Source organism: Juglans microcarpa x Juglans regia, chromosome 4D (assembly GCF_004785595.1).
Source record: "Juglans microcarpa x Juglans regia isolate MS1-56 chromosome 4D, Jm3101_v1.0, whole genome shotgun sequence".
Classification (NCBI taxonomy): Eukaryota; Viridiplantae; Streptophyta; class Magnoliopsida; order Fagales; family Juglandaceae; genus Juglans; species Juglans microcarpa x Juglans regia.
The window spans coordinates 22,874,106-22,945,971 of record NC_054600.1 but is presented as its reverse complement, the minus strand read 5'-3'; the positions used below and the strand labels follow the sequence as shown (position 1 = coordinate 22,945,971).

General features: G+C 36.9%; 2 protein-coding genes across 2 annotated transcripts; one reads left to right on the top strand and one right to left on the bottom strand.

The window, feature by feature from the left end:
- The first annotated feature begins 12,611 nt into the window (after positions 1–12,611).
- LOC121259334 (putative indole-3-acetic acid-amido synthetase GH3.9) lies at positions 12,612–15,245 on the top strand. The gene is made up of 4 exons (XM_041160882.1): positions 12,612–13,139; positions 13,289–13,390; positions 13,518–14,341; positions 14,552–15,245. Exons 1-4 carry the CDS (start codon positions 12,847–12,849, stop codon positions 15,172–15,174), a joined length of 1,842 nt encoding a protein of 613 aa, XP_041016816.1. The 5' UTR covers positions 12,612–12,846; the 3' UTR covers positions 15,175–15,245.
- Positions 15,246–38,601: 23,356 nt separating this feature from the next.
- Positions 38,602–40,042, bottom strand: LOC121259333 (desiccation-related protein PCC13-62-like). The gene is made up of 3 exons (XM_041160881.1): positions 39,661–40,042; positions 39,171–39,396; positions 38,602–39,082 (listed from the first exon to the last, which is right to left on the bottom strand). The coding sequence occupies exons 1-3, from the start codon at positions 39,990–39,992 to the stop codon at positions 38,702–38,704; spliced, it is 939 nt and encodes a 312-aa protein (XP_041016815.1). The 5' UTR covers positions 39,993–40,042; the 3' UTR covers positions 38,602–38,701.
- Positions 40,043–71,866: the final 31,824 nt, after the last annotated feature.

Below are 71,866 nucleotides of genomic sequence, written 5' to 3'. Positions count from 1 at the left end.
TGAAAGTGTAAATTGATCAGTGTTTCCGACGTGTATGTGTCATGCTCAATCATAAGAAAATATTTTAATTATAAAGAGATTACATAAAAATAAATTTATAAATTGATATAATTTAATGTGATACATCAAATTATAAAATTATTTTTATTATAAAATATTAGACCTAATGAATTTTATAAAATCATATCAATTGACAAGTTTATTTTGTGTAATTTATTCTGAAAATGTACACGTCATTAATTAATTACGTACGGAACCCACACTAGACGTCTGGCCTGAAGAAATAAAAAATAAAAAATAAATGATTCCATGTTAAAGCTAGCTAGCTACTTCTACGTCTCATTTTGGTACATGATCTTTTTCACTTTCTGGTTTCACAGAATCGATCGAAAAGATGTTAATCTCTGATCCATTATATATATATATGCAGCTAGCTACTTGCAACAAAAGAAGAAAACAAACGTACGTACGACAAAATTAAAGAAAAATGCTAGCTCGGTAGATCTTGCATTATATATAGTCGTACTTAGCTAGCTAGGCCTTTTTGCCTTATTGTGATAGTGCTCTTCTCAAAAGTATTTAGTGTAAGTACAGCTTTGTTTCATCAGAAAAGGGATCATTAGTACTATAGATATCAAGATCGATTATATATATATATATATATATTGTTTATCAGACTACGCGATGATCTAGTACTTGCTTGCCAAATTTTGTACATTTCTCTTTCGATAGGTAAGCGTTTAAGTAATTTTTTAAAGCCAGATTTTCTACAATTAATGATAATTGCTTGCATTTACTCTACTACTTCATTGACATTGAGAATGGTTAGTTCCCATTGCATGAAATTATGATATATATCACACCTGGACACACATTAACATACAAGCAACTAGCACAAATACATTGCATTTTCCCGATTTGGATAATGATACTAGTTTTATTAAGCCAATTATTCCTTGTGAAAGTTTAATTTGCTATATATATATATATATAAATATATAAGAAGTTAAGAAGCTAAGAACGTGTAATGTTGGGTTAGAAATTTCTCTGATCTCCAGGTCATGAATACTTCCAAGGAGGTATTGGCGGACACCATGATTTGAGTGAGAGCACGCGATGTGCTGCACCTAGTCATGGAAAAATGATGCCAAGTAAAGTGTACGTTCACTTTCTCCTCCATTATCACAAACTTCCCAGGTCTGGAAAAAGATGAAAATTTTATTGCATTAGTGCTGCTGTACGTCTTTCCTGAATTGTCATGGAAGGGGCCGGATATATTATATATCAGAGCTTAATTCACTGTCGATCGATACATTGTATCTTTCTGATCATCAAGACTAAAAAATTAGGTACATACCGCACTGAATGCTACATTTATTTGAAGGTGTGCGTGGATTATTACATGAGTACTGGTTTCATTTCCTATATACTCGATATGGATGCTGTTGATCATTTGCGCGCAGTTAGCAGTCCCCCTAGAAGATCTTCATGAGCTAGGTGAATTCATCGAACGGCGCCTGAGGTTGTTTCTTCTTTTGTACTCACCATTAAAGTCTCATCAGCAAGTCCTTTAATTAATACGATAAATATATATATATATATATATATAATATATCCCCTTCCATGACAATTCAGGAAAGACGTACAGCAGCACTAATGCAATTCCTTTGCAAACCAATCTACTTCCATAAATAAGCATTAGAGCAGCTAGCTTGTAAAGTATAGTTTCAGTACTACAACTATAGTTTCATTAGATCTAGCAGCTTGTAAAGCACCAATATTCTACGTTTCCCATTGAGATAAATGGAAGTATAGTTTCATTACAACAAACTTGACTTTTAGGGACGAACTGTGTTAATTCCGTTCAAATGGTATCAAACCTGTTCGAACACTAATAATTCAATTGAACTAGAATAATTTTTGTTCTCACTATAATAGTGTGATCCGTTCGAACAGAAACTTGACTTTTGGTTCGAACGTTTAAGTTTCAGTGAAATTTTGCTAGGATTTGGAACGCGCTAATTTTTTGAGATTTTACCTGTCGAATGGTTTATTATATACATTAGAACTGTGTTAGTTCCGTTCGAACAATAATAATTTGTTCAAACTAGAATAGTGTTTGTTCGAATGAAAATATTGTCCATTCGAAGGGGAATAGTTTTAGTTCGAACGGTTAAATTTCAACGAAATTTGGCTGGAATTTGGAATGCGCTAATTTTTTAAAATTTTACCGTTTGAGCTTTTTTTAACTTGTTCGAACAATCAACAATGTTCTAAAAAATATAAAGCGCCCCAGACTATAAGAAGTCTGAGATACTTTACAGCTCCGAGAGAGAGAGAGAGAGAGAGAGAGAGAGAGAGAGAGAGAGAGAGTAGCATACCAAAGATGGAGAAATTTTGGGACAAATGAGAATAGTTATTTTTTCTTTGAGACAAATGAGATTTTTTTGTAGTTTGAATATGCATTTTTTTCTATACTCTACTACTAATGTTGTTTCTGGTTTTTGTTCTTATAGGGAATGCTTGGTGCTCAAAAAACACTTTTTTGGTCTGTATTTGAGGTATACTCACATATATTTTATTCTTGTTTTCAATTTTCTTGAAATACATAGAAGCTTGTTGTTTGCTATAAATGCTGTTTTTATTTTTTTGGTACCTTACGCTGTTCTTTATTGTTATAATATTATTTATTACAAATTCTGGATGCTTGGTGTAAGCTTGATGTTTATATTTTATAGGTTTTGTTCTTGGAAATATTTGTAGACTAATATTATTATTGTTCTTGGAAATTTTAGGGATTGTTCTTGACTACAAGGGAAGATAAAAAGTTCAAGACTTGAATATCCTTGAGTTGAATAAATCTAGAAAGAACAAAAGAACTAAAGTTTCAAACTCGGTCCGTTTCATTATTTTGTATTTTTTGCATGTTCAAGGCTATGTAATGAGTTGTTTAAACACTGTAATTAATTTGTTATGGTTAAGAATTGGAGGAGATTTTGTAATGAATATTTTTTTACGGTTTTTATATTAATTTTCTTGATTTTATATGATTGTTTGCTGCTAGGTGAAGGCAACAAGCACTACAAGGTTCAACAATTTTGCCAGCGATTATGTATCGCTGGCTATACACAACAAATCGCTGGCATATATCTATCCCAGCGATTTTTAAATCGCTGGCAAATCGCCGGTATTAACGCCCCACTTTAGATCTACTGCAACGGAAACCAAAACTCGCTGCCATATATTAATATCCCGACGAATTTTTTTTCGCTGCTGATTACAAATTAATCGCCGCTAATTCAATATAGGATTCTGTCGTTAAACGCTGCGATAGATTATTAGCAGCGTTTACTATTCGCCGGTAAAAATGATTTTCTCGCTGCCAAATATATTTGCCAGCCACTCCACAAAATCGCCGCAATGAGAAAATCGCCGTATATTACCATATAGCAGCGATTAATTATCGCTGGTTTTATTAATAAGCGGCGATTTTTTTATATTTACCATATTATTCATAGTATTTCGCAGCGATATAATATTCGCTGCTAAATACTATTATACGGCGAGGTTTCACTCGCTGCGAATTGCTTTTCAAATCGGTAATTATATGGCGACGATTTAATATATCGCCGCCATATATTTAGAGGCAGCGAGTTTCCAAGATCGCTGGCAAATACATTCTGCTATATAAATTTATTTGCGGCGAATATTTAGTCGCCGGTATTGATATTTAGTAGCGATTTGTACATCGCTGGTTTAAGAGATTTAAGTGTCAGTTTATAGCGGCGAGTAAAAATTCGCCGGAAAATGCACTTAATTCGTCGCTAAACCTGAATTCGTGTTTAAATTTCCTGGGCTTTATTTTCTTTCTAAGCCTGGTTTTTAGTTGTTCCTAAATGCACCATTCATAATCCAAACTCATTCATTCAAGTTGCTAATCAATATAACATGCAAAATAAATACATAAAGTTCCATCCAAGCCCATCAACAAAATCCAAACTCATATGTATTACAATGGGGTGGTGTATTAATGTATTCTCATATACAAACTGGGCTTTTATCCTTAATAATAAATAAGCATCACAATCATCCAAAGGATTAGTACCAAATCATTGGTTGCAGGAAGAATTACACTTGATCAATCAGGCCGTTACATGGGCACCAGACACAGCACAACAGAAGACATTAGGAAACCTGACCAAGGTCATAGTTGAAAGATATCCACCATAACTCCACCCATACAACCCAATATGGCCAACTTTAGCAAGCCCTCGTTTAAATGTGGGGTGCGGCTCCAGTTAGCTGATCATCAGCATCAATCTGGCCAGCCTTGTATTTTAAAGAGCCTTCATTAAGCCCACGTCGAGCAGTTCCTCTATTGTCCATCTGTACAAATGGTAAGAATATATAAAAAATCATGAGCATTACGCCTATCAATTTTTCAAAATAAGTAGTATGATGTTGGATAAGACCTGCTCGAGAAGCAGGTAGAAGATAGCTTTTATCAATATGTTCGACAAAATGAGTGGAGTATCCACTATCCACTCCAGACTTATGTTTGACAGCTCAAACATGTTTGACACCTCAAAACATGTGAAGGAAAAGATACATGTGCAGACACCTACTTAAGCCTAAAAGTTCAAGTATATAGAAGGGACCTGATCATGTATCAACCCTTTTACTTTAAAATTGTGCAACTCAACACTCACATATGTACCATAACAAGGTCAATAGACCTGGAAAGAAAAACAACTTAAACCAGAAAATCTATGGAAAATCTAGCTAATACTACCGCTCTTTATTATATGATAGATAAAGCCGAAGGAAACTTTTAGAACTGAGCATTACAACAAAAATCTTAAAATTGACTGAAAAAACTAAAATCAAATATCAATCAACAAAAGCTAAATTCATCACGTCGATTCAACATTTGCAGTAGTTTTCCAGCCCAACTTTCTGCATCCGATGCTAAGCATGCAGAACACAATAATATATCACTACAAGAAAGGAAGTAGAACCCAACATACCTCATCAAATTCCATCTGAAAGAACAATCGTGCCCTGCTGCAGTAATGCCTCCAATCTTTCTTTTTTGAAATCTGAAAGTCCAGCTCCGTTGCTGTTGCTAAATAAAGAGCGGTAGTATACTTCATAGGCTCAACTGATCCATTCCCTACGACCTCCTCACATTTTCTTCCAAAATAGTTGGATGTTTGGGAAGCAGAAGGGAGAAAATCATCATCAGACGATAAAAGCTCCATTACTTGTTGTGTATAGAAACCAAAGTACATATTAATACCTGCATGGTGTTCAGCTCTAGCAACCATCCCCTTTGAAGCTTTTGACATAACAAGGAAAGCCACTGCTACACATGACAACTGAAGTTTAATGAGAAACTAGATGATAATTTGTCAAGGAAGAGGCCCAATGGCACCCCCTTCCTCTTAAAAATGAAAAATAGTAGAATATGCATTAATGTGAGAAATATTAAAGGGAAATTGCAACGCCTTACAAATTACCTCACAGTAACACTCCTACTTAGCAAACCATAACAAATTGTACATAAAATTATAGATTACCATGATTGCTATTCCAATCAATTTTATTATAATCCAATAATTCTCTATACACCCAAACCATAGCATCAATACACCACAATATGGTCCAACCCTCAAAGCCTTTTAAGCTATACAGATTCCATTATGTTATTACACAAATGGTCAGCTCAATGAGAGAGAGAGAGAGAGAGAGAGAGAGAGATCAGTGCAAAAGTAGTCATATTTACTAGAATTTCCAAAGCGACAAAGCTAGTTAAACTACATACATAACTGTAGAGGATCAATGTCATTTTACACGGGAAAAAAATAAAACACAAGTTGTAAGTAAACTTTTACAGAGCAGGGAAAAGGTGTCGGAACTTACTCTCTCTCTAGCCTTAAGCTTCTCTTCCAACACAAGTAATTCCAAGATCCTTCATCTCAAGGAAGCTTCTCAGAATGTCAGCCTTCTGTGATTCAAATTAACAAAAAAAAAAAGGAATTATGTAGAAAACCATCAATGAATTATTCATCGGGTTTGGGAAACAAAGTTGCTAGAAATATATTTAACACTTCACTTGTATAAATATATTTTATGGTGGATAACTCCAAATGATACTAACCTCATTTGCAGACCATGAGAGATCCAAGAGATCCCCGGTGTAGACATAGATCCAAGATTTATATAAATATATATAATACTATATATATATTTATATATATAGCCCAGTGTCGTATAGAGTAAGTACAAAAACCACCCAAATGGAAAACACGTCGACACCCTTGACTCCTCATGCCTCCCCGGTGTCACAAAAAACCACTCAAAAAATGTGCCCTTTTATGAGAAGCCCCTTATGGGCCGGGGGAATCGTTACACTGAGTCTGTCGAATTGACTCAGTGAACGACGGGAAAGCCCTAAAGAAAGACTGCATCACTTTGTCATTTTCTATCTGATGCTCCCTCAGCTCCCGTATCTCTGTCCTCATTTCATCCAGCTGACTCTTGTAAGCTTTAGCATCCTTCTTATATTGCTCAGCATCCTTCTTATATTGTTCAGCATCTTTCTTGTGCTTTTCAGCCTCAGACATGTATTGTTGCATTTGAACTTTGTCACGTTGTCTACTTGACTCGGGGATGACCATTTCCCCAAGTCTCCGTGCATATCCAGGTCGATGGCCAAGAACCTCCCTAAAGACAGTCTCTGCTGCCTCATCACTACGTTGCTCTGGTCCTAGGCCATCCAACCTACCTTGCATCTCCTTCTGCACATTGAGAAAGCAACGATTATTAACAAATAATCAGCTAGTGCTATATTAATGATTTTACTACCGTATAGAAAGAAACATAGATCCCAACGGCTGTTTCTGCACTACTCACATAAGTACTTTCTGTAGCATCTGTGACAAATGCATTCTTTTTCTTCGACCAACGCGTCTCTTTGTAGAAGTCGACCAAATTCCCATTCTCATTGTGCTGTCATGTGTATGAACCATTTGACATTTGAACAACAAAAGCTATGAGTAACCACCTTTAGTGATAGTAAAGTAATATTGTCACTAAAATCTCCAAGTAAAGTGCATTTTCACTATTCTATTGAAATGAAAAGATTGTTTTCCCTTAGACATACCTTTTGCTCAAGTAATCGGACGAATGATTTACGTCCTAATGTGTGATTAATGGCCTGCTTGTTTCGGTTCTCCCGATTTTGAGCTGAAATTTTCTGTCATACACAATAGGGAACAATTACTTATAATAGACAAATAGATTTTCCACCACAATATTTAGACATATTAAATATATACATATTATATGGTTGTATGTAAGAAAGACTATCTGTACCTTGAAGGCATCGCTGCCCCACCTTTCACACAACTTCACCCATACAATGGGGTCCACCAGACTAGTTCCATTAGCCAACGCTTCTGCGTGGCTTCCATAGGATTCATAAATCTTGTGCAAGTCATGGTGGAAGGAGTTGGAGCGCTTATATATATGTTAGTGAAAATGGGACAAATACCAGTCCAAACTGACAAGGTTTTCGTCCATGATCATGATGTCAAGAACCAAAAATCAGTCTATTAAGTAATATCTAAACAGAATATGGGTAGAACCAAATATATATATATATATATTAATTCATGAATTTAATATTTGTTTTTCATTAGTACTAATTAATTAGGAGGATGATCTCCTTATCATTTAGATATTTAATTGGTGAATTTTTTAATTAATCACTCACATGTGTATCACACAAGTACTCATCATGTGAAGTTAGATGGAGTAGAATATTAACGTGAAAACAGAATCCATATATTCAATAGTGATTATATTTCATGCATTTCGATCATTTAATCCATATATACACACACCATATATGTTGCAAGATAATCCCCAATATTATCCCTTAGTATATCATGAATCTCAAAAGAAATTTGCGATAAGTGAGGGAAAAACAGAAAATAAATTAACTCGAAATGATATGAATGTAATTCGGGGGAAAATATTGAATTATGAGCTTTCTACAGAAAGAAATGAGAGGGCTGTGGACTAACAATCATCATGCATGTAAGAGATCATGCATAAACAATGGGGCTAACATGAAAAACAAACAGTAATAATAAGAAAAAAAAATACTCCAATAGCATGATCATATTGGAAGTGCACTTAATTGCTCAATTAATATTTCAGAATGGACTTGATTAATATTTAGGGAGTACTATATAATTGATACATATACCCAAATGGAAGATAAAATCTGTTGTGGTGATATTTTTCTCCAAAAAAGAAGTCATTGTAAGCAAGTTATCAAACTCTCGACAAGATAATGTATTTCTAATTTTAAGAAAAATCTGATTGCTTCAGTCATATAAGAGCGAGCTTCTTAGTTATACCAAAAGAACTAGTCAAAGTTATAATTGGAGTTCCAAGCTCAAAGTGTCTCATTATGTTTTCTAACTTAATTCAAACTATAGTTTGAATCCAATATTTCCAAACCACCACAATACCATGCACTTTGTAACAAAAAGTGAGAGAAGATCAGACTCAATACTCGTTCATCATGATCAGCTAATTAAAAAGCTAAAATAAGCTGGACAAAAAAATTAAATTAATTTTTTTAATAATTTTCACTGGCTGCGTTTTCACTTCTTAATAAAGTGGTTCTCTCACTTTGTTAACAGTACGTACAGTCGCCGCTAATAAAACATTACAGATTAGATATGAAGGGACGAAAGACACTTAGATTACACGTTTGAAGCCACTAAGGGAGAAGCAGACAAGAAAAATCTCTTTTAATTGGTTGGTTTTTGAGCAGTAGGCAGTAAAGCTCCCGGAAAACATATATATTATTAATTTCAGCATCATGTTTCCAAAACATGATTTATATCCAATCCATTAATCACGGAAAGCCATTATACTTTGGAAAACAGAATTAGGAGTTTGTACCCCCCATTAAAATCAGTGCCCCTTCATGATCATATAGTTCAGTACTCAGTATCAAACTTTTTTATACTAGAAGAAAAAAGGGTTAATCCAGCGCAATGATAATGTGAGCAAGCTTCTTAGATTCTACCAAAAGAACTAGTCAAAGTTATAATCAAAAATCCTAGTTAAAGTGTCTCATTATCTGATCAAACTTAATTAAGGCTGACAAATGAGATAGGTCTGATTAATTTAGAAATAATTAGATATATCATCTATATCTATATATATATATATAGCATAATTTATTAAATCACATCTTAATATAAGAGTCATCCCTGTTCTTGATCATTAGTAGCATTAGGACTACATGCACTCAAACCAGTAAAAAGAGTTTTTTCTAGCACACATTTTGGTATATGAAGTCTGTTGTGGGTAAATGAGGCATTTTCTATCTACATTTGGGCAACAAAGTTTGCCCAAGAGGATTAAAGAAAAAAGGCCCTAGCTAGCACAAATCCAATTTCAAGAGCACAGAAAAATGAGAATATGTTCAGTCTATCAAGACAACATTTTTATCAGTTCATGAGAATTGGAAACTTGCTCAAAAAAAACCAAATTCATACAGGGTCATGCTTGGGGATCATACTTCTGAAAAATTTCCTCAAGCCTTGTCACTTATCCTTAAAAAAGTCTTGTTGTGTTAGCCCCACGAAAAGACACACGCACACACACATATATGCCAATCCATATTGTGGATGTACAAATTGTTCCCTGTTCTCTTCAGAAGGGCTGGAAATTTTTTTCGGTAATGTCACTCTCTTGGTGACTGCACCAGGGAATAGTCCCAGAAGAATACAGATTTCCTACTAATTACCGAAACACTAATCAATTAATATCTGTACATTCTGTTATGAGAACAGGTACACTCCAAAAACAAGTAGGACTATAAACTTGAGATTATCTATAATGCGTTTTGACTAATTAGTATAAGATGTATTGGCAAAATAGCAATTTTTTACTGGGTCATTCAATGTTCGAGCCACGGACATGAGTTCTGTGAAACACAAAATGCAGATATTGAACGCAAATTTCGTGAAAAGAAACCCTAATTACTGGTACATTTCACAACTGCACAGATAGAAATTAGTCTAGCAACAAAAAACTCCTAATTTTGTAAAGAAACCCGCGCTTCAAATCGATTCATTACCAAACTCCAACTGAGTTGCAGCCATACCTGTGGTGACAGAAGGACCCACGCTATCCCTCAATTGAATCTCGACCAACCTCAGTTGGAAGCAGCTGACCCAAATCCCACAGATTCAAAGAGACGAATCGCACGGCTCCTAATCAGCTTCGGGGATACTATCTCGACCGTAGCTTCCGCGGGAGGAAAATGTGGTAAAGGAGCAAACTTTGGGTGGTCGGGCGAAAGTGGAGATGAAATCATTGGGGGGACGTGGGTGGAGTAGCAGCTGATCTCTCGGAAAGACAAATGGAGATGGAATATTGCGGAAGAACAGAGAGAAGTGGAGGGGGAAAGAAATCGGGGGGAAAAACAAAATATTTTTAGGGGAATGGCGCCACTTACTATATTACGGCAAAATCGAGCGTTGCAACATGTTTTTTCTTTTACCGGCGAAATAAATCGCTGTTAAAAAGACTATTTTCGCTGCAACTCGATAAGTAACTTGATGAATCAGTTTTCTTAACGGAATTAAGCGGCGATTAAAAAATCGCCGCAAAAACTACTCTAATGCGGCGTTCTGTTTTGCAACACTAGAAAAATCGCCGAAAAAACCCTTTTTTCTTATAGTGAAGTGCTTATATATATATATAAATATATATTTTAATTTTACACAAAAGTATTTGCTAGGAGATCAGTTTGCTGCAATTGACACTTTTGGTCACAAACATAATTCCCTGTGAGATAGTTTCGTCGAAAAAGGGCTTTTGTGGCTAATATTTTCGAATTTGCGGCGTTTTTAGTCGTGTCGACTATTTTTAAAAAATACAAATCTGTTCTGTTACGACTATTAGGGATGAAATCTTCTTTTTGTCCCTTTTTGCGTTCGAATATTGACTAATAGGGAAAAATTTTTTTTCATAAAAAAAAAATCCATTCGAACGCTTTGAATGAAAATAACAAATTTTGTCTAAAAAAATTTTTTTATACGAAATTTTAATTTCATTTCAAAAACTTTTTGAGACAAATTAGAGGCAAAAAAAAAAAAAAAAAAAAAAATTCATCTCAAAAAAACTTTTTCATTTTTTTTTCATCCCTAAAAAGTAAATTTAATTTGTCGTAGTGTTTTCTCTTTCTGTACAGCTTTGTACGTCACATACCGCTTTGAGAGAGGGAATACATACTATAAATTATTAAATTTATAGTATAGTATGTGTTCACGCTTTTTTTCTGCTTTTTTTCTCCATGCTTTTTACGAGGACAAAGCTCTACCATGTGCATAAGCATCATATGCATGTAGAACACAATTCTGAAGGTTATTAATTATCCATTATATTAACAGATGTATAATATGCCTATTTGGAATATCATGTCAAGTCGTTGTCATATAATATATACACATAAATAACATATATACATGCATACATATATATATATATATATATATATATATATATATATATATATATATGAGCGGTGCTACTCTGCCTCCTGAGTAGCACCACTCCAAGTCATGACCGTTAGTCCAAATTGACTTTTTTTTTTCAAAATTTTTCATATTTTTTTTTTATCATTTTAAAACATTTTTAAAAAATATAAAAAAATATCAATACATTAATAGTCACTTCTTTAACTATTAAGTAAAGAAAAAAATTAAAATACATGATGTGTCAAAATGTGGAGGCAAGTTGAGCTGACAAAGTAGTATTTTTCTATATATATAGATAAATGATTTAGCTATAAAGAAATTTCATAAAAGTAGACCCATAAACTGATGTGACCTGATACATTAGATTAAAAATATATTTTTATTATAAACTAGATTTAACATAGTTATCGTACGGAGATTTATTAGTTTGTAAATTTATTTTTGTAAAATTTTTTTTGTAATTAAACCGCTTCTCATATATTGTGTGTGTATATATATATATATATATATATATATATATATTAATTCTTCTGTAGTTTGCAATACTTTTTCGAAGGCAAGTCACAATTTAAGTGCACTACTTGTGTATCACGCAAGAAAATGGTCAGTGATTGGTGCTCAATCGCCGTACCAAAAAAACAAAAAAACCCGCCCCGAGGCTTGATCCTGTGTTCACATGCAGAGAAATAGCGAAAAGCGTTCATATCACAAAGACGGTGCAACTATTGAAACGGCTTTTAAGTTTTACCAAAGACACGTAGATGTGCACAGTTAATATGATAAGTGATGGTTATTACGTGGATCATAGGCACGTCTTTGCCGTGGGGGGCTGTCGAAATGTTCTTGCTTGCTCGTTGGTACGGAAAAGTTTAGTTGAGAAAGATATTTAAGTTGTTAAGCAATATTCTAGTAGTTGTATACAAAACAATTTGCGAGGGATGTGACGTATGTCAAATCACAAAAGCTAGTGAGGGGCCACGTTACGAAATGGCATCGATCGATGATCATCATCTTCTAGGGCCAGAGAGAGAGAGGAGAGAATCATGCATCACAGCGCGCATCAGCACCTTTGTGAAACAAATTAAGAGGGCTGCAATGACGTGGGAGAGATTGATCCATCGAGAGAGCATTTTCTGAAGGCATTTTAATCGCTAGGCCGAACTTGATCATTGTATATAAACCCTTCGGCCTCTTAAGACATTTCGACAAGAAGCACATCGCAACTCAAATTGTCTTTTGTTGCTATCCTTCTCATCTCTATCGATCTGACATCATGGATGGGAAGAAATTAGAGTACAGAGGTGAGGAGGCATTAAAGGATATTGAGAGACTCACGACGAAGGCGGATGAAGTTCAAAAGAACATCTTGAAAGAGATCTTAACTCGAAATAGGGAAACCGAGTATCTCAATAAGTATATGAAAGGATCAAAAGATCATATATTAGAGTTCAAGCGTAGCGTCCCGATCATTACTTACATGGGTATTCGCCCATATATCCAAAGAATTGCTAATGGTGAAGACTCCTCTCTCATTACTGGACACCCTATAACTGAGATGCTATGCAGGTGTCTCTCTCTCTCTCTCTCTCTCTATGTGATTCTGTTTTTAGCGCTTTCAGTGATATATATATTTCCTACTTTTGAATGAATTCTGTTTTCCAGTTTTCTATGATATTTATGTTTTCTATAATAAACTTTTGTCACGGTACTTGCAGCTCGGGGACTTCAGCTGGAGAACCCAAGATGATGCCCTCAATCGCAGAAGATCTTAACCGGCGAACATTTTTATATAATCTAATCATGCCCATCATGAATCAGTTACACACTTTTATCTCCCGACGTCCATTCATCAGTATATAGTTTTATTAATCTCCAACTATGGCCACTTTAGCCATTATGTAGACAATTCAGGATATAATGTCTCCAATGTTTTCCTGATATTAGGTTTGTCCCTGGTCTTGACGAGGGCAAGGCCATGTATCTCTACTTTATCAAGGCAGAAACGTCAACTCCTTGTGGTTTACCAGCACGGGCTGTGCTCACCAGCTACTACAAGAGCAAGCACTTCAAGGGCCGAGCTCGCGACTCTTTCAACGATTACACGAGCCCAGACCAAGCGATCCTGTGTAACGACAGTAACCAAAGCATGTATTGCCAACTGCTAGCGGGTCTAATCCACCGCCACCAAGTCCTAAGGCTAGGGGCCGTTTTTGCCTCGGCGTTTCTCCGAGCCATCTCATTCCTTGAACGCAACTGGAGTCGTCTCTGTAATGACATCCGCACTGGACAACTAGATCCCGCCATCACAGATCCTAATTGCCTTTCATGTATGTCGAGCATGCTTTCAACACCAAACCCACATCTTGCGGACGAGATAGAGCGCATTTGCAGCCGCTCATCGTGGAAGGGAGTTTTGTCCCACCTTTGGCCTAGAGCTAAATACATCGAGGCTGTTGTGACTGGCTCTATGGCACAATACATACCATCCTTAGGGTATTACAGCGACTGGAAATTGCCGTTGGTGTCCACCATGTATGCTTCGTCAGAATGTTACTTTGGGGTCAACTTGAAGCCCTTGTGTGACCCTGCTGACGTGGCATTTACCCTCATGCCAAACATGGGTTATTTTGAATTTATACCCTTGGGAGAGAATGGGACGATGTTAATGACCATAGGGGAAGAAGAGGAGGTGCCTAATGATAAGGTTCTCGACCTGGTGCAGGTTAGGCTCGGCTGTTACTATGAACTGGTGGTCACTACCTTTGCAGGTAAGAAATTAGAGTCTTTAATTAATTACTTGATCAAGATCAGCTAGAACATCTTATAATTAAATTCTGTCATTTTCCAAAAACTGAAATTCTAATTCAAAAAGTCTTATTTTTCCTGCCAATTTTGTTGTTATATATATATATATAGTGTTGTATTCTTATTAATATATATTTAGTGCTTTTTTTGTTTTGGGTAAACTATGTAATCAGGACTATATCGTTATCGTATTGGTGACGTGCTCCAAGTGACGGGATTCCACAATCGTGCCCCACAATTCCGATTCATTTGTCGGAGAAATGTCCTTCTCAGCATCGACAACGACAAAACCAACGAAGATGATTTGCACAAGAGCATCACTGTGGCCAAGAAATTGCTAGAACCATACAATGCCCTACTCGTGGAGTACACTAGCTATGCGGATACATCAACTTTTCCTGGACATTATGTATTGTATTGGGAAATAATTCAACTCATTCAAGGATCAAAGCCAGATGATGATCATGACGGCCAGCTGGCCGCGGCTACTCACGCAGTACTATTACTTGATCATCATGACGAGGTGCTCCAAGAATGTTGCATTGCTGTGGAAGAAGAGCTTGATTACATATACCGAAGATGCCGTGCATACGATAAGTGTGTAGGGCCCCTTGAGATTCGAGTGGTGGCGCCGGGAACTTTTGAGAAATTGATGGACTTGTTCATCGACCAAGGGGGCTCGATCAACCAATATAAAACACCTAGGTGCATCAAATCTCAAGCAGCTCTTAAATTGCTTAATTCTTATGTCAAGGCATCTTTCTTTAGCCCTCGGGATCCAAAGTGGTTTCCTTAATTAAAATGTCATACCAAAAAAGACTTGTATAACCAGCTTGTTGGTAATGATCATGATCGATCTACGCTCCATTAATTATGTATGTCTTGCTAGCTAGCCAGTAGTTATGGTTTCATGTTTAAATTAATTGGGAAGAAGGGGGGGGGGGGGGGGGGGGGGGGTACCACATCATGAGTTGATGCCACTAATTCCTTTAATTTGCACTGGAGCGATTGAATTTGCGAACTAACTCTGATCTAGTACCGATCATTTCATCTTGAAAAATAAGAACGATTAGGTTTGATATGATTTCATAACAAATATCGACCACGTACATTCGTAATGGCGAGTGCAAACGATAGATAATTGGTGCTAAATGCAAAGAGACTTGACGATCCACATGCAGCTTGTTGTCGCATGATGCATGCACATATATATATATATATATATATATATATATATATATATATATATATATCAAGCAATAGAGTTTATATTATGTTGCCAGGTGCTACGCAACATATATATATATAGGAAACAGGATAATCTGACGTGTCATTTCTCGATGTGTCTCATTAGTCTGACAAGACCTACAAAAGCAAAAGCCGCTCCGAAAATGGGTGCACCATTAATTTCTCTTTGTACCGTGTTTCTGATAACCACTTGGTCCTTTGATCACAAAGGGAGTTCAGACGTATGTCACTGATTACGTATCTCATTAGCAGAATGAAATATTGCGAAAAATGTATTTAGAATTGGAATCCGTAGATATTGATCGGGTGCAAAGTTACAACAGCTAGCTATACACAAAAGCCACGCCTTGGTGATATAATAATAAATGGGGATTAAGGTCTCTTCAAATTCCTATATACCAGAAGAACTTGAAGGTGTAGAAGAGAGATAGACTCATCAAGTCAGATATAAAATATTCATTACTTATTTAATGCTATATATAGAGCCCATTTAATATTGAGTCTATATCTCTTCCATTTGAGGATCTTAAGTTCAAAGTTATTTAACATTAATATTAAAGGTGAGCTATATATATATATATATATATATATATAGGACAGGAATATCATGACATTTAGATTCTGAATAGGGATTTACCATTATCTATAAGCTATATATACCTAGCTAGTTTGGTTGGTCATGAACTCCTAATTCGATACGAATCATTGATCAGAAAATAATCAGACATGGAGATCAGTACGTAGTACTGCTTAATATAACATAATAAAACACAAATCTTATCCTTGGCTATCGATGGGAAAAAAGGTGGGTCCGGATCGGAGGAGAATATTTACATGAGTTAAAAGCCCACTGGTCTCTTTTCATTGCCATCACTGATGAAAGCACTAAAAATGATGACTTGGAGTCAATAAATTAAAGGAATGCCCACGGTAAGTACTAGATTATATCCAATATAATATCATGAATATCTATCGACCGTGCATGATTGCCTACATGAAAAAGATTATATATTTATATTAATGGATATATAAATAATAACACGCAGCTATTTGGTGAAAGCATGCATGCATTTACTCGCATTTTGTCGTGTGTGGCCATATTTTACGTACGTAATATTTTCACCACAATTTTCGATATTGCATATACTGATCGATCATCTTGTGAATGATATTTCTCATTAGCCATTAAGATCATAATATATATATATAAGAAATGATAGTTACAGTCGTGAGTGTGTAAGCATTATGCAGTCACTTTCAAAAAAATAAATAAATATGAGATGCACATGAAAAGAAATTAATTTTTTAATAGCAGATCCTATTTTTTTTCAAAGCGATTGCACAACACTTGCGCACTTCACGACTGTATATAGCATTATTCGTTTATATATATATATATACACGTATGTATAAGCTGATAGACATTAGCCTCATTTGTATTTAAAACCCATCTCAACCCATCTCAACTCAATTCATCTCATTATTATAATTTTTTTAAATTTCTACACAAAATATAATAAACAATTCAACTTTTTCAAATCTCAAAACAATTTTTTCAAATATTTATCACATAAAATATAATAAATAATTTAATTTTTATTCTACTATTCACAAACTATCTCAATCTATCTCAACTCATATCTGAATACAAATTACTCCTAGATTAATTTGGTTGATCCACACGTACAGGCAAGCTCTGGAATTTTTTGAGGTGCCCCCACCAGTTTGAAATTTGCGCAGTCTTGCAACTAATCATTGTTATAAAGCATCGATCATGGATGCACCCGGCACCATTTTGAAGCGTGCCCAAAATGCGCATGCAATTTGTTCGTTGACTTTTGAAAGAGATGACCAATTGCGTGAGCTCCAAAATAAGAGTTGTCTAGATACTACATATATATATTAAACACTAACCGAAAATATTATCAGTTGTACACGATATTATTGTCATATATATAAAAAGTTATTTATGTTTTTAATAAATATATATTGTTTGAACCCATTTAAGTCTTGAGGCTCGATCTGATCTGATAATCAATTAATATTAAATAATATCGAGGAACACGTTTATTTAAATTATATATATATATATATCAAACGTGGGAGAAGGTACATATAAATCTTTTTACAATACATGATCTATCTGATCATGATCATCGATCTCTGACGAGTATATGGATTCGAATCTTGTTCTCTTTTCTCCATGTCCCCTGGCCTGCCGCTGCCTCTCTTCCCCCACCACACAGATTGCTATGTACTTTAGTATCAACTTCTCAAACACTTCAATGCGCCAGAGAGATCAAAAGCAAAAGCATGAGGAAGCTATACGGATTAAGTGCTACTGCTCAAACAGATAATGGATATAAATATTCTACATATATATTGACTACATATTCACTAATAACCAATCTTGGAACGGCCATTTATATATATATATATGCATGTCACATCATCTTTAATTTATATATAATTAAATTATTAATTATTATATCCATTTTATCCTACAGTTCATATATATATATATATATAATTATCCAGCCATCATGGATACTAGGTCAAGTCTAAAAAAACATTATAATAAAGGCTAATAATTAGTTGGAAAGAGAGTTTATAATTTTATATATAGTAGGTAGGTAAGGTATCCTAGTAGCCTTGAAGTAGCCATGATCATTAGCATGAAGCTCAACGAATTAGGTAATTGCTAGCTATTCATGAATTCATCCATGGTTGGTCACGTAAAGCCATTATCACTGGTCCATACAGCCAATTAATTTGTCGGTGGGAAAAGCTTCAAATTAGTCTGTTGGTAAATGATGAAAGCCTAAGTTTATGGAGAAGACACAAAATGAGGATGAATGTGGAGGGTCAAAAGGCATGTAAAGTGGTTTCATTATTAATTTCATTACGAAAAGCTAAAATGTTTTTGAGTGCTACCTCAGGTTTCTCCCAGCCACTGTGTTTTGGGGCTAGCTAGCTAAGAGTTTTCGGATAAGGTTGTTCATGTTCATGTGGAAGGATGAGTGTGATGATAAGCAGCTAGCCTTGGATATATATGAGTGCATGTGGAGAATCAAAAATAAGAATTTCTCAAAGCCTATAATTTATATTTATTTTATGTGAAGGGCATGGATGCAAATCGTATCATTATTATCGATCCTTTGTATAAGTGTGTGCATAACCTTTTAGCAGGTGGGCTAGCTCTTGTTTTCAAGCAACTCACTATAAGAAAAATAAGTATTTTTAAAAGATTATCTACGACGAGAATAATTATTTACGACGAAAATAAATTTATTTTCGTAAAAAATAATCATTTTTATAAGAAATAACTGACTATAATTAAATAGTTTTCTTATAGTGATTAAATTTTAATACTTTTGATGTCAGTGCCCATGAAAATGAAATAAATTATTCATATTATTAATGTCTGTATAATATTATTCTTGTCATTTTTAATCATATGTATTAATATATTTTAAATAATTTCACATGTTTCTTACTAAAATGTAGTCCCACTTAAAATGTGATATGTTAGTGAATGTGACTGGAATGATAAAATCTAGAACTATATATATCTAATTGATCTTTTTTTTATTTGTATTTCACTACAAGAAAAAGCTGTTTATGCTGTCAAAGAAAATTGCGGTGAAAAAGCTGTTTATGCGGTCAAAGAAAATTGCGGTGAGCAACAATTGGACGACATAAGCTGTTTTTCACTGTAGCTTTGTTTTTCTTTTGGAGAGCGAGAAAATCACTGCTAAAAAGGCTATTTGTGGCGATAATATGTCACTGTAAATAGAATCGCTAGATAGACCCTCGACATAGCACGTTATGGGTCTTTGACGACGACGTTTTGGCTAACAATCGCCGCAAAATGTCATGATAAAATCTTACGCAAATTTCCCCCTTCTTTCTTTTCCTTCTCCCCCTTCTTTCTTTTTCCCCAGCTCGATACTCCCTCTCTATTCTTTGTGAGTTTGCTGCCGCCCTTCCCAAGCTGTGTCTACTACTGTGCCATCGTCACCTCGCCGATGAGGTGAGTCTTTCAATCCTCTGTCTGCTTCTTTCTCTATCTTCTACTCTGTGTGTACGTCGCTCTCTCTCTCTCTCTCTCTCTCTCTCCCTCTCTTTTATCTCTCTCCGTCCGTTTCTCCCACTTTCTATTTCGCCCTAATGATCTCTCTCCCTCTCCCTCTCTCTCTCTCTCTTAGTTCCATCGTCGTATGTGAGGGATCTTGACCAGAGCATGGACGAGGGGTTGCTGCTCAATGAATGGGTTTGTGTTTTTCAAAATTTTCCCCTCCCGTTTTAGGTATATATATTGCAAGCATTTCATCTGAGCATAGTGCTATTGCCTTCATCTATGTTTGTTTTGATTTCATAGATTTAGAGTTCCTACTATTTGGGTAAGTTCACTTTTTTTTGGATATTCTCCATGATTGATTGTGAATCTGTTACAAATTGATTGTGAATCTGTTACGAATTGTAGTGCTTTATCTACATTAGGGACTTTTTGATGTTGAAGGATGGGTTTGGATAAGTTTTTAGACACTGATTTAGAATTGATTTGGAGTTTTGGGAGTTTTGTCGAATGTTATTTTGGGTGATATACATCCGAGAGTTCATGAAAGTGGCTTTTATCTAGTTTTAGTTAATATGAGATTTTATCTGATTTTAGTTCATGAAAGTGGGTTTTATCTGATTTAGCCCTCAAGACTTTCTCAAACGAACCCTTTGAAAATATACTATTTTTACATCTTCTATGAAAGTAATTCCAATAAATAACAAGGATATGAAGCGGATACCAATGAACATGGAAAGCTACTGCATGCATCTGCCAAATATTTAATATAATTTCTTTCTCCATGGATTTTGGGTTGTGCTAGCTCTAGCTGCAATGAAATATTGAATTCACATCTACTCAAATAAATGCATGCTGAGGAGGGTAGTAATCTCTAGAAATTAAGGCTGCTGCCCATTACTACACTTGATCAGGCTCATGTGCAGGAATGTAATTTCTAGCAAGCATGCACTTGGGTTCTTGGTGACTTTTAGGACCTTCTAATCTGTGGTTTGTGTGTACTGATCTTTGTAGAGTTTAATGCCACTTTAGAGCCTCATGTTTGGATTTGAACAGAATTTGGCTCTAACAGAGAGTTTTAGAGTCTCAAAATGTTACAACCAACCCTGTGGTGGTAGAATTTTACCCAATATATACAACTCCAATACATGTTGAGGCTATTTAGGAAATTTGAGAGACATTGCAAGGATGAAGATTAGGGTCCAAACAATGACCTTTATTGGGTCACAATGGTAACTACTCGCACTATGGACTTAACGTATTGGACTGTTGTAGTATTAAACATTGTCTAAGACCTATTGAAGGATTGGTTGTAAAGAGAGATAAAGGCTGTAATTTTTATCAAATAAAGAGTAAGTAATACCCTCTTTTGCTAACCACTCTCTAACAACTTCTCACTTTTTGAAAATAGCCTGAGGGGGCTGAGGGGGAAGGAGCCAACGGTCCCACCCCTCTCACCCCCTCTCCGTTTGTTTTTCTTTGATTTTGCTTTTAGTTTTGTGTTTTATTAGATCTAATAAAAGTGGAACACGTTCCGGTTTCCCCAGTCCAAACTTTTCTTTCGGATCTCTGTTTCTTTTTGTTTTTAGATCTGTTTTCTCTCTCAACACCATCTGTCTCTTTTTTCTGGGTATCCTCACTTGGTGCCGTCGGTAGGGTTGAGGAGCCGCACGGACCAGGAAACCTGCATGAGATGGTACTGGAATGGTGCTCGTGCAATGGTGTCGTGCGTTGTTGTACGCTGGTCCAGCTGTGATGCGAAGGTTCTGTGCTGTGCGAGGGTGCAGTTTGTGCCGTGTGCGGTGCGGTGCATCTGCGCCGTGTCTGAGGATGCCGTGCACTCAGGCTCGAAAGATGGGTGTTTTGTTCTATCTGATGGGTGTTCGTGTGGCCGCTGTTTTCGTGCGATGGGTGGGTGAAGCCTGGGCTAGGTGAGAGAGACGGTGGAGGAAGCCATTTTTCAAAGTCCAGGTGGAGGTTGCTGATGCTCGCACGGAGGATGGGCGGTGGAAGAAGATCGAGCTAAGGAGGAAGCGTTTCGGGCGACAGAGGAAGAAGAAAAGAACAGAAAAGGAAGGAAAAAGAAAAGAAGAAAAAAGAAAAAGAGAGGAAAAAGAAATTTGAAGAAGGGTGGCGGCCATGAGGGTAGAGATGAAACCCTAGGCTGTCCTTTTTTAGGTTGGGCTTTGTGTTTTGTTTATTCGTGCCGTGACTCTCTGCTCTTTGCAAGGTTTATTTTGGTGTTTGTATTTTGTTTATCTCTTTTTTTAATAAAAGAAATAGGCTGTTGGACTTATGTCCATAGCTGGTTGGTTGGATACCCCTCTCCTTATTGAGGATGGGGTTAGTTGGGATACCTTTCCTCTTTTGGAGGATGAGGGTGGTTGGAATACCCTTTCCTCCTTTAAAGGCAGGGTTGTGTTTTATCTCTGTTTTATACAGAGAGTTTTACTCTCTTATGAGAGTTTCTAGAAATTTAGGCAATACTCGTCGCAAAATAATTTGTGTGTGGGGATGCGTACAACAGATGTGTAGTTTGGCTTGTATTAAGAGTTTTCTCTGTATTGACTCGTCGCAAATGTAACTTTCTTCATGAATGAAATGAAGTCTATTTCTTATAAAAAAAAAAAACCCCCCTCTTTTGCTACCCAAATCATGAGGCACCGCAAATGACAAATGATGATGCTTTCACTACCTCCCAAAAGCAGAACATGATCTTGAGGATGTAGCCAAACTACTCTCGCTGAGGAAGTGAGACTCTCAATCTGATTTTGCTGGTTTGGTATCTTGTGACCTTCATTTCACTTTTATTTTCTCTTGTAATTCTTGTATAATTTTGATGATCTTGAGAATTTTGAACAAACAAGACTCTGGTTTAGGCTCTGTAGTGTGTAATATATAGCAAAATAAGTTCATTTTTTTTAAATTTTTTTTTAATGTTTGTATCATTCGGTTTTTATGTTGGAGCATAAAGTTTTATGTTTGTTTTGGTTGGACTTATTACATTCTCTCAGACTTGTTCATCTAAGAATCATAAACAAGAGGTTCAACATCTGAAAAGACAATTTTGCTGGTTTAATATTTGTATCATTCAGTTTTTAAGTTACTGTGGCTATATGTGAAACCCATATGTGCACATTATAACTTTGATGTTGTTTCTTTTATTCATCCATTACATTTGTTTACACAGAAAGCATTTAGAGTAGATACTTTTGAGCCAACAACTAATGGATGAAATAAAATTTAACCGGAAGCAAAACTTATCCAAGATTGCATTTGGTGAATCTATTGCAAACATATTTTTGAGGATGTTTTGTCAATGATATAGGTGAATTCCATGTCATGTCATGTTTGCATCTTCAACTTTTCTATGATGTTTACCTTTTAGAGGACATTTATTTTTATTATTTTGGTTAATTTTTATTGTGCTTGGATTTTTATTGATTTTCCTTGAAATAGAAAATTAGTGCGTGGCTTGGATTTTGATGAATACAATTTTATGCATTTATATTTTTTTTTGGGATAATTGTTCTTTGCGGCGAATTAGGATTCGCTATAGATATTTTTTTAAATGTTTATCATTATTTGCAGCGAATACTACTCGCCGCAAATAATTGTTTTTGGAGAACTAAGCTAGCGGCAAAAATGCTTCTACCTAGTGTGAAAAGTATTATTTTTGACAAAATGTTTTCGTGGCAAAAGATATCCTATATGACGAAATCCAAAGGTCACCGTAATTGATCAACCCAGATGATTTATTCTTGGCCAATTTGCCGTGAAACGAATTTCAGTCAGCTGAAGTGTTTTGCGGCGAATAGTACACGCCCCAAAGGGCAGATTTTTTGTAGTGTTTTTGGGGACACCATGAAAACGTTTCTCATAAGAGCTAAATACCCCATAATAAATATGACATGTTCTTCCATGATGTTAAGAAAATTTTAAACTAATTATTTATAAGTAATAATTGTCATTTTTTTAAGCATAACTTGGTTAGGCACTATAATTAAGATCATTTCCATTAGATTTAATAAATATAAAAAAAACTAAATCTCTCTTTCTTTCTTGAAAAGAAAATAATAATTTGAATTCTTCTTCTTTTTGTAAAAGGTTTACTGGTACCATATATATATATATATGGAAATAGAAGGTTAATTTACTGATTTTTTTTTTGTAGATTTGTCACCTTAATAAGTACTTTATCTACAGTACTACTAGTGGTTGTAAATAAAGCTGGGAAATTAATAAGTTAGTCCTTCATGAGTTAATACACCTTTTCAGATCATGATGATCATCATAGTTTCCCCAAACTAGAATCGACTAAGTTTTGGTTCTAATTTGCCACATTGACCGGCCTTGTGACGTACGTCTATATATAATGTTTTCTTAATCCAAAATCTAACATGACTAAGGTACAATCTAATGTTTTTTTTGAGGGGGGGGGGGGGGGGGGGGGGGGGGGGGGGGGGGGGGGGGTTTGGTGTGGAATCCAGGCTCCAACACTAAAATCTAACAGTAAACTAGAACCTAATTTGACAAAAGTAACTTACCTCGATCCACTATATGCATGGTGGAGGTGAAAGGGGAAGAGATCCTGATCGAAGACCTGGCCTCCACCATCACACACCCCATTACAAGGTTAGACATGAGAAGAGGACAATGTGGGGAAGGGGGTCTCCCCCTTTTTCACCACATAGTGTAGGCGCCCTCTGGAGGCCCCTCCCCCTTAATCACCATTAATTTATGTGTGGTGAAAGCAGGGATATGGAAGGGAGATTCCTTTCCCCCTTTATCATTTGGAGTAGTACTGGATCAGGTAGGGGTCCGATCCAATCCCCTTTTATAATTTTCTTTTTGTTTGGCTTTTTTTTTTTTTTTTTTGCTTTATCAATTGTAAAGAGCTACATGACGTACATGTGAACCTCTGCCATTGTAAAACTTTACGTGTAAAATTACATGGTAGACTAGTTTTTCAAAGCAACAAAAATAATATATTTTGATAAAAAAAAATAGAAAAAAAATGATAATTTGAAGATGCAATATTATATCAAATAATTTGAATGTCAAATTGATGCGGGTTTTAAAGCTAGTTTTTGACTTTTATGAATAAAATAAATCTATTCATCATCTATTTTCTCGTCATCTTAATTCTCATCATCCCATAATGTGACATGAGATGATAGATTTACAAGTGAAATATTATAAATAGTCTCCAATATGTTGATTAGCTATCCGTTACAATAATTCTTATTCTGCTCTGCATTACAAATTAACTTAAAATTACGAAATGCAAATTTCCTAGAAGGTTAATTATTCCAAACATCTTTACGTTTAAGCTTATAAAAGCTGATTTAGCTATGAAAAAAGAGACTCCTGAGCTTTGATACTGGGGCTAGAAAGCTCCTTAATTAATTTGCAAGACATGGCCAGGGCAAGCAGATGTAGTGATCTTGGCTCTGATCATGTCATCTCATGTCACATGGCATAGCCTTTATAATTAGTTTGGCTCGACCATACTTGCCTCGCTTGTATGTAGAGTTAATATCAAATGGTCGTATAAATTGCGGTTGTGTCCATGTAACACCCTACTCCCCCATGATTAAGAATGATGTCATTTCTAGAAAATCTAATTAAGAATGATGTCATTTCTAGAAAATCTATTGGAGTCGGATTTCTACTATGGATCTTTATTATTTTCTTATTTTTAGCACCAGGTACAAAGATTTCTTATAATAAAAATAATTATTTTTTATTAAAAATAATGAAAATATAAAAGAGATTATGCGGAAGGATTTATAAAAATTTATCAAAACTTTGTAATATAATAACTTAAAAGTTATGTGCATGATCTAGGCCTCTGCCTTGCCTCCTTTGGCCAAGTCTTGTCCTGCAGTTCAACTTTCATAAATATTCTAGCCTGTGGTGGTTTAAAAATATAAAAGAAAACTAAAATGTGTCGAAAACTTAGTTAGAAACCCATTATAACGTAAATAAAATAAACTTAAGTTTTTCATAAAATATTTCATGCTGAGAATTTAAAATCATGATCTGCAGATACTTATGACACGCATGACTTGTATTGACTTATCTGAATGATTGACTATCTGACTGATCTGAATTATTTGATCGGCCAAAACACTTAACTCTGTGTGCAAGATTGTGCACCGGTCCCACATCCTATGGCCACAAGGAGAACCACTGATATGATTGATAGTAATATATTGTGGTGGACCACGCTTGAGTCCTTGACTTGCACATTCATCCTGACTATATTAATAGGCCATTGGGGTATTCCCATTGGTTGTTTACGGTGGTTGGGACGTGGGTCTATGGTGGTGTAGGACAGAGGCTTGAGGTAGTGGTTCTGGTCCGTCGTGTAAAAGAGGGCATGACAGCGTGAGGTGGTGGTTCATAGAGATTTATGTCTACGGGTAGTGATATTCTCAGTATTGGTTGTTGCCGGCGGTTTCGGTGACCTTAGATGTTGACTCAGGATAAAGATTGGGTGGTGCATGGCCGCGGCGTTGGGTAATGACTTGAGGCTGTAACAAGCGACAACTAATCGAAGGTTGTAAGCAGATGAGGGAACGATGGTCTTGAGTTAGAGAAGGAACCCTAGCACACAAAGGGGACTTCAATTGAGGAGGGTACTTAGAAGTACTCCTACAGTTGATGTAACGCCCCGTATTTTAGTGTATTTTTACTGAAGGAATTATTTTTATGTGATCAAAATTTATTCTCTTATTTTAAAATTGGTTGGATTTTTAGTGAGTTTATTTATATGATTTTAATTTGGTGAAAATTATTTTTATGTGCTTTCTTAATATTTATTTATTGTTATGCATTTAAATTGATTTTAATATTTAAATTAATTACCGTGGGATTTTAATTATTTCAATTTGACTTTACCATTACGTTTAAATTATTTTATTTAACTTGTGATTTTAAAATCTTTTCCGTTGGATCATTTTTGTGACCCAAGTTATGAGGATTGAACCTCATTTCTTTTTCCCTCTTTTTCTTTCCTCTCCTTTTCTTTTCCTCCATTTTTTCTTTTTCTCCTTATTTTCCTTCGGTTTTCTTCTCTCCCGCGCGATCTCTCTCTCTCCTCTCCTCCGCCCGTTTCCAACGTCCCCTCCCAGCGCCGCCGTCCGTCGGCGGTGGTCGACACACCCGGTCCCTTGCGTTCCCCTGCCGCCGGCCGTCCTACCCCACCAATATCACCTCCGTTCGTGCCGCCGTTAGCCCCCACGAAGCCAACGAAACCCACGAAGCCCACGAAGCCGCGGCACACTTTCCGTCGTTGCGCCGCCGTCGCACCGCCATTGGCCACCATCTTCCTACCACTTCATCCCCGACCTCTTGGCAACCCATTGGACCCAACCCCAGCTCCGATCCGTCACCGGTAAAGCCCCACCAAGTCCATTTCCGATTTGGGCATTTTTGGCCTAAAACCACCCCTTGCCCCGCCACCCACGGCAAACCACCACCACCATTGGCTTCACCGACCTCTCTAGGCCCTACCCTACCATTTTTGGGTCTTCGTTTGTCCTCGTTGAAAAGTTGGTATTTGTGACCCACGGCCACAGTGTATTTTACACTGTGGTGTTGCTCAAACGTCGCATTTTTCAACTTCGTGATCCTCGAAAAATTATTATATTGCACTGTAAGTATTTCTCCAAAGAACTTTCGTAATTTAAATGTATTTTTGCACTAACCCATTTCACTGTATTTTTGGCATGCCGGACTGAGTCCGAGGAGTTCGGGGGTCGGATGGATTTGTGATTGGAGTTGTTTGGTTGGATTTGATTGGATTGGTAATTGTTGGTTTGGATATTGTGTTGGTACATGTGCATTTCATCATTTCATGCATGATCATGTTTGTAAAAGAAAACTGAGTTTTCGTGTATTGCATTCATGTTCATGTGCTTTGAAAAGTTATGATTTTATGTGATAATATTTTTGGTGTGTGTGTATCACGACCCCAAGCCGAGATGGGGCATTAACTCGGTGGAGCTCCTCTGGTTACTCGGGAGCGGAATATACTGAGTAACGTCCCCTGGATTGTCGCCGGGCGACGATGGGATCGGACGAGATGGTCTCATGCCGACTCCGTGGTCCTTCTGCTGGCGGGGACTAGAGGATGTCTGGCCACGTACGCGCTGGGCGCGGAACTGGGCATCGCTCGTTGCGTAGTGTGGGTGCTTGGCCATGTACGCGCTGGGCGCGGAACTGAGCACCGCTACGAAGCCAGGACGTGCGGATGGTCCATAGGGGAGGCCATGGTGCATATGGAAATAATGCATGGTGCATTTGGAATTAATGCACTATTTTCTGGAAAAATAGTGCGAGTTGATTTTTGGGTAAATCATTTTCTGGGAAAATGTTTTACAAATAATTTGGGCTAAAATGGGATTTTGGTGTGTGTTGGAAAATTATCATTTTCGGGGAAAATGATGTTTGTGGAAAATGCATATTTTTCATGTGCATGCATGTTAGTTGCATTTAATGCATTTTATATTACGTTATTGTTTTGGGTTATACTTACTTGCGATACCATTTTGTGGTAACGCAGATTTTGATGCTGATGAGGAGGAGGAGGGCGAGCCTGAGGAGACGGCTCCGCCTGAGGAGTGATCTGGGATCACTCGTTTGTTTATTTCAAAACTATTGTAAATTATTCTATGGATTACTGTATAACTGTTATTTAAATCTTTACTGATGTTTGATTGTAAATAAATTCTAGTACTTAGTTGACTATCCGCTGCGTTATTTTATTTGTACACTGTTGCATGTACACACACTGGCACTTCGTTGGGATGTGTGACCGTGTTGTCACCATCCTGGCGTCTCGATCCCTGTATATTTATATAAGGGGGATTGGGGGCGCCACAGTTGACTAGTAACTGGAGTCTCATTGGCCGAGGGATGTGGTGTGGGCTTGCCTCTGTAAGAGGCCCATGACCTTATCATGTTTCCTTTATTTCATATTTTTCTTTACTCAATAATAGTCCGAGTATGTAAGCAGGACTCTGGGCTTTTTAAGCACTTGTGGTCATCTGAAGTAAGGCCATATCCTTGAACTCTTTTAATTACCCTTGTAAGAGTCGATTAGTTAGGCCTGTGGCCATAGCAAGTGTCCATTAGTTAAGTCAGTCCTATTTGTATGCCTGGAAAGGCATCTAAAATATATAAAAAATCCCAACTTTTTCTCTTCCTTCCTACTTTTCCTGGAGGCGCTCCCTTTGAAGAGAGCTACTATACCTGTCATTTTTGCTTTATTATTTCCACTATGTTACAACGTGCTATTAGAGATACCGTTATTTGTGTATTAATATTACAAGTTTCGCAAAAGGTACAAGATTGAATCAACTACAAGATGGGTTCAAAGCCAAAAAAATAAAAATAAAAATAAAATGATGTGTTGGAGACTAAGGTGCTTGCTTTGAAAGGGCAATCTGGCACCATAGTACAGCAGCTGGTAGCCTTGACAATAGAGATGCACAATAGGAACTAGAACAACAATCTTGGAGAATCAACATTTGATGTGCAACTTAGAAAGGGACCTGTCACGCCTCAGCACATGCAAGAAATACAAGCTAGAACATTCAGACTGGACTTTCCGGTCTTCCATGGTGAAGATCCTGCAGGTTAGATTTATAAAGTACATCAGTTTTTTACTTTTCATAATACACTGCCTCGGGATCGTTTAAGACTAGCTTCTATTCACATAGAGGGTAAAGCCCTCATTTGATTACAAGATCTAGATGAATTTGGACAAATTAGTGATTGGGATTCCTTTATTAGGGTCTTGTTGGTAAGATTTGGGCCTAATGTATATGATAACCCCATGAAAGCCCTTACTAAGTTGAGACAAAACGACATAGAGGAGGAGTACAAAGCTAGGTTTGAGACCTTGTCTAATAGGCTGAGGGAGTTTGTCTAATACCTACAAACTCAATTGTTTCCTTAGTGGCCTTAGGGATGATATTCGTTTACCTATTAGGATGTTCAACTCTTCCAACTTAATTTTAGCCTATTGCCTAGCCAAGATTCAAGAGGAGAATGTTAACCTGGCCAGAAAAAGCCTAGATATGGACTTAACTACTCACTTGACCTCAACTACTCACCTGACCCTGGCATTCTCAAGAGCCCCGACCATTTCCCAACCGGCCAATAGAAAAACACCACATAACCCAACATAAACACCCAAAAATCCACACTACCCATACAAAAAATCAACTAAACAAATGAAGGAAATGAGAGATAAGGGACTATGTTATTATTGTGATGCAAAATGAGGCCGGGGGCATAAATGCCAAAGTCCAAAACTTTACTTGCTTGAAGATGTGTTACTGGATACTGAAACTAGTGAAGTAGGTGGTGATAAGCAAGCAGGGGTGGGCAGCGGGACTCCGCAGCCCGCTGCCCCACCCTGCAGGGAGAAGGATCAGCGGTGGCGAGGGGCGAGATGACCCTAGTGGGGCCCTGTCCCACCACCCCGCTCCACTCCACATATATAAAAAAATATTTTTTATATTTATATATATATAAAAATAAATATATTGTATATAGATCCATACAATTTATTAAAAACTTAAAATTTTATTCAAGTTATTGAATTGCCTTTGTCTCTTAAGCCAACCTTTATATAGGAGGCTAAGACAATATAATAGTCATACTTAAGTAATATGAAACTTATTAGGCCAAGACAATCCAAAATATAATTCTAATGAGTTTACATTCTTTTTGTATTTATAAATTTTAATTTATAATTTAAATTCTATTATAATTAGGGTCCAAAAAAATATTTTTGGACCAAAAACTAATTTTTTAGACGCAATGGGTTGGCCTAGGTAGGGGGCGGGGCGGGGTGGGGCGGATGACATTTTTTTCCCCTGTCCCCGCCTCCTGGGGTTGGGGTATGGGGATAAAAAGCCCCTCTCCCACATGGTGCAGGGCAAGGTGTGGGGAAGGGTCCCCTCTGCCTCTCACCATGTGGGTAGCACCCCCTATGAACAAGGAGAAAAGGTCGAAGAACCCGCAACCTTAATGATGGTTGTTCCACAGGGGGATCCTAAAATTTCCCTCCATGCATTGACTGGCTCCCACAACCTAAATACCATGAGGGTTAAAGGGAGGATTGGAGCATAATGGGTCACCATCTTGGTGGACTCGAGGTCCACTCACAACTTCCTATACCCAACTATATTAAACAAGGCTAAATTATCCTTAGACCACCATGAGAAGGTGAGGGTTGCTAATGGGAAACTCATACCCAATGAATGGAAGTGTAATGGGGGTGAGGGTCCTAATACAAGGAACTGTCTTTACAGTGGAAGTGCATGTATTTGTCTTAGTTAGTTGTGACATGGTATTGGGAATTAAATAGTTGAGAGATTAGGAATCAATTTTGTGGAATTTTGGGGACTTGACAATGAAATTTGGCTACCAAGGGAAAGAAGTAAAAATTCAAGAGTTGGTTGCTGTAAAAATGATTGAGGAAAGGTCTCTAAAAAAATCTTATGGGTTGGAAAAAATGGGTAATTTTACAAGTGATGGAGGGAGTTACCAATGCTGAGTTAAGAGATGCAACTGAGGTTCCAATTGCCCTACAATCCCTGTTAAGGCAGTTTAAAGATGTATTTGCTGAACCAAAGGGGTTACCCCCCACCAAGAACCCATGACCATGCCATCAACATTATACCTAACACTAAACCTATATTCATAAGGCCATATAGATACCCCTACTACTAAAAGGACGAAATTGAAAAAATCGTGAAGGAGTTGTTGTCTACCAAGTTCATTCAGCCAAGTCAAAACCCTTACCCTTCCCCGATATTGCTAGTAAAGAAGGCGGATGAGACATGGATGCTGTGCGTGGATTACCAAGGGTTGAACGATGTCACCATTAAGGAAAAATATCCTATTCCGATGGTGGAAGAGCTCATGCATGAGCTGCAATGGGCCATTATTTTTTTCTAAGTTGGACTTGAAGTCGGGTTACCACCAAATCAGAGTTAAACCCAATAATATTGTAAAAACAACATTTAGGACTCATGAGAGGCACTATGAGTTCCTAGTCATGTTGTTTGGGTTGATTAATCCTCCATCCACTATCCAAAACTTTATGAATGAGATATTCCGCACTTATTTGAGAAAACTTATACTTGTTTTTTTTTTTTTTTTTTTATAATTTTCTTGTCTACAATAAAACAGAAAGGGAGCATGTGGAGCACCTTCAAACCACTTTGGAAGTACTAAGACACCACAAGTCGTACGCCAAACATACCAAATGTCATTTTGGGTGGAGTGAGATAGCCTATTTGGGACACTTAATCTCAGCTGGAGGTGTACGAGCAGATCCCAACAAGTTGCAAGTAATGAAAGATTGGCCTCTAGCTAAGTCTCTAAAGGCTCTAAGGGGATTTTTAAGTTTGAAAGGCTATTACCACAATTTCATATGGGTTTTAATGGAGTAAAGAAGCTAACGTGACCTTCCACAAATTGAAAGAAGCCGTTACCTAGGACCCTGTTCTGGCCCTACCAGATTTTTTAAGACCTTTCACTATTAAGTGTGATACTTTAGGAAAGACAATTAGGGTAGTGTTGTGCAACAAGGTAGACCATATCCCTTTTCAGCCAGGCCTTGAAGGGAAGAACGCTCACGATGTATACATATGAGAAGGAACTCTTCGCTCTCATGTTAGCTATCCTTAAATGGATGCCTTACCTTGTAGGGTAGACCTTTATGGTACACACTGACTAGCAAAGCCTTAAGCACCTCTTGGACTAAAAGGTGGGAACCTCGATGCAACATTGCTGGATCAATAAGTTATTGGGGTATGTCTTCCTTGTGGAGTACAAGAAAGGTTCTGAAAATAGGGTTGCAGTCGCCCTATCAAGAAGGATAAGGTGGAGGAAGGGGAATTAATGTTGATCACATTCTTGAGTGTGCAATGGATGGATGATCTGCGGGCTGCCTATGAAGTTGATTCCTAGTTGTAGGACCTCCTTAAACTGTTTTCTGAAGATAAATTGGGGCCTAAATACACTCTGAGAGAAGCATTGTTGCTATACAAGAGCAAGTTATACATTCCATGACATGGGGAGTTCAAAAACAGATTACTGGAATTGTAACATAGCAGCCATTGGGGTGGTCACTCAGGGTAAGATAAAACAATTCATAGAATAATGAAAGACTTCTACTGGGCAGGACTAAAAGGGAATGTAAAGACATTCATCAGAAATTGTGACACGTGTCAAACGGTCAAGGGAGACAATACCTTAACTAATGGGTTGCTATAGCCATTACCCATCCCAACCCAACCTTGGACTCACATCACTATAGATTTTGTGGAGGGAGTTCCAAATTCACAGGGGTTAAATAGTCTCTGGGTAGTGGTCGACAGGCTGACTAAATATAGCTACTTCTTCCCCTTTGAAGCACCCTTACACAACTAAGTACACTGAACTATTCCTTAAGCATATCTTTAAATTGCATGGACTACCTCAATCTACAGTCTCTAAGTGTGACAACACATTTACAAGCCAGTTTTGACAAGAATTGTTCACCTTCCAAGAGGTCTAGTTATCATTAAGCACAACTTGCCACCATAAATTGACAGGCAAACTAAGGCAATGAATAAACAATTGAAAATTATCTCAGGTGTTTCACTGGTGACGGACCTAAGGGTTGGGCTAGATGGATATACTTGGTTGAGTGGTGGTATAACTCCACTTAGCACACATCAACCAAGATGACCCTTTTTGAGGCCTTCTACGGGAAACCCCCTCCTAGACTCTTAGATTATGTGCTGAGAACAACACGTGGGGAGGTTGTGGGAAACTCTCTCAAGCCCAAAGACCAGATACCTGCAACTTCAACCTTATTAACAAACCACCATGACCCATCGGCGCCACCTCAAGCTGCCCCCAAGGTAGCTTGGGTTGTTCCAAGTGCTACATAGGGTGGGCTAAGTCGCATACAAGTTAAATCTCTCCAACTCTTCATGGATCCACTCTACTTTCCATGTGTCCTAGCTCAAACGCAAGATTGGTTCTAAGGTGGCTACTTAATAGTAATCTGAGTATGTAGGTAGCCTCTGGACTTTTTAAGCACTTGTGGTCATCTGAAGTAAGGTATTAACCTTAAACTCTTTTAATTTTTCTTGTAAGAGTCGGTTGCAAGTTAGGCCCGTGGCTATAGCTAGTGTCCATTAGTCAAGTTAGTCCTATTTGTATTCCTAGAAAGGGATTGGAAAGGCATATGGAATGTATAAGAAATCCTAAATTTTTCTCTTCCTTCCTGCTTTTCCTAGAGGCTCTCCCCTTGAAGAGAGCTTCTATCCTTGTCATGTTTGTTTTTTTTATTTCCACTGTGTTACATACGCTATACGTGACATTGAGGTTGCCATGCACGTTGCCTGATTGTGGTTTCTACATGATGTTGTGTGCAGGTGTGACAAAAAGGGCTGGGTGGTGGCTGAGGGAGGCAGTGGGCAACGATGCCCTAGTGGAAGATAAAATCGTGAAGCTACGACATGGAGGAGAGGACATGCATGCGGCGGTGGTGTTGCTGTGCTTCCTTCCCATTGGTTGTGGGAGTTTGTGTTGGCCTCCATCAATAGAATGGACGGTGACCTGGATGTGGGAAGTGCTACGTGAAGGTGAGGTGAAAGGTTTATTGTATGTGGAGAAGCTTGGGTCACGGGTTGAGGCTATGGTGTTGGAACCCTAGCTTTGTAAGGAGGAAGAAGACTGTGGATGGCCAACGGGTTGGAACACACACACACACATACACATAGATATATATATATATAGATATTAATGTGAAGAGGACTGTAGAATTATAACCCTAGTGTGTTTCAAATTGAACACGTTCATGGGCTTGGAGTTAATAAATAAAAATATGGCCTTAGTTATCATAGGTTTGATCCCATTTAGTCCATAATTATTAATTGGGCTTTAACCTATTATTAAGCCCAATAAAATCTGTAATCCACCATAATAATTTATGGGTTCGTGGCCTATTCAAATTTATCCAAAATTTTCAATTGGGCTTTCCAATATGGCCCATTAACATAATTTAGTCCCAATAAAATTATCCTTATATTGACCTTAAAAATATTGGATTGGGTCGTTACATCATAATAATCCATCCTCCATACCCCCCCCACACATATATAAAAGCAACACATCAAACGTTATTGCATGGTTGAAGGAAATCAAATTATACAATCGACAGATTTATGTTCCTACAGGTCCCTAGGATGGCACCTGCCAATATAAATTACCTATGAGTCCTACATAAGGGGATCAAATATAAGAAAATCAGTTATGGAGTGACTAATGCTTTGTTGTGTTTAAGCTTGCAACCCGACCAACCCACACTAGGTTTGGACCCGATCCAATCCGAATCATTCACCTGGAGTGACCCATCCAAACTCGACCCTTCCTTCCCATGCGTTACCACGACACAATACCATTTTCTCGCCTCCTCCACATCCAAGAACCAGGAACACTGCCTTGTCCTCTGAGAACTTCAGGAACACAATATGAGGCAATAGGTGAAAGAACCTGCTTTCCTTTAGTCCCATGAGCCTTATCCCATCAGCGTCGTCAAATTCTCAAATTAGGGCTTGGATATCCATGAACACCACATTGCAAATCTCAAGCATTTTCTCTAGAGGTGAGGCTAGGGTCTGATAGAGAACTCAATCTTATAGTTGCTTATAAAAATGCGTTGGGAGGAGGGTGAGGTAGCATATGATTGTTTTCGTCCGAAGTTTATCGGGTCAAAGGCTGTTTAAACCGATTTTGAGGTAAACCCGACATTGTCGGGGCCGGTTGGTATGGGTTGCATGGACGAGCCAGGCCATCAATTTTATGCACAGAACTAGTCATGTTCCAATTGAATTATGATTCTCTACAATTTTAACTCACTCTAATATTTTCTTCTAAATATGATATAGGGATATTGCATGTGATTAATGTTGTATGTGATTTGTGGAAACCTTAGCATTAGACCACTTTTTTATACCCTTTAATAAAACATTGACATACCAGTACTCTTTTTCTTGAGAATTCAAAAAGATAGTACAAGTACGACGTATGCTTGAGATTATTATAAACAACATAATTAATAAAAAAATCTAGAAAAAAGAGTGCTTGCAAGGGGTGGTTTGGACCCCAATTAGAGCAGTAGCTAGTACTTAACTGGTTGGACAACCCCAGCATGCATGAGCCCGACCCAGTACGGGAGGCAACAAACTTTTTTTTTTTTTTTAATTATTATTTATTTTCGAACTTTTAAATAGTTTGTCGAAAGGAAATGGGTATATCTCTTTTAGTAAAAAAATAGTAGGAGCTCGAAGGTTTGATGTATCAACCTTTCAATGGAAGGTTTGATGCTAAGCTTTACACCACAACAGATAACGCGAGAGAACTAGGTGTTCTCTTGAAAGAAGTTTTAAATAAAATATTTTACGTGCATCTCGATCAGGGATGTTTGTAATCTATTATATACTTTATGTCTCTATATATGCATATAAAATATATATACGTAATAAATTACAAGAAATTGAAAATATTATTGCTCTATTAGAAGATTCAGTTTGACGCTGGCCTTCGGAAAACATATACTTCTATATATATATGCGCTATGAAAACGATTTTTTTGAGATGAAAAATTTCTTAAAATAAAATAATTTTTGTCAAAGTACTACGTAATAGTACTGTCCCTAGCTAGCAAGCTACGTAATATATGCATTCACTTGCGTACCAAACTTTACAAGGAATTGAAAATATCAACTTAAATTGATACCAACAGCAGACGTCTCTTTCGCGAGTTTGTCAAATAATTGTAAATTTGTAATTAAATATGATAATGATATATCATCCATATTCACCAGCTCTTGAAAATGAACGTCTACTCTTCAAAACATGATGATCTACTCTTCAAAACATCTACTCTTCAAAACATATATATATATATATATAGCTAGCTAGCCTATATAACTACCCTTCAAAATGCCCACAAATGTCAAAATATATACCGCAAATCCCAAACAAGGGTGCATGCAGCATGTAGTGGTTGCTCCCATGGGACTTCCGATGAATGGTTGCCAAGTTTTGCCAGTACTACAGAATAGCCCAGATCGGACCGTCCATAATGACTAAGTATTACCTCTTTAATTTTTAAAATATAAAAAATTTTAAATTATTTATTTCGCCTTCGTAAAGTTAGAACCTCTTACGAAACGTTTACATGATCATCCTGCATAAAAGTAAAGTCTTGATCAAAACCGTCCACCAATTTTATATATAGAACACTAGCAATCAAAATCTCCTACATCGATCTCAAAGTGATTATATGTACGTACGTTCGGATCAATAAACGCGTATGGCAATCACAGACAACATACGAGGAGGCTTATTCAAAATCCACGTCTCCAGCTCGTACGTACTACTGCTAGCGGTTGAATTTAAACGGAATCAAGGAATTGCCGCTCATGCTTTCCCATCATGTATTAATCCAAAATTTAAAGCTACATGACTTATATAGCGACATGATCATCAGCGAGCTACATCATGAATGCGTGCGAGCTTGTCTTCCTCCAACGCGTTTGTCAATATATATGAGTTAGACCAACGCAGCAGTACGTTTTTGAATATTTATGAGTAATATTCACCCATCAAACGTCGATTCAGGCCGTCTCACAATTCAAAACCAAGACCACGATGATCTCCCCGGCCAGGTCATGATCATCATCAACTTCCTGAGTTCTTACGCTGACGCCATATAAACTTTGTCACAAAGACTGACGTCTGTGGAGATCTTACGATCAGATTCCTTAAAATCTCATTAATCTAATTTTTAGATATAATTAAGATTTCGGACACAGATAAATTAATATAACTCGTGAGGTTTTATAGGGTATTTAATTTATTATTACTATATACGTATGTCGGATATTAACATTATTACAATATTATAAGGTTTATACACATGATCATGATTATGTTCATATCTTTATGAGTTGGGATAAAGAATTTTTAGAGAATTGAATATCGTCTATAGTGAATATATATTGCCAATTCATTTCTCTAAACTTGGTTCCTCGCATATACATGTGTGTCCCTCACCAAGACAAAGGCACCAAATTAGGGTTTTAATTATATATATATATATATATATATATATATATGAGATCGGTTTTCAAAGAAATATGAACAAATTATTAAAGTGAAGTACTTTTTGTTTTTAGGGTTTGGCTAATTTCCTAGAAAAATGTCACTCAAAGTCTCCAATTTGGTCCCATACATTAAGATCCTAACATCGTCTCAACTTAGTCGATCCCATACATATTTGACTGCGTCTGGATATTGAACTGAGTTGAGTTGAGATGATAAAATATTATTAGAATATTATTTTTTAATATTATTATCATTTTGAGATTTAAAAAGTTGAATTGTTTATTATATTTTGTATTGAAATTTGAAAAAGTTGTAATAATGAATTGAGATGAGTTGAGGTGATTTTAAGTTCCAAATGTACCCTAACCATATTTCCGGTGCATTAATCTTATGATACGTAAGTACTATTTATTTCTCAAATATATAACATAAAACCTCCGACAAATGGTTTTGATCATATTTCAGGTGCATTAACCGTACTTTGGTGTGCATTTTTTCTAAAATTGAAATTCCTATTTCCAATATATAATATGCAACGGCAGCAACATTATCTCATATATAATATTTTGACATGTATATATATATATATACACACATATATATGATAGGGAGTGCTAATTAATTTACTCAATTTCTTGATGGCTCGTAATTATTACAATATTGTAGAAACTACAAACATTAATTTAACGATTTATTCCTAATTTTAACCATCAATTTATTGATTTTTTATTGTAAATTTCAGCCAATAAAACTACCAATATTTAAGCATCCCAACCCGGCCAGAACCATAGGAAGCTCCTAATTAATTAGCTTTGGGAAGATATCTCTTCGCAATGTCCCCACCTCCACCATTAGGGAAAAACCCACCAGGTTTATGCTCACTGCCACTTCCGTACACTATCCTTAATATCTCCGGTGGCGTCCGAGCATATGAAAGAGAATTAGGATCAGCAGACAGGATGTTACTGTTCGTACGATTCTCTGCTCCAAGAAATAGAGGAACCAGGATGCCTTCGTCTTTGATGCCACACGCGGCCAGCTTGTTCCTAAGCCCTGAGATACGGGTTGTGAATTCGGCCACCGTAAGGTTGTATGGCTGCACAGTTTGGTTGGCTCTCTCGTACAGTAGTGTTCTTATGACCGCATCCTGTCCTGCCTCCACGCCCAGAAGCGAAGCAACCAACTGCGTACCAAAAAGACATATATACTTAGAATTTAATGGATTCATGCATGTTGCAGAGATCTCGGATAGTGATAGATAAGACTCTTACACTTCGAGAAGTTTCTCTGACAAGATTTGGAATGGTGCCAACATAACCTACTAATCCTACGTAGGGGATCACATATGATGCTAAGAGATAGCGGTTTGTGTCAGCGTAAGGGTCAAATGGAGGGATCAATTTGAAACCGACTGCATCATCAAATACTTTTGCAAAATTCTTAACGTCAAGATCCAGTTGCGGCCTTGGAATCCCTCCTATTCTAGTAATTATAGCCCTGAAAAATAATCATCGATTTGTTAAATCAAGTGACATTCTAATCAACGAACAACAACAATAATTTCATGAATGCATGGAAAAACCGACAATTACGTGATGGAAGAAATGGATACCCCTTCATGCACTGTTAATAAAGGGTTTAAGTTTCCAGCAAATCGGAAAAAAGGCAAATTAAGGCATCAAATAAAAATAGATCTGAGAATACTTTTAAAACTTAACAAGTATCGTGTGGTATCAGTACTTTCTTATTGATAAGTAGTACCTGAGATGACCAACTTCTTGATAACCGAACTCCTCTATTATTCTAGCGACTAAAGGGTCGAGATTGGCCTTCCTAGCACCGATCGGAGGGGGACCACCCTTAGCCAGAGATGGAGCGATGCTGTCTAGTCCACCACCAAGTGCACCATTCAAGAAAAACTCTGCTTCGAGGAACTCCAGATTCAGAGCAAACTGAATCCGGTCAGTATCACCGGCGGCGATTGGTCGACAATCGGGATCACCAGCAGTACTGGCCATGACCACCAGGCTAAGTTTCAGTACCGAAACCAGAAAGATTAGTGCTGTGAAGAAAGCAGTATTACGTCCGGCCATTGTTTATCGATATCTTTAGAAAGCAGCTCTAATGATGAGTTGGGAACGTACGTACATGATTGAGAAGTTACGAGCTTATATAGACAGCACTATGCCTGCGACGTGTGAGTACTCTGTCGACGCTACGTGTCATGTGGCATTTCCCTAGATTAGAAATTAAACAAGAATAATGCTATATCTATCATACGTCACGCATGATCTATTTTTACACACGCGTGGATGTCAGTTGATGTAATATCCCAGGCATAAGTCGGGCCCAAGCCCACCACGAGCCCCACGGCTTTCTATCTTTCCCTCGGCTCTGCCCTACGGTTTCTATCTTTCCCACGGCTCTGCAGTTGTGTTTTCTCACCCAAAATTTTTCTCTCAACAGACCCACTCTCACTCCCTCTACCTCTCCTATGATTTTCGTTCTTGTCTTTTGGTGCTGCTAGTTTGTGGGTCTTCGGATTCCTGTCTCCATCAAGCCTCCTCATCGGAATGGTGTTGAGCAATTGTAAGCCTTTTCTGTTATGGTCCCACATTGATTAAGAGTCAAATGGTATGTGTGCATATAAACTTTGGGACACTCCACCTAGCAAGCCGGTTTTCAAGGATGAGTTCTACCTAGTGAGTTCAGAACAAATGGTATTAGAGCTACCTCATATATGTAGTCCATGTTGGCAGGATTGCAGTCGTGCGGCGTGGGGGGTAATGTCGGCATGACAGTATTTGTTCGAGGCTAAGAAAGACCTAGCGCATAGTCAGTCCATGTGAGTGTCGGGACTACTGTGGACATCGACTGCAGAGTGTGGTGGTTGTTACGATCTCACATCGACTAAATATGAGATTGTAGGTTGATGGTATATAAGCCTCTAGGCACCCTTCCCTTATAAGCCAGTTTTTAAAGGTGAGTTCTACCTAGTGGGTTCATAACATTTTCACTCACTCTCTATTCTTAGTTTCACACACTCTAATTTTTGCACTCACAAAATTCACCCTCAACACTTGTTTCTACGAATCTCTCCCTCCCCTATGATTTCCACATTGTAGTTTAGTGCTGTGAAGTTGTTGGCCTTCTCAGATCCATGTCGCCGTCAAGACTTCTCGCTGTATTTCTTGTTGAACGACGGTAAGCACCGTCTCTTTCACTTTCTCTTTTTCTGCATTTATTTCCCCTATACCAGAGTGTTGATTTTTGGTTGATAAACTAGTGCACTATTGTTGTTCGTGACTCTGTTGCCAAAGCCACCGTGCAAGTTCCACATGCTGACACTGGTAAGGCCCTCTGTCAGTGTTTCTTTCTCTCTTCCTTATATTCTCTTAATTATGGGTTCTCTCGCTCTCATGCTCTTGTGTTTTCTCTCTCTCCCCGTGCACCATTTCCCCATAAATTTTTCCTCATGTAGGTCATCACAGATTTATGCATTCGTCCTAGGTAGCGTGTTTCACTCACAAAGCCCAACTGTTCACCACTCCAGGACTAGGTAAGGTACACACAACTTTGCCTCATAGAGGCTACTTTGTCGTACATTAACCACTGATGTAAATCTCGGTTAATACCATTGCTTTGAATCATAGGGCATCGAAATAAGCCTTAGACAACATCCTCTGGCCATTGTTTTCATTGAATTAACTGCACAAAATTTGGGTAAGATAATTAGAACGTTTGTATCGTCTTTGTATTATTGTTTACGTTATTTGTACGTTGGTACCTAGTGGAAGATTTTGCTGCCTCTGTTGTGTGTTGGAAATTGTGTAATTGTGATTTCTTAATTGGGTTGAAGTGTGTGTTTGTGTGGGATGATGCATGTGAGTTGGTTGTGTTGGACTTATCGTGATGGTGGGCTGTTTGTGTTAGACGTGTGAATTATGGATGTTGAGTTGCTGTTTGGGTGGTCGTTTGACATGTATGGAGTCTCAAATTTGTAGTATTATGGGTAGATAAGACTTAATAGTGGCTGTAATGTCATTGGGCATGTCGGTTCGACATGTCAGGAGTAGATGTGGCTATTTATATGGTTGACAAGTCGAGAGTAAATTGTGTTTGAATATGTGGATTGTTTGTATAATTTGTCGAAATGATTTTATAAATAATATTCAGTTTGTGGTAAAAGGTTAAACAAATTCAAGGTGGATGAGCTAATCTTCGTGAAGTAGTAAAATTTCTTTGGATGTTGTGAGTAATTTGTACGCGTTGAATCTATGGCTCAGGTTACGGATTTTCATTAATGAAGTTGGTTTTGTACTGGTTTGGGTTCGTTGGTAAAGTTAGTGGCATGCTTGTTGTGTTATTAACTTTTATTGAATGTTTATGGTTTAGGTTGTGATATGGTTAGAGGTCGGATCCAAGGCTTAAATAATATACAATAAGAGTAAGGTAAGTAAGGTTCTTATGCTAGACTTTGAATAAAAAGAAATGGACTGAAGTTGATTTATAAAGAATATGTATGTTTTGTTATGAAAAGAAACTTGAAACAATTTGGTTATTTGATTTGCGTTATTCATGAAATCTGTATAAAAAGATAAGAGTATTTTTTTACATAACTGGTGTAGACATAAGCAAATTTTTGAAATTCTATTCTCAACTGTATAAAAAGAGCGAATATCAAATTTTGAAAATTTGTACATGGTTATGTGTAGATGCTCTGAATCTATTTTGATAACGTGAAGCTGATCTGAATTTGTTCAGTACTTTGTTATGATACGATACGGCATTTGAAAACCTTTGGCATGGCATTATGTTTCTGTTCTATACCGTTCTAACCTTACCACGGGTGTAAACAGTGGCTTATGTTTTGGGTTGTACCAACATTTTTGTTTCTAAGTGCACCTACTTTGAAAATAAAATTGTTTTTCTGTATGCACACCTGGTGCCCCGAGAATGATAAAGGGAATATTCACTTATGTTTTTGCCTAGTTTGGTCAACAGAGATAGCACAGCCCTACCACTGGGGTTAGAAATGGCTTTTGTTCCAATATGATGCCTCTATTCTTATATGATAATATTAAGTTATACTATGCCAAATGACTTTTGTATATGAATAATTCTAAAACTATCGTTCTGATATTTTGATAACATGTTTTGTTCTGCATTTTGAATCTAAAAATATTTTGTTTTACATTTTGAAACTAAAAATATTTTGTTCTGCATTTTGTTCTCTACAAATTGCTCATATTTACGTACTAATATATGTTCTTTACTTACTAAGTTGTTAATAACTTACTCCATATCTCCACAATATTTTTAGATATTTTGAATATTTCATAGACAAGGCTATGTGAGCATAATAGATTAAGTACAATGAGGGTACTTTGATTATTGAAGAAGTTATTTAATATATTTGTTTTGTTCTGTTTACTTGGTATTTTGGAAGGCAGACGATTATAATGAGATTTTGTGGTGTCTTAGATTAATTATATTGAAGTAGTTGATTTAAAATAATAAGTTTTGTGTGTCATTTGGAATTTGGAGTTTATATATGTACTGCGAATTACGATTTTAGGTGACAAGAAGTAACTCTTCGGCCTATCAGGATACAAGGTGTTATAGTTGAAAATATTATAAATAGTCCTCAATAAAAAAACAAATGAATGGAAAAATAGACTCCAAGAACCTTCGACCATCTCACAACTTAATAATTTACCCTACAACCGCCTTGCAACCTTCTATGCCCTGCAAACTGAAAGTTCTCACTATTATCAATGGGATAAAAAAAATCCCTTGAACCTTACTCAAGAATATGTGCAAGTGGGACGTAGACTATCAAGATCTCTGTCCCTTGAACGTAGTTGATGATCCTTTGTTTCAATCTACGGAGACTAAAAGCTTCATTTTTTCATACAACCCATTTTCACTAATTCTTACTGCAATCCAATTTTCTCAGAATCAGAACACCAGCCACACAAAATAAGAAAACCCCACATAAATAAAACCATAAAGATTATAATTAATATTCAACCTTTCAGTGAAAAATTGACAACCCCATTCCCACATCCTTTAAAGTAAATTTCTCAACAAAATGATTTAAGAGTGAGGCTACTATGCCGTCCCACTTTTTCCTGCAGCGGTTTTTTTTTTCTTTTCACATATAAATATTTTTAAAAAATAAAAAAATACACCAATACACTTAAAATCATTTCTTTAATCAATAAGTAAAAATAAAAAATAAAAATTGACTAGCGGTCAAATGGAGCCGTCAAAGTGGGGAGGCAAAGTAGCTTTTTCTTTTTTCCCATAACTAATTCTTATATAAAATTAGGAATTCAAACACTTTTAAGTGAAATTTGAACTCTCGAAACAAACCTTTATGATTTTAAGAGCCACCAAAGCGAAAATCCTACAAGTGGAAAGTCATTTAAACGAGATCATTAAAACCTCTCAATTAATGAAGGATATAAGAATACAAAAGGAAATAAATCTGATTTCTTACGAAAAATAACATTGTGGTCTTGAACACATTAATAAAACAAAGCAAAATCTTTCAATCAACAAAAGCAAACGACTTTAATACGAAATATTGAGAAACCCACGTGGCATAAAAACTTTGTTGTGAGAAAAACGAAAGATCCAGATGTAAAAGAAGGATGCGGGAATAATAGAACTTCCATTTGTTAAATATTTTAACATGAAATAATAATATTAGGATCTTTGATGGAGAATTTCACCTGACAATGAGAGAAAAATCACCCTACCAATTTTTCTCTGACTGTTCCGATGGTAATAGGCACAATTATGTTGTAGGTGAGAACCTTTAACCTCTCATTGCTTAGATAGATTTTGGGTCATCATGAAATTAATTTAGAGGTTTTTGTGTCCCACTATAACTTATTAATTAAGTGATATAAGTGAACTACTATAAACCCATGGGGATATGGTCTTGTGGGACATTAAGTTTTAATAAAACTCTTAAATTATCCTACTTGGTCTATATGCCCATAAAACAATATTTTCGTTTTGAAAGAAAATTTTAGGGGTTTATTACAAAAAATTAACTATATTGTGCATGTTCATTTTCAGGAAACATTTCTAACTCAAAACACATTATATGAGTTCTGTAATATCCATGTCAAATTAGTTACCAATGCGAGACATGACAGTCATATGTTATATAACCAATAAAATTTTATCCACGTACTACAACACTTGTAACTTAATTCAATGTGACCTTTAATAGGGACAATTAAGGTTAATACTGTAATGCCTTGAATTCAACCCATGTCTACTTTAGATATTTATCTTGTCATCATCAATGTGTATATATATATATATATATATATATATAGTGGAAAGACAATAAAACAAAAACAACCATAATAGATATCATTAAGTATCCAAAAAAAAAAAAAGTAATAAATCAACGAGCTTATTAACATGTTCACATCATGGATAAAGACATAAGATTCATTCTTTCAACACGTTCTTTAAACTGTTTCACTACGTACCAGATCCTTTGTCAATGGTCGCAATCATAAGCATAGTACTAATGTGTTCAACGGAAACTATTTATTTCTGTACTTCCTCCTTACACTCAGGTATTTGACTTTCATGTGCTTGGCAGCTGGCATCATTAGAATACCTAGCTTTTATGGAAAAAAAATATTGCAGATAAATTATCACAATAAATTATCAGCAGCTTGGTAATAAACTCGACAACTCCAAGTCCTAAGATAAAGTTCCTTAGCCATAAATCATGTGGCCTCAAAGCACGCCACAAACACACCCAAGAAGTAGGGCTGAGCAAAAATTTAAAAACTTGACTTCAACTCCAATAAGTCGGAGCTGAAGTCGAAGTTTGTTTTCCACAAAAAAGTCAGAGTCAGAGTAGGAGTCGGAGGTGGTAGAGTACCAACTTCAACTCCGCTCCGACTCTGACTCTGATTTTACCCTTCGTCTCCGACTCTGACTCCGACTCCAATATTTTATATATTTTTATAAAAATATATGTATTTTTGATATATATTAATCTTTTATATTTTATATAACTGTAACTTATATAGTAGTTAAATACTAGTATGAACAAATGTACCAAAAATAATACACTTATACTATAATATAAATTGACTAATAATAATTTAGTATATGTAAACACCATACTATTACTACCATATAACACTAATATATAATAGCATATAATACTAATAAATAATAACTAAGAGAAATGATATTTGCAGTAATGGAGTGCGCAAGCGTCATACAATCTCTTTGAAAAAGTGAGTAAATATGGGACCCATATACAAAAAAAAAAAGCTAAATTTTTAAAAATGGATCCCACTCTTTTTCAAAACAATTGTGCGATGCTTGCGCAATCATCGACTGTATGTAACATTACTCAATAACTAATGTATAATAACAATTAATACTAATGTATTATGTATAAACACAAATGTATAAATTTATAATAACATGTAATACTAATATATAAGAACAAAAGTATAATAATATATACTAATAATGTACAATAACATGTAATACTAAAGTATAATAACATATAATAGTAATGTATAGTAATCAATCTATAATAACATGTAATACTTATGTATAAGCACTAAGGTACTAAGCCACTAATGTATAATAACATATTAACATGTAATGCTAATGTATAATAACATTTAATACTAAATCTAGTATATAATTAAATTAGAAATAAGTTAGAAACTAATATAATAACATGTAATTAAAACTATAATATATGTTTATAATAAGAATAAGTTAAACAATAGTATAAAATATTATACTAAGTTAAAATTTAATAATATGTAATACTATAGTATAATAACATGTAATTAGACATTAATTAATAGTAATTGTTAATCATCAGTACTAAGAATTAAATTTAGTGATAAAAAGATTATAAAAACCATAAATAAAGAAATTTATGACTAAAACAAAGATTAAAATTTGTTTAGGGTTTGATTTAGGGTTTAGAAAAAAAAAGAATGGGCCGAACAACAGGGTTTAGGGGAAGGGAAGCCCAATACATTGCAGCTGTGCAGCCCAACCTGCCCAAAAGGGCCAAAAGAGAGTCAAAGCAGTGTTGTTTGACTCTGTTTTGATCACAAAACGCCACACTCAATGTAAAACAGTGCCGTTTTCAGAAGTTAAAACGACAATGTTTTAAGTCATTTTGGTTTACTTCCCCCCCCACCCCCAACTATTCACTTATTTCTTCAATACTTGACTTCACCTATTCACAACAACTTACCCTAGCCACACGATCTTAGCCTCAAACCCAACCCTAGCTCATGTTTAGCGTTCACCTTGACTCTAATCTCTTCTCCTGTCGCCTCACATCTCTCTTTTCCTGCCGCCTATCTCTCCCATTGTCTCTCTTTCTCTTTCTCTCTTTTGTTTTGATGTTTTAATTTTTGTTTTCTCTAAAAATGTTATAGGGTTTCGAGAATGTACGAAGTTGCAAGGGTCTCCTAGTCCTTGATTTTGTCCCCGTCACCTCCCTTTGTCCCTCTCTCAACTTCCATAAAATTAGAGTGAGTTTTTATAATTGGTCATGAAAATGATCTATTGGTGATGTGCTTTCATAGAAATATTGTTCCCACTTCAGATTTTCGATTATATAACATGTTAGAACTTAGGACTTGATTTATTGGACTAGGTTGTAGATGAATATGGTTGCGTTAGAACATGTTACAACTTTCGATTATATAACATGTCAGATTTGGTGAATCTGTGTTGGTCAATGGTTGTGATATCTTCTGCCTAAAGTAACTAATGTTAATAATTGTAGATATTATGAATGCTATATTATATTGTTGTATATTTGTAGGCATTATGAATGCTATATTTTTGCTATGCATGCAGGATGCTAATACTTATTTTATTATACATTCAAGTTAAGGTTTGTTTGGTGGGTTTTTTTTTAAATGGCTCCAATGATGAAATCACATGGGTCTCCCAAAAGGCAATGAAAATGCCATTGTGGGAGGCAATGGAAATGTCGTCCCTAAAGGCAAGGCACTTTGGCTATAAGAGCACTCATCCAACTTTGTCAAAAAGACCGTAAGAGTAAATTGGACAAGGGTCAACAATTCTTAGTCCCAGAAATAAGAAGTGAAGGAGGGGAAGGAGATAAGAGTTTAGGGATGATGGGATCGATTTCAACCATCCTCACCATGGTAGCAGCAAAATCAACTTTTAAAGTTGAAGGCCTCTTGCAATATTCCCAAACAATGTTGTCCATGGATCCTCCACTAAATAGTACTTGATCTAATTCAATAAGACCCTTCTTCTTAATGAGATTCTTGAAGTAGTTATTATCAAAAGAATTGGGTGTCACCAAATCAAGTGGTGCTAAATTATCACTACTATCTTTATCAACTAAGCACTTGTGCTTTCTAGTTCTAGCAAAATTAGCATCGATGTCACTTGTATTGTTGTGAATCCTATCACAAAAAGTTTCACATCTTGCTTGGCCAATTGTATGTGATCCTGTATTTCAGAGAAGACATTTAGCTATATTACACATATTATTAATATGACATGATAATTAAGTACTTATTGCTTAGTAATTGCTTAATTAGCATTATAAATTATAAATTTCCTACAGTAGCTTATATAGGATGTCAAATTGTCAATTATATTGTTTTAGGATTTATTGCAGCAGTAGCCTTTTTTTTAAAAAAAAAAAAAAAACAAAAGAGTCGAGGTCACATGTCCAATAGTGATCTCTACCCAAATTTATTAAAAAACCCTCACTTATGGCGGAGGAATACCTTAACACATAAAACCCAAGATAGAATCACTTATGTTCAAAACATAGAAAACAATACCAGAATCTTACAAAAAACTTCTGAAACTAATAACAAACCCAACAAACCACTAAAAACCAACAAAACTTTCAATATCTAAGAGTGCGACCATGTGTGCCCTCGGATTGTAGGCTACCCCCTTTTATCTAATCTGACAATACCCCGCAATAACCCAGGCAATGAATCAGCCATGACATAAAATCCTACCTGGCCTGCTTCACCTCTCCTTGCAAGAAAATTCACTGCTTGTGTAACACCCCGTATTTTAGTGTATTTTTATTGAAGGATTATTTTTATTAATTAAAAAATGTATTCTCTTGTTTTAAAATTGTCGGATGTTTTAAATGGTTTATTTTATGATCTTTAAATTGTGAAAATTAAATTTGATATGTTTTCTTAATATTAATTATTGTTATGCATTTAAATTGTTCTTTATTTTAAATTAATTGATTGTTGGATTTAATTATTTTATTTTCATTGTATCATTACGTTTAAATTATTTTAATTGATTTGCTGTTTTAAAATCGTTTCCGTTGGATTATTTTTGTGACCCAAGATGTGAGGATTGGATCTCATTTCTTTCTCCTTACTATTCTTTTTCTCTTTTTCTTTTCCCTTTCTTTTCTTTCTTCCCATTTTCTTTTTCTTCCTCTACTTTTCCCCTTCCCGCGCGACAGCCTCCCTCTCTCTCCTTGTGCATTCCGTCGCTCGCCCAGCCCATCGCTGCCGCGCCGCAGTGGCCCTCATCGCCCCTGCGTTCGCTTCCCCACCGGCCGGCGACCACCTCCCTCCATTCTCAGCTCCTATCACGCCGCCATTAGCCTTCACGAACTGTCCAAAGCCGTGGCCTTCACTTCATTCGCGCGCCGACGTCACGCCACGTCTGGCCACCATTTCTTCACTACTTCATCATCGACCTCTTAGCAACCCAATGCACCTATCCTTGGCTCCGATCTACCACCGGTGAAACTCATCTATCTCCATCTCCGATTTCGACATTTTTTGCCTTAAAACCACAATTTGCGCCGCCACCCACGGCAAACCACAACTACTATTGGCTTCACCGACCTCTCTAGGCCCTAGCCTATCAATTTCGGGTCTTGGATTGTCTCCGTTGAAAAGTGGGTTTTTGAGACCCACGGCCACAGTGTATTTTGCACTGTTACATTGCTGAGCCGCCACTTCTTGCAGCTTCGTGATCCTTCGAAAATTATAATATAGCGCTGTAAGTATTTTCCTAAAGAACTTTCGTGATTTAAATGTATTTTTGCACTAACTCATGTTATCTGTGAACTGGTTGGTTATGCTGGACTGTGTCCGAGGAGTTCGGGGGTCGGACGGATTGTGGACGGAGTTGTTGTGTGTTTAGTTTGCATTGTTGGTTATTGTTATGGCGTTGTTCATGTACATGGCATATTGCACGCATGATCATGTTTGTAAATGAAACTGGGTTTTCGTGTACATACATTCATGTTCATGTGTTTATTGAAAACTGGGTTTTCATGTGTTATGATTCTGAGTGTGTTTGAAACGACTGGATTGACTGGTTTGAGAAAAAGGAAAAGAGACTGTAGGGATGGTGGTTGTGTCCCGCCTGTGATTCCTGCCTACGGTGCACGCAGTAGGGATGGTGATATAGCCCCGCCTGTGATTCCCACCTACAGTGCTCTGATAAGTATTCATTGTGTGTGATAAGTATTCATTGTGTGAAAAGGAACTGTAGAGATGGTGGTAGAGTCCCGCCTGCGATTCCCGCCTACGGTGCACGCGGTAAGGATGGTGGTTGTGTCCCACCTGTGATTCCTGCCTACGGTGCACGCAGTAGGGATGGTGGTAAGCAGGGACGGTGGTAGAGTCCCGCCTGCGATTCCCGCCTACAGTGTCCGATAAATGGTTTGTTTTGTGTGAATCATTTTCTGGAAAAATGACGGACTATATTTTTGCGCCAAAATGAGATTTTGGTGTGTGTTGAAAATAATCATTTTTCTGGAAAAAATGGTATTTTATGGCTAAGTGTATTTTGTCACATGAATGCATGTTGGTTGCATTAATATGTTTTTATCCTGAGAGTTGTTTGGTTTATACTTACCTGTGGTACCATTTTATGGTATCGCAAATTTTGATACAGATGTGGATGACGAGCCTTAAGCTTGACTTCGTTGGCAGAGTGATCTGGGATTACTCCTGTTTATCGAGATTCGCTTTATCATTTATTTATGTATTTATTTTGTAATATATTTTGGGATGACTGTATATCTTTTAAAGATGATTTGTTTTGAATATTTGTATTTAATATTCTAGTACTTAGTTGATTTATTTATATTATCTGCTGCGATTTTTATTGTGCACTTTTGCATGTTGCACACACTTGGCACTATCGTTGGGATGCGTGACCCATGTTGTCATCATCCCCACGTCACGATTCCTTTTTTTTTTTGTACGTGGGAGTCGGGGTGTCACAGGTGGTATCAGAGCAGTTCGGCTCTGGGTAAACCCACATGTCCCTTAGGTGATGTACCAGAAATTTTATTTTAAAATTGTAAGTTAAATTATTTAATTTAAAGTATGTTGTTTTTATTGGTTTTATTTATTTTATTGCATACTACTTTCTTTGTTTATTTATTTTATTGTATGTTATTTATTTTATTTGTTTTATTTTATTATAGGTGGTTTTATTTGTTTTAATTATTTTATTGTGTACTACTTCATTGGTTTTATTCATTTGTCGTATATTATTTATTTATGGAATTTTATTTTATTTTTTTTTGTTTATTTTGTTCGGAGTTGAAAGGCGGGTTAAGAATTGTGCTATGGCAGGAAGATGGTACGAATGTGAATGTCACTGTTAGGCTTGAACATTTAGTGTAGTAGGCCTGAACTCTTGGCAACTGGTTTGTTTTAATATCGAGGCTTGAAGGGAATGGCATGATCTGGGTGAACTCTTTAGAGTAGGAACTCAAGTCGCAACTGAGGAGGGAAATAGTTTTAAATCGCTTAGGTTAATTGAGGTCGTAGCCTCCGTAGAAATTATGTAGTGAGTTTATGGAGTAGGAGGTTGTAAGTTCAACGAATTCCAATGTTAGATTTTTGAGAAGGTCACCTAAGGTTTGAGGCCTCATAGTTTTTAGGAAATAAGTTTATTGGATTTAAGGTGGTAGGTTCAACAAGCAATTGAAGGATTACTTAGATTAGAAGTTTTCGATCTTGTCGACCTTGATAATCAATTTGGTAACATTTGGGGTTTTAGAATTTACAAGTTTTATAAGGTGAATGTTTTAGAATTAAGGTCATTGATCTTCAAGATTTCAGGAAATGATTCTTATCTGGTTTAAGGTTTTAGAATTGCAGAGTTGAAGGACTAAATTAAATAGGATTGATCTGAGTTGAGTTACTGATATGAGATTTTTTTAGGAGAGAACTTCTTTGGAGATGGAAGGTAATGATCTAGTTTGTGTATTTTTCGAGGATTGAAGATGTTGATCTAGTTCAGATAATGATTTTTTTAGCTCAAGGTTATAGTGACAGGTTGAGAATTTAATCCATATCAATTTTAAGGAATAATAGATGGTCTGGACGTAGGAAATGATTCTTGTTAATTTCGAGAATATAGGTCTAGTGATGGAAATGGTAGTGATGGATCGCTTGCGCGTTTGGTAAATTATTGGTTCTGACTAAGTGTGCATGAGATCGATGCGTAGTAGTGGTGAGTGTGTATGCATTTCGGAGAGTACAGGGGTCCTTGTCTCATTTTTGACTTGGAAGAAGTGTCTTGAGTAGGTATTGAAGATGAATAAATACAATAGTATTAAATTCAAGAGATTTTGGTTTGGAGTTTTTTGTGAGTCAATTGGAGTGTGTAGTCGAAACGGGTTACTCAATGGAATGAAGGTTGACAATAATTATTGTGATTATCTTCATGAATTAATTGTGACTTGAGGTTACCTAGGAATTTAAATTTTGAGGTTGTACTTTCTTTTGGAGATTGAGCACCCAGTTGGTTGAATTAAGGACATTGTTATTTAACTTGAAAAGAGATTGATGGGGCATCATGTTTAGTGTATGATAAGATCTTGGAAGTTGAAGCTTAGGCATCAGCGGTGGATAATATGATCAAGTAGGTGAGTTAATAAAGCATTAGGATCTTTGGGTGATTTGCATTGGCTTTTGGTGGATTGATGATTTGAGCAGTATGGCTTGCTTTGAGGTTTAGTAGTGATGTGCTATTGAAAGAACTAGTCGTACTGATACTAGCTCATAGAAGTAGAAGTAGGTGGGTGAGTTACTGATTTTTTATCCTATTTCCATTGAAAAATACTGTATTTCTATAGATACTGTTTATATCCCTATAATTCAAAAAAATTTGAATTCTCAATTCTCTACGACGCTTCGGGGATAAAATATTTTCAAGAACAAGCAAATCATAATTATTTATGTCTATATTTCCAGTCATTTTTTGATGTATTGCAAGGTGGAGTCAATGATGGTTCGTAGTGAGTTTATTCACCGCTAGATTAGATGTTATTAAGAATGTAGGTTATGAGTTTTTGGGTTTAGGTTGTCGGGTAGAGGTTTATAGGCGCTCTTATCGATTGACCGAGTTGGAATCGAACTTTTTAAGATATGTTCCTTATCTTAGACGAGATGGGCGTATTTTTGGGTGATGTTACTTGTTTGCAATTTGGGATGTTGAGGTTGATTGATATTGGTTTTCTATCTGTGATAGTGGATGTATTTTGAGGAATATTGATTTTGATCAAGGCAGCGGGAGTAATTGAGGAATATGAGAGATAACTCCTGGTTTCGGAAAAGAAATTATTTTCTACCAAAAGGTGGTAAGAGTTTTTCGTTAGTAGGTATGGAACCACCTTGTACTTGATGGTGTTAGTTTTATGAGGACATAAATTTTATGCATGTGGTGAATTATCAGAGTGCGCAGCAGAAGCGTGAAATTTGTGGTTATAGTTAGGAGTTTAGATTTTGTGCTGATCTTGAGGAATTAGTGGTGACTTGAATTTTGGAGACGATACTTGTAGTTGGAGATTAATTACTCAGTTGGACTAATTTTGTTATTGATGGTTAACCTTGGAAGTGGCCATTAGGTTACCAAAGGTAGAATTCAATGGAAGTTTAGAAGTTGTAGCATATAAGTTGATTGAGGTTAGCATGGATTATTGTATGGAGCTATTAATCATTGGAATTTATTGGATGTTGTATTAAGGTTCTTGGAAAAATGAGATTTTGTATAACATAGCCACCATAGGAATATTGGGCGTGATGTGCCATTGGAAGTTTAATGCGAGTACGATGGAATTGCCTATGGAAGTAGACTTGAGAGAGCATTACTTATGCTTTTGAGCGTTGGTGATTGTATGTTGTCTCAAGCGTGTTCTGGTTGTATCCTGTATCCTGTTTTAGCGTGATGTATGACCTTACAAATTTGGAGAACGAAATTTTTTTTAAGGGGGGGAGAATGTAACACCCCGTATTTTAGTGTATTTTTATTGAAAGATTATTTTTATTAATTCAAAAATTTATTCTCTTGTTTTAAATTTGTCGGATATTTTAAATGGTTTATTTTATGATCTTTAAATTGTGAAAATTAAATTTGATATGTTTTCTTAATATTAATTATTGTTATGCATTTAAATTGTTCTTTATTTTAAATTAATTGATTGTTGGATTTAATTATTTTATTTTCATTATATCATTATGTTTAAATTATTTTAATTGATTTGATGTTTTAAAATCATTTCCTTTGAATCATTTTTGTGACCCAAGATGTGAGGATTGGACCTCATTTCTTTCCCCTTACTTCTCTTTTTCTCTTTTTCTTTTCCCTTTATTTTCTTTCTTCCCATTTTCTTTTTCTTCCTCTACTTTTCCCCTTCCCGCGCGACATCCTCCCTCTTTCTCCCCGTGCATTCCGTCGCTCGCCCAGCCCATCGCCACCGGGCCGCCGTGGCCCTCACCGCCGCTGCCGTTCGCTTCCTCACCGGTCGGCGACCACCTCCCTCCATTCTCAGCTCCTATCGCGTCGCCATTAGCCTCCACGAACCGTCCAAAGCCGCGGCCTTCACTTCGTTCGGGCGCCACCTCCGGCCACCATTTTTTCACCACTTCATCCTCGACTTCTTAGCAACCTAATGCACCTATCCTTGGCTCCGATCTACCACCGGTGAAGCTCATCTATCTCCATCTCCGATTTTGACATTTTTTGCCTTAAAACCACCATTTGCGCCGCCACCCACGGCAAACCACCACCACCATTGGCTTCACTGACCTCTCTAGGCCCTAGCCTATCAATTTCGGGTCTTGGATTGTCTCTATTGAAAAGTGGGTTTTTGAGACCCACGACCACAATGTATTTTACACTGTTACATTGCTGAGCCGCCACTTCTTGCAGCTTCGTGATCCTTCGAAAATTATAATATAGCGCTGTAAGTATTTTCCTAAAGAACCTTTATGATTTAAATGTATTTTTGCACTAACTCATGTTATCTGTGAACTGGTTGGTTATGCCGAACTGAGTCCGAGGAGTTCGGGGGTCGGACGGATTGTGGACGGAGTTGTTGTGTATTTGGTTTGCATTGTTGGTTATTGTTATGGCATTGTTCATGTACATAGCATATTGCACACATGATCATGTTTGTAAATGAAACTGGATTTTTGTGTACATACATTCATGTTCATGTGTTTATTGAAAACTGGGTTTTCATGTGTTATGATTCTGAGTGTGTTTGAAACGATTGGATTGACTGGTTTGAGAAAAAAGAAAAGAGACTATAGGGATGGTGGTAAGCAGGGATGGTGGTTGTGTCCTGCCTGTGATTCTCGCCTACAGTGCTCTGATAAGTATTCATTGTGTGTGATAAGTATTCAATGTGTGGAAAGGAACTGTAGGGATAGTGGTAAGCAGGGATGGTGGCAGAGTCTCGCCTACAATTCCCGCCTACGGTGCACGTGGTAGGGATGGTGGTAAGCAGGGATGGTAGTTGTGTCCCGCCTGTGATTCCAGCCTACGGTGCACGCTGTAGGGATGGTGGTAAGCAGGGACGGTGGTAGAGTCCCACCTGTGATTCCCGCCTACAGTGTTTGATAAATGGTTTGTTTTGTGTGAATCATTTTTATTGTGCACTTTTTCATGTTGCACACACTTGGTATATCGTTGGGATGCGTGACCCGTGTTGTCATCATCCCGACGTTACGATTCCCGTGTTTTCTTTTGTACGTGGAAGTCGGGGCGTCACAGCTTGATTTCCCTCTCAGACTTGATGAACTACTTGATAGGAAAAACCTTCAAGCTCGTGAAGTAACTCATTCCAATAATCCCATAAATACCATAACGTACAACAACGAGCTCTAAGCCAGTCCACTATCACATTCGAATCATTTTCCAAAACAATTTACCCAATTGCTTACACATTTTCATGCCATGTAAGAGAGCATGCAGCTCTGCCTCAGTGTTCATTCCAACACCAAACTGTTCTGAAAATGTACCAATTATCACTCCCTGATGATCTCGCACCACTCCACCACCACCACAGGTACCTGGATTACCCCTACAACTACTATCCACATTTAACTTTCACCACCCAGCAGGTGGCTTTTGCCAAGCTATGAGCCGCACATGTTTACCACGGCGACGATGCATTGGAATGGCCAATTCCCGTAAGCATAAGTCATCAAATGATCCAAGAACATTTCTATCATCTATCACTATAGCTCCCAGCCAAGTTCGAATAGATCTCCAAACGCCCGCCACATTATCTTGAATCCCTTCCATCCTTGCTCTACACCGCCTTCTCCATAGGCACCAAGTCAAAACGTTAGGGAGCAAGCCAATAAGAAGGCCCTTCTTCGTAGACCTCTTTGCACACGAAAACCATATTGTTACTCGACTCCACCAAGTTCCCGTCTGCATACACGGAACACCCAGTGCTACCGCAGCCATCCTCCACACCTGTTGAGCCACCTCACCAGTTGCCAGAACATGATCCAGAGTTTCCATATGCGGCAACTAGCAACAATCACATTTCGAGGCTAGATGAACCCCACGGCTAAGAATGCGATCATCAACTAAGAGGCACCTAAACTTCGCCCTCCATATGCACAACGAAAACTTTCTAGGTAGTCGCTTATTCCAAATCCAGTCTATCCAAGGGGACTGCTCTTCCTTAACCCATATTAGCTCCCATGCACTAGCTGAAGAGAACTAGCCATTCGGGTTTGGCCTCCAGATCAAAACATCCTCCCCCGTTTTGCCAGCACAAACTTTCCTTACAACCTCATCAGCCAACTCTTCACCCACCAATTGCACCAGTAACTCGAAATCCCATTAGTTACCAAGCCAAACATCACTGATCTTTAGAAGAGGCTGATCAACTGAAGTAACCAGATCACATAGCGGCCCATCCCTCACCCATCTATCAAACCAAAACGACGCCTGCCCCTCCCTTACCTTCACTTTTGAATACTCACAAACCTCTAGAAAAATGGAGACAACTGATATCCATAGTCGAGTGCTTGCACTTGTAGGAACCACCAAAGATAAATGCTTTCCCTTTCCATATTTGTGCATCATAAACCGAGCCTACAACGAAGTTGTTGACAACAGAGACCATGCCAGCTTCATGTGCATGGCACGTTGCATCTCCAAAAAACTCCTCAATCCCAAGCCTCCTTCACTAGTTGGCTTGTTGATCTGAGACCAAGCACACCATTTCATCTTAGCGTTGCCTCCATATTCACCCTAGAGAAAAGTGGAAAGAATAGTATTCAACTTGGAAAGAACCGCCTTTGGTACATCCATAACAGCTAGAAGGTGATAAGCCATGCTAGTTAGAACATGCCTTAACAGAACCAGCCGACTCCCTTGTGATAATAATCTAGCCTTCCAACCAGCAACTTTTGCTCTCACTTTGGCCACCAACATATCCAAATGATAAGCCTTCAGCCTCCCATCCACCAACGGAGCCCCCAAATAAGTCACTGGGAACTTGCCCTCCCTAGAACCAGTGCTCCTTAACAACACACGACGCCTTGCTACACTAACATATGGAGCAATAAAAAGCGCATACTAATCCGTTGCCTAGACCATTTTTCATACACTACAAATATCTTCATTAAATTAAACATTGATCTCTTCTTCCCATTTAAAAAAACTAGGACATCATCTACGTACAACAGATGTGAAATCATTGGAGCCCCCCTCGGGTGGTAGAATTTTCTAATGCTTCTGTTCTGAAAATTCTTTCGAAAAAGACGAGATAATACCTCTTGCATCAAAATAAATAGATATGGCGATAAAGGATCACCTTGTCGGAGCCCTCTATTTGACTTAAAGAAACCCTCATATGAGCCATTCATCATTACCGAATACCATGGGGAACCCTCGCACGAACGAACCAGTTGACAAAAATTTTGAGAAAATCCAAAGCCAGCAAGCACTTGGAATAAAAACTCCCAGTGCACCCGATCATACGCTTTCGCCATGTCAATTTTGACCATAACATTCCCTTCCTGGGTCTTCTTTTTCAGGCCGTGCACCATCTCTTGAGCAAGAGATATATTTTCGAAGATACTGCACCCTGGGATGAATGCCCCTTGTTCGGGAGAAATCAGCCGCGGCAAAATACCCATCAACCGTGATACAATGATCTTTGAAAAGATATTGTACGCCACTAAACAAAGACTTATAGGTCGAAATTTCTCAAAGTTTTTTGGATTTGCCACCTTCGGAATCAAAACAATATAAGACGAGGCATAAAATAAAGGAAGCTCAGTACCACTAAAAAAATCCCTTGCCGCTTCCAGAACATCATTTTTAACAGCAGACCAACATGAGGTATAGAAAGACGATCCAAACCCGTCAGGGCCAGGGCTGCTTTGCTGCGGAATGGAAAAAACTGCTGCATGCACTTCCTCTTCCGTGGGCCTACACAACTCATCATTTTCAACCAAAGATACTTCCGAAGTCAGTAATGTCTGCAAATCAGGCACTTCCGTTTCCACGTCCTCTGATAGAAACTCCCGAAAGTACTCCACAACACCCATATGTACTGCTTCTGGAGAACTTAGCACCGTCCCATCCTCAAGGATCATTTGCGAGATGATTGAGCTCCGTCTTCTCTAATTTACCACTGCATGAAAAATTTTTGAATTCTTATCCCCTTCCTTTAACCATTTCTTCTTAGCGATTTGAGCCACTCGGACTTCTTCTCTCTTTTCCCACACCTTAAGCTCCATCTTGGAAATAAGATACTCAGACTCAATATCCTCTGAGAAATTCAACTGCAGCTGGGATTCCAAGCCTTCCAGCCTATCTTCCAACACCTTTATATTCTGATCAATCCACCCAAACACAGAAGAATTCCTTGCTCGAAGCGCAACCTTAGTATGCTTAAGTTTAGCAGCTAGTTTCACCAAACTCGACCCATATACAGGTCTATCCATACTTCTTTCACACAACTTTGATATGACTCATGCAAACACCACATACTTTGGAACCTGAAAGGGGAGGGCCCATACCTAGTAGGGGAATGAGATAACTTAACCACAAGAGGGCTATGGTCCGAGGACTTTCTTTTAATATATTCCAAAATAGCCGAAGGAAAATTCTCCGAGAAGACCATAAAGAATGTCAATTCAAGTGCAAGGCCATAAAGAATTTGATGGCATTATATATAGATAGAGGTTTTAGTCTCTTGGCCACCCAAACTGGTACTCATATTTATGGTTTTCCTGTACTGATATATCATGTAGGTCAAAAAATATTTTCCTTAGTAAAATCTTTTCATATTTTTTTTAGGCACAACTTGGAAGTGGGAATGACACTTGGAACATTTAATTTAATTTGGTTCATTTGTTGGGCATTGACACTTGTTGTTGTTGGGGTTATTTAATTTGGTTGGCCCTTAGAAAATGTTGGGTTTCTTTTATTATCTGAATGAGAACTTTGAAAATGTTTGTTATGGTAGTTAGAAGAAAATATTATTATGATTGATCTCGATAATGGGTGTGGATGATTTTGGATGATGGATGATGGGTGTGGACAACTTGAGACTTTGTTATACTTGAACTTGTTTGTTATCATCAAAATTCATAAGTAGATATAGAATTTTATGATACTTGAAACCTTGTGTTCAACAATCTCCCAATTTTTTATGATGACAAACACTTAAAACTTTAATATCAATAGTGATGCTTAAGCTCTCCATGAGAATGTGCATTAGTTTCTCAAGCAAGAGATATAAATAAACTTAACTCCAAGCATGTATCTACATGCTTAATAATTGAAGAAAAATTAAATCAAATCAAGTATAAGTAAATATCCAGATATCAAAAACATTAATAATGCTAATGTTTTATTCTAAACTTCTCTCCCTTTTGGAATCACTAAAAAGGATCGCAATAACTAGTGCATCAAGGAAATGAGCCTTTGTTGAAAATATAGAGAGCTAAATAACTAGAACTGCGTGGGCCTAGGTAAGTGTTGCAGAGCTATGGGGCTAGCTCTATTGACTTAGTGCAGAAAGAGCTTCAAATTCACTAGATATTTTTGACAAATGAGATTTTGTAAAGATTTGAAAGCTTAGAATTTTTGTTTAAAAGAATCATCCTTATCACAAGAAAAGGTTCACATATTTTCCTTGACCTAATTTTTGTTTATCCAAAACAATTTTTATGACCGAGTAGTTTTCTTCCAATAATGTTCCATATTTGAATCAAGAACTCTTCACACTTCAACCACCTATTTTCTCCACTAAGGCTATTAATGCCATGATAGGAGCATAAAGACGTTTGACTTGCAAGATTGATTATGAGATAATTGCAAAATCAAGAACTCTTAGTATTTAATATGCTGCCCCTATTACAACCATGACGAAGATTACTAGTGAGAGTGAGTGAGTTTGATCTGTTTAACAATCAGATTTCTGAATTGCGTCGAATGCTTGCTTACAAGGACATGAAATAAGCGTTGAAAAAGTTGACGAATTGGAATGTTCGTGACTTTCAACCATAAGTAGAGGAGCTGGAAAGTGAGGGAGCTCAAATTCAAGGCCATTTGGGGCAGATAACGGAAGGGGTTCAACATTTAGGAGAAAAATAACTTTTTGAGAATATCCATAAAAAATGAGGAGACAAGTTGTATTTAATCTCCCTGGCCTAGTAAAAAAACTTTGGACGAAATGATTCTAGCATATCTTGTAATGTTGATCAAGTAAGATATGAAGAGATATGATGTTTTGTCATGTGCTCATGTTTATATTTAAAAGGTAGTCTTTAGCTTGTCCAATTCTCATTCAAGCTTCTTCTTCACATATATACGATCAATTTACACTTAGTATTGATGATCGTATTTGTCGTATTGGTGTCCCAATTGTTTCTAAGTGTGATAGTTGTGATGAGGGTAACTATGAAGATCAAAATCATTTGTTGTTCCAAGAGAATTTTGCTAAAAGGGTGTGGAGATATTATTGTGCTATCTTTGGTCTACCTATCGGTGGCACTTGGAAAGAGACGGTAGAGGCATGGTTTAGACGTGCATCTTCTTCTACCCAAGTGGGAATTATTGTGAAGCTTCTCCCTTCTTTTCTTTATTTGTGTCTTTGGAGTCGTAGATGTGTTGCTTGCAAGAGGGTCGTCACGAGTCTTGTACTGCAGTTTGGCAATCCATTAAAAATTGGATTTGTTTGTTTGTTCAATAAGCCACAACATTCATAAGGTTTCTAAATGTTACAGGTATGACACTCAGATTTTACATTCTTTGAACATTTCACCTATAGTTCCGTCCAGGCGTGACCCTTAGCTGGTGGCATGGAAAAAACTAACTCAAGATTGGCTCAAGTTAAACACAGATGGTAGCAACTTAGGCAATCCTGGGCTGTCAGGGTGGGTGGTATTATCAGAGATGATCAAGGCAATTTGGCTCGAGCTTTTATTTCTCCAATTGGTGTTGGTTCGAATAATAGAGCGGAGTTATTAGCTCTTTTGCATAGTCTTAAAGTTCGTAAAAATTTGGGGATTGGTTTTGTGGAAATTGAGCTTGATTCGCAAGTGGTGGTTTCATGGTGCAAAAGAAGAAGATGGGGTTTGGTATTTGGAAGACACTATTGGGAGGAAATTTTTGCCATCATGGATTCTATGGTTTGCTTAGTGTGGCATGCCTTTCGAGAGTGTAACACCCCGTATTTTAGTGTATTTTTATTGAATGATTATTTTTATTTTATTCAAAATTTATTCTCTTATTTTAAAATTGGTTGGATTTTTAGTGAGTTTATTTTTATAATTTTAATTTGGTGAAAATTATTTTTATGTGCTTTCTTAATATTTATTTATTGTTTTGCATTTAAATTTCTTTTCATATTTAATTAATTACTGTGATATTTAATTATTTTAATTTTACTTTACCATTATGTTTAAATTATTTTATTTAACTTGAGGTTTTGAAATTGTTTCCGTTGGATCATTTTTGTGACCCAAGTTATGAGGATTGGACCTCATTTCTTTTCCTTCTATTTTTTCTTTTCCTCCTTTTCTTTTCTCTTTCTTTTCTTTTTCCCCTTATTTCTCCTTTCAGCCTATCTCCCGCGCGCGAACTGCTTCTCCTTCTCTCCCGTGCGTCCGTCGTTCACCCTCAACCCACCGCCGTCACGCCGCCGTGGCCTGCACCGCCCAGCCCAGCAGCTCCCCCATCGGCCGGCGACCAACCCCCATCAATTCCAGCCTCCCTTGAGCCGCCGTGAGCCTCTACGCACAGCTGGAAGCTGCGGCACTCTTTCCGCCGCTGCGCCGCCGTCGCACCACCATTGGCCACCATCTTCTTACCACATCATCTTCGACCTCTTGGCAACCCATTGGATCCAACCCCAGCTCCGATCAGTCACCGGTGAAGCTCCACCATCTACATTTTCGATTTGGGTATTTTGGTCTTCTACCGCCCATTGCGCCGCCACCCACGGCCAACCTTCACCACCACTAACTTCACCGACCTCCCTAGGCCCTACTCTATCAAATTTGAGTCTTCGTTTGTGACCGTTGAAAAGTGGGTATCTGTGACCCACGGCTACAGTGTATTTTACACTGTTCGACAGCTATTTTTCCACTTCGAGCGCACCTGTGATCCTCGAAAAATTATTATATAGCATTGTAAGTATTTCTCCAAAGACCTTTCGTAATTTAAATGTATTTTTGCACTAACCCATTTCACTGTATTTTTGGCATGCCGGACTGAGTCCGAGGAGTTCGGGGGTCGGATGGATTTGTGATTGGAGTTGTTTAGTTGGTTTGGTTTATTTGGTTTGGTTGTTGATGAGTTGTTTTGATTGGATTTGTTGGGATTGGTTCTGGATGGATGTTGGATCAGTGTTGGTGCATGTTCATATCATTATTTCATGCATGATCATGTTTGTAAAGAAAACTGGGTTTTCGTGTATTGCATTCATGTTCATGTGTTTATGAAAACTGGGTTTTCATGTGAGAATGGATTTTGGGTGCGTGTGTATCACGACCCCAAGCCGAGATGAGGTATTAACTCGGTGGAGCTCCTCTGGTTACTCGGGAGCGGAATATATTGAGTAACGTCCCCTGGATTGTCGCCGGGCGACAATGGGATCGGACGAGATGATCTCGTGCCGACTCCGTGGTCCTTCTACTAGCGGGGACTAGAGGATGTCTGGCCACGTACGCGCTGGGCGCGGAACTGGGCATCGCTCGTTGCGTAGTGTGGGTGCTTGGCCATGTACGCGCAGGGCGCGGAACTGAGCACCGCTACGAAGCCAGGACGTGCGGATGGTCCATAGGGGAGGCCATGGTGCATATGGAATTAATGCATGGTGCATATGGAATTAATGCACTATTTTCTGGGAAAATAGTGCGAGTTGGATTTCTGGGTAAATCATTTTCTGGGAAAATGTTTTACGGATATTTTGGGCCAAAATGGGATTTTGGCGTGTGTTGAAATAATTATTTTCGGAGAAAATAATGTGTTGAGTAAAATACATATTTTTCATGTGCATGCATGTTAGTTGCATTTAATGCATTTTATATTATGTTGTTATTTGGGGTCATACTTATATGCGATATCATTTTGTGGTAACGCAAATTTTGATGCAGATGAGGAGGAGGATGGCGAGCCTGAGGAGACGGCTCTGCCCGAGGAGTAATCTGGGATCACTCGTTTGTTTATATGAAAACTATTGTAATATATTTTTATGGATGACTGTATAACTGCGATTCAAATTTTTACTGATGTTTGATTGTAAATAAATTCTGGTACTTAGTTGACTATCCACTGCGTTATTTTATTTGTAAACTGTTGCATGTACACACACTGGCACTTCCTTGGGATGCGTGACCGTGTTGTCACCATCCTGGCGTCTCGATCCCTGTGTATTTGTATAAGGGGGATTGAGGGCGCCACAGAGAGGGGAACAAAGCTACAGATTGGCTTGCAAAGTCTAGTGCGATGGGGCAACATATGGAGTGGTATATACTTGGGGACATGCCGAGGATGCTGAGAGGAATCAAAAGATTAGACAAGACGGGTTTTATTTTATTTCTTGTTTTGTTTGGTTTTGTTCTTTTTTTGCTAGTGCTAACTTTGCTTTTGCAGGTGGTGTGTTTCCTTTGATAGGCTTGTATCGTTTCTTTAGTTCTTTTTATGCCTGGGTTTGGGCAGTTATGATTATTTATAGCCCCTAGGTGTCTGATTGTAACCACGATTTTCCTCCGCCATAAGTGAGGATTATTAATAAACTTGGGGTACTGTCCTATTTTTACAAAAAAAAAGATCAATTTGCACTTTTACTTTGAATCTTTTCTCTTCTAACAATAACTCAATTGTCTTCTTCCAACAACCCTTTTGATCAATATATGAGGTATTATAGACTTCAATCACTAGTTTCCTTAGCATCTACCATTCGTGCTTGGGGGGGCAGTAGGAAAGATATTTGGCTAATAAGTCAGATGATAAGGCTATTTATGAACTGGTGACTCTTGGTATTCGGCATTCATCATCCATTTTCACATTTTCTTAGCGATTGCAATATAGAACAAATGAAGTTGAAAATACCATTTGAACTTCATTTGAACACCATTTGAACCATGCCTTAACCAAAACCCTAACTATACCCCAAATGAACACCATTCAGTTGGCCTCATTTTAGTCCAACAGAAAATACCATTTTGCCCAAGTTTTCTCCACCTTATAATTTCATACCATAATTCTCGTGCGACCTCATGACAAACTCCAACTAGTACCTTAATGACAAGTCAAACAAGCCACACCACACCCCTCACCCACTTGGCATGTAACAATAGAAAACTAGCCCCACTCCCATAAGCTTTTCTCCCTCCTTTCACAAGTCAAAATTACATCAAATGGTCATTTACTCACCCACCCAACGTCAGCCCTTATACACCCCCACACCCTCTTCACTTTCCTCCCACACTTGTACACAATTTCCCATCCTTCCAAGAGAGGAACTGAGAGCTAGAGTAGAGGAAAAACTAGGCAATTTTTGCTTGCTTCATTCCAACCCCTTTGTGAGTATTTCTTGGGTTCTAATCTTTTTAATTTTATCTAGCATTGAGTCTAGTTTACTTGGGTATGTGTTGGTGAATTTTTCTTATAGATTTGATTGATGAAAATGGGTGTTGATTGTGAAAAACGTTCGGTGTTGACAGGTTTTGGTGTTTGTGATGAACTTTGGATGTTTTGTGAGATTTTGATGAAATTTTTGTAGATCTTGATTTGATGAAGTGTTAACATGATTTTATGCAAGTTATGATTTGATTCAAAGCATGTTAGTATTTTTACAAAATGATTTTTGCATGATTTTTGAAGAGGTAGAAACTAATTGGTTCAAAAGGAGCTTTGTTTGGTTTAGTAGTGATTTTAGCTATAGGATCTTGATTCTATAGCCTTGATCTTTATAATTTTGTTCTAGAGGTTTTCATATATAGATTTAGAATGAGTTTTGAGGCGTTATGGTTTAGATCTTTGTTGGAATGATGGTGAACATGAAAGAGTTTGTTTTAAACTCAATCTAGACGCTCTCGGGTTTGATAATTTGTTTGGATGAAATGTTTGCTATGACATGCTAGATTTCTTGCATGAAAATCAAGAATCTAGTCACGTTGTTTTTAGTCCAAAAGCATGCATGCTCAATTATCATGCAAACCGAGTGTTCTATGTTGTGTTTTGTGATTTTTGATCGATTAGTCAAGCATGCTAGTACTTAGGTTTGAATGATGAACATATTAGGAAAGTTATTTATGGACTTTTGAAGTCCTTGTAGTTGATATGAATGTGTTAGAACAAGAACATCAAGAGTTGGTTCATTTTGACATAATCTTGATGTTTTGGCTTTTTCCTTGATGTAATGAGTTCTAAGTTTTTACGGAATGTGTGATTTAGTGTTTTAACATGAGTTTAGAACTAAGGATATGATTTTGAGAGTTATCATTTTCGGTCTAAGCATGTTAAGAGTGTTAAATGGCTAAGTAGCAACAAAAGCTTGAATTTAAGCCTATACATGAATTGACCAAGAGAGTTTCTTATAGTTGGGGTTAGTTTGAAAAAAATTCTGATTTCATTTTTGGATTTAGGATGAAAATTACATGAGAAATATAAATTTTGGTAAGTTTTGAAGTTTGTTCGCAAAATCCTTATTTTTAAAGGCAAATTTGTAGTTTGCCATAAGTTGATGGGTAATTTTGTAAATCTGGCCCGAAGTTAGTAAGTTTTATAATTAGGAAGATTATGCGAGATATTCTAAACCTAGAATATTTCTCATTTCGGCTTACACTATCACGCTTCGCTCTCACACTACATTTCTATAAGTTAGCTTCTAACTTATTCTCAATATTTTACGTATGTGTGGTGGTAAAAACTTTATATTCATGTTTATTATACTCACTATAATTATTTATAATATGCTATGCCATGTCACAATTATTGTATATGATTATATGTCACATGCCATGAATGTCATGTTATCTGTTACATGTTATTATGCTACATGCCATGAATGCCAGTATGTTATAAGTATTGAGTATGCCATGAAATGTATCTAAGTCATACAAGAGTCCTTTTATTTTATCGCGATCCTAGGTGCTAGGATGGAGAATTATTCTAGTGAAGCGTCTCCGTCCACTATGGAAAGATTATATTGGATGTGGAATCTCCTAAGTTGACAAAGTACAATCAAATGGTTTCGAATGAGACCGAAGTAACTGATTTCTAGATTAAAGTTAGACAACCAACGACAATTGTGCCAAACTACACACATTTACAAGTTCAATTGTCATGATGTACTCATAGCTAGCGCAGATGCCTGTGATGTGATGCATTATCAGTAGGAGCACACGACCAGTGGGGAGTCATGGAGTATATGCAATTCATGTAAACAAACATTTATATGTTAACAAGGTGTCATGTTCAGGTAGTCATGCCATGTTCATGTCAAGTCATGTCACGTACAAGTCAAGTCATGCTATGCTTATATAGACATGTGATTTTTAAGTCATGTTCAAGTCTATCTCAAGATGCATACATGTCATATTACTATCATACGTGCCTATCATACTTTTGGTAGTTTAGGAATTGTACTTCCTGAGATATGTAAATCTCACTAGGTAGTCTCAACTACCATTCCCTCGGAATGGTAGACGATGTATTAAGGGATTAGGAATCAGGACTCAACCAGCTAGACGAGGTTGAGTAGACATTAGAGGACGTTTGAGGATCATATGGAGTTGGTGCTCTAACTTTTGGATTCCATTTTAGTGCAGTAGTTTTATTTCAGGTTTGTACTTATGAAGTGCTGTCTCCATTACTTATTTTGATACAGACTTTTGGATAACTTTCGAGATGTGAATATTATGACATTATGATTATGTTTTGGAATATAACATTTTATAGTTAATCTTACTTATATGTTACAACGTCTAGGCAGCTTTATAGATCAAGATGGTGGAAAAAACCCTGGCCTGCACACGTATATGCCGGCATATATATAATAATAATGGAACATGTTATAAGAATTTCGTTTCATTACCATTATAAGGTATTAACGTGCAGATCATACAAGCTAGCTTGATAATTAGATGATGATGATTAAGGTAACAAAATCACTTTTAAATTCAGAGGGACTTTTGATAGTCAAAGACGTTTTCTTTACCAAATTACATAAAACATATATATAACTATAAGCTAGCATGATAATATATAACTCTTCAAAATGTTCACAAATGTCAAAATATATCTCCCAAATTCCAAACAATGGCTTGTTAAAAATCCACGTCTCCCCGTACCTACGGCTAGCGATTGAATTTAAACGGAATTAAGGAATTGCTCGTGCTTTCCCATGTAATCCAACATTTAAAGCTACATGAGTTAGTATCGCAACACGCGAGTGTCATTTGTATATCTTTTATACTTTTACTATGTGCTTATCTCAGATGTAATACTAATTTGTTTGTTAACTAAATTGTAACTAATTGTATGTTAGTTGGTTTAGTGATATATATATCTTGTAGAGTTCTTTCATTTCAATACAAGAAGTTTCTAGCCTTCTTTATCTCTGTTATGGTATCAGATTTTTTCAAGTCCGCACTTAATCGAGATTTTCCAAGCCCGCACCTACTCTTCCATGGTGCCAGTTACACCTACTCAATCCAGTCTTCCAGATGATGCTACTAGTCCTTTTTTTGCATCCAAATGACAATCCTGAAGTCAATTCTTATCACACATCCGCTACATGGAGACAACTACCACACCTGGGCAAGATCTATGACCATGGCAGTGTCTGCTAAGAACAAGCTAGGGTTCGTCGACGGTACAATCCTCAAACTAGTAAATCCTACTGATCCTCTACTTTCTTCTTGAATGTGTTGCAACAATATGGTAATTTCTTGGATTCTCAACTCTGTTTCGAGTGAAATCTTTGCTAGTGTAATAAACATATCCTCTGCTTTTGAGATTTGGATATACTCATAGAACGTTTCTCTCAGAAAAATGGTCCACACATTTTTCAATTACAGAAGCTCATTTCTACTCTTTCTCAAGGTCAGCTCTCTGTGAGTGCCTATTTTACTAACCTAGAAACTCATTGGGATGAGTTGATCAATTACAAGCCAATTCTGGCTTGTTCTTGTGGAGCAGTCCATACTTTGAACAATAGCATATTCTCCAATTTCTAGCAGGCCTAAATGAATTTATTTATTTACTTTTTTTTTTTTTTATCTACAAGGGCTTAGATCCTATTTATGGAGCCCTTACATGCTCTTAACAAAGTTTTTTCACGTGTATTGCAAGAAGAGCAACAAAGAGAAATTTTAGTTGACTCTTCATCTTCTATAGAAGCACATGCTTTTGATGCTAAGTATGACAATCCAAGTTCTACAAAGCCCTTGTTCAAGAAATAACGGTCGATTTGTAAGCATTGTGGACTGACTAACCATGTAATCAAGAAGTGCTATAAGCTTCATGGTTTTCCTCCAGGATAAAAGTCCAAACTAATGTAGCAGTCCATGACAAATCAACTTGTTCGTAGTGACAACTCTTCCCCGATTGCGTCTCCATTTTCCTTAACTGAGACTCTATATCAATAGCTCTTGATATGCTTCATTTACACACATCTTCTGAATCCACCCATTCTGTTAATGTCATAGGCTCCACTTTCTGATATATCTTCTCATAATTCATTCAACCATACTTATTCTATTTTTTCTTCAGCTCAAATTGAATTCTCTATTTCTAACTGTTCTTCCTGGATCCTTGACACGGGAGCATCAGATCACACAGTTCCTTGCACTACCTTTTTTTCTTCTATCACGTCTATTGTTAATACAGTTGTCAAACTCCTTAATGGTCATTTTATCTATGTTACACATGTTGGTACAGTTAGAGTTTCTGAACATTTGATTCTTCAAGATGTTTTATATGTTCCTTGGTTTACCTTCAAGCTAATTTCCATTAGCAAGATAACTAAATTTCCATTATTTGCAAATTGTCTTCTTTATAGTGAATCTTATGTGTGCTTTATTCAGGCCCTAATCCACTAGAAGGTGATTGGAGCGGGTAGACAAAGAGGAGGCCTCTACATATTGCAAGAATCAGGCTCTTCTTTTTCTTATTTACCAAAAAAATTTCGTGTTTCTTCTATTACATCCTTTAGTTCTAATAGAACTTTGCAACCATCTGTTTGTTCTGCATATTCCAAATGTTCTCTGTTTGAATTTTGGCACAATAGATCAGGACATCCTTATGTTTCAAGGATGAATTTTCTAAATAAATTCATTCCTAGTTTGATTGTATTTGATATCCCATGTACAGTTTGTCCACTAGCCAAACAAGGAAAGCCCCCATTTCCAAATAATACTCTCTTTTTTTTCTTTCTTTTTTTTTTTTTTTTTTTTTTCTGAATTTCCTTTTGACCTTATACATTGTGATGTTTGGGGACCATCCTCCATCCCCACTATTGAAGGTTACAAATTTTTCTTAATTATTGTTGATGATTATATACGTGTAAGATAGACAAAAGTTGTATCCCTCGCATAAAATTTCTTTTGAATCACTAAGACACAATTTCATACTAAAATCAAGAAAATTCATACTGATTATGATACTGAAGTTTCTTTGACCCAATTTCAAAATTCTAAAGGGGTCATTCATCAACATAGTTATGTTGAAACTCCACAACAAAATTCTGTTGTGGAAAGAAGATATCAACACATTATGAATATAGCTCAAGCCCAACTATTTCAATCTCATATGCCTCTCAAATTTTGGGGTGATGCTGTCCTAACAGCCACTCACATCATTAATAGGCTACCAGCTCCTGTCTTGAAACACAAGTCTCCTTTCGTGACGTTATTTCAGCCTTCTCCTTCTTATGTCCATTTGAGAATCTTTGGTTGTTTGTGTTTTGCTTTTAAATTACACAGGTCTCAAACCAAATTTGACCCTATAGCTTGCAAATGTATATTCCTTGGATACGTTTTTGGTATCAAGGGTTACAAGTTCTTAGATATTGCCACTAATTAGTGTTTTATCTCACGACATGTTGTTTTCCATGAAAACCAACGTGATCTCCCCCAGCTGATCATCAACTTCATTTGTACTTACACTCAAGTCATATATAACTTTTGAATTAGAGATTATTTATTGTTACTATTTAATTATGTATTTTGGACAACATTAAATGTTATGAGTCGATCCATACTCTTTAATCCATTATGAGATCGATTTTCAATGAAATATGAACAAAAAAGTGAACTCTTATTAATCTACGGTTTGGCTAATTATTTCCTAGAAAAATGTCACTAATTTAAGTCTCCAACTTGGTCCCATGCATATATACATAAGTAAGATCCTAATTAACATCGTCCCTAGCTACTTTCAACGATTCTGGCCGGCCTGTGCATTAATTTTATACACAAATCGATACGTATTCTTACTCAAATTAATATATATAACATAAAACTTCCAATAAATGGTTTTAAAAACTTGATCATTTTAATTAACCGTTTGGTGTGCATTTTTTTTAAAATTTAAATTCCCATTTCCAATATGTATATACGCAACGGCAGCAACATTATTATCTCATATATAATAGGGAGTGCTAATTAATTTAATCAGCAAAATATAATATATTGGGACTTCTTGATGGCTCGTAATTATTACAATCACTACAATAAATTTGAGTTTTTGGTACGAAATTATTTAGAGACGAATAAAATTTCGTCCCTAAAAGTCATTTTTTGGAAAGAAATTTAAATTTCGTCCCAAAAAATTGATGACTTTACAAAATCGTTCGAATGGTCAAATAACCGTTCTAAAAGTATTTTTTGTGACAAATTAAATCGTCTCAAAAAATTTTTTCCATTCGAACGGGAAAAAAATAAATTCGAACAAAAAAATCTTATCGGGGAAGTAATTTATTATGGCAGGAAAAGTTCACAACCATTCGAATTATAATTTGTTGTGTTCGAACGGAAAATATTTGGTGGCAAAACCTGACGGGAAGGTTTCTAAATTGTTCGAATGGAATATATTTAGTTAAAACACATTCAAGCACTAGATTTATACATTCAAAGGTATAATATTAATCTCGGTACGAAAC

Coding starts and splice junctions, on each gene's coding strand:
- LOC121259334 (XM_041160882.1), top strand. CDS start 12,847: ATGGATGGGAAGAAATTAGAGTACAGAGGTGAGGAGGCATTAAAGGAT. Junction 13,140..13,288: donor ATAACTGAGATGCTATGCAG/GTGTCTCTCTCT, acceptor CGGTACTTGCAG/CTCGGGGACTTCAGCTGGAG. Junction 14,342..14,551: donor GGTGGTCACTACCTTTGCAG/GTAAGAAATTAG, acceptor CTATGTAATCAG/GACTATATCGTTATCGTATT.
- LOC121259333 (XM_041160881.1), bottom strand. CDS start 39,992: ATGGCCGGACGTAATACTGCTTTCTTCACAGCACTAATCTTTCTGGTT. Junction 39,397..39,660: donor CAAGAAGTTGGTCATCTCAG/GTACTACTTATC, acceptor ATTATTTTTCAG/GGCTATAATTACTAGAATAG. Junction 39,083..39,170: donor TCAGAGAAACTTCTCGAAGT/GTAAGAGTCTTA, acceptor TTTGGTACGCAG/TTGGTTGCTTCGCTTCTGGG.